Source organism: Coenobita brevimanus, chromosome 104 (assembly GCF_032717465.1).
Source record: "Coenobita brevimanus isolate Jiangsu-jjx chromosome 104, ASM3271746v2, whole genome shotgun sequence".
Classification (NCBI taxonomy): domain Eukaryota; kingdom Metazoa; phylum Arthropoda; class Malacostraca; order Decapoda; family Coenobitidae; genus Coenobita; species Coenobita brevimanus.
In genome coordinates this window covers 29,952,145-30,024,233 of record NC_137057.1, presented here as the reverse complement: position 1 = coordinate 30,024,233, position 72,089 = coordinate 29,952,145, and the positions used below count along the sequence as shown (strand labels likewise).

General features: G+C 40.8%; 1 protein-coding gene across 1 annotated transcript; it reads left to right on the top strand.

Moving 5' to 3' along the window:
* Nucleotides 1-38,788: 38,788 nt before the first annotated feature.
* LOC145416064 (monocarboxylate transporter 6-like) lies at nucleotides 38,789-52,827 on the top strand. Its single transcript, XM_080285160.1, has 2 exons — nucleotides 38,789-39,332; nucleotides 52,628-52,827. The coding sequence occupies exons 1-2, from the start codon at nucleotides 38,789-38,791 to the stop codon at nucleotides 52,825-52,827; spliced, it is 744 nt and encodes a 247-aa protein (XP_080141286.1).
* Nucleotides 52,828-72,089: the final 19,262 nt, after the last annotated feature.

Here is a 72,089-nt window from a genome sequence, read left to right as displayed (position 1 = left end):
AAGAAGAAGCATATGGTAATCATAGGGGTATTTGTCTTCTTAATGTAATGGTAAATGTATATGCTAGGATACATACTGACAGAGTTAGGGAAATAACAGAGGAATTAGTTGGAGAAGAAGAGGGAGGTTTTAGGAAGGGAAGAGTTTGTGTAGAACAGATATTCATTCTTAGCTCTGCAGTGGAAAAGTTTCTAGATAAGAGAAAGAAGTTGTATGCGGCCTTCATGATTTTGGAGAAAGCATATGACAGGGTGGATAGACAAGGATTGTGGAAAGTATTAAGAGTGTATGGAGTTGATGGGTAGTTGTTGAAGGCCGTGAAGAGTTTAGAAAAGGGTGCTAAGGCTGCAGTGCGTGTGGATAATGAACTGAGTGAATTTTTCTATTTGAAGGTTGGATTGAAATAGGGATGTTTCATGTCTCCGTGGTTGTTCAATCTGTATATTGAAAGGTAATAAAAAAGATACAAAGTAGGGCAGTGGGTGGTGGAGTGGCCCTAATGAGAGAGGGCAGTGTCTGGAACGTCCCTGTACTGCTGTTTGCAGATGATACTGTGTTGTTAAGTGAAGACGAAGGGGAGCTGCAAGGCTTGGTGGATAAGTTTGGGAGAGTGTGTAAGAAACGGAATTTAAAGGTGAATATAGGGAAGAGTAAAGTTATGGTCTTCGAGAGACGTGAAGTCAATGAATGTACAGTGAGGTTCTATGAGGAGGAAATGGAAAATGTGAGTGCGTTTAAGTACCTGGGTAATATGAGTAAGGATGGAAGTTTGGAGGGTGAAGTGCTTAAAAGGGTACAACAAGGAAGGAAGGTTGCTGGTTCCTTGAAAGCAGTGATAAGAAACAGGGAAGTGAACATGAAAGTGAAAAAGTTACTACATGACAGTATTGTGATACCAACTCTAACGTATGGAAGTGAAGCTTGGACCTTGTTGGAGGGACACAAGTCAATGAGTGAGAACAGTGGAAATGAGTTATTTGAGAGGATCATGTGGAGTCACATGGAGGGACAGACTGACAAATGAGGAAGTGAAGGAGCGTTGTGGGGTGGTTTTGGATGTGATAGGAAGCGTTAAGAGAAACACACTGAGGTGGTTTGGCCATGTGGAGAGGATGGAGAGTGAGAGACTCACGAGGAGAGTGTATGTGAGTGAGGTGGGGGGGAGAGGGAGGGGGAGGCCAAGAATGAGATGGAGGGATGGAGTGGAGAGGTATATGAGAGAGGGGTGTGTGAGCTGGGACCAGGGCGGTGAAATGGAGGGGTACAGGGCGATATGGAGGCGATTTGATTGTGGCCACTCCTTACGAGATTAAGGCTTCTAGCAATAGATATGTAGATAGAACTGTTTTTCATACGTACTTTACCAGCCCTTACAGAATGAACACCCCACGGTGTCTGCTGTCTGACTGGCTGACCTCTGGCTTGTGCTGCCTATCGTGTCCAGACCACGTTACCAAGATATAAAGAAAACGTTCGAACTTTTAACTCCGACGTCGAACCACAAAATAAAATAAAACCATGCTTTCGTATATAACTCTATATATATATATATTTTTTTGTAAAGCATAAATGTCACTTAAGTGTTTGTGACTTAGATTTTGTCATACAGATTTTGTAAAAAAAAAAAAAAATGCTTGGTTCTAATGCCACCTTGCCGCCCCTTTACCGTCCCCTTTTTCCTCACGGTCCCATGGTACCTCAATGTCCCTCTGGATCTTTCCACCTCCCACTTCGGGAACCACTGATCTAAATGAACTCTTAAGACTCCTACCTACAGGTACGTACTTCCTAATATGAAGAAAAAATTTTAATGAGAGCCAGAATACAATAAAAATGGCAGCTCGATACTGAAGTTAACTAAACAGGGGGCTAGGAACATATTTACATTGACATCCTTTAATATACCTAGAAAATTATTGTGATTATTACACACACACACACACACACACACACAAACACACACACACAAGATATATTTCACTCAAAACGTACTGAGGCTAAATGCAAATTATTTTTAATGTCATGATGTTAACCTTATAATTTTTTCATTAATTGTAGCTGATTTGGAGGCCCCCTCAGAAAGCTTGGGGGGGGCGAGCCCCTCGCTGCCCCCCCCCCCAAATGACGCCCCTGCTCCGAGAATGAGGAAATGGCGGTAAATGAATGCACCCCAACGAACTAAGAGATTAAATATATTCATGAAAGTGATTTTTTTTTTTTTTTTTGCAAAGCAGTAACTATTCTGTTCACAACCATATTACTTTATTCAGTTTGGAAAAGATGTTTCACACTAAAAGGGTTAAATGAAGCAATTTCCACCCCTCCACCTCAAAAAGCCTCTACGAAACTGAAGAAAGATCTACGGATTGTGTATTCGAGGTCATGGGGATTCTATAAACGTTTTACAGGACATTAAAATATTGCATGCGGAAAATAATTCACAGATCAGACAAACTGTAGTTCGTGTGAGTGAGCGAAGTGAACCAGCAAGAATACTTACAGAACCAAAGTTTGCTCCCCAGGCCAGTGGGTAGGTGGAGGGTGTAAACTGGGACAGCCTCTAATTGTGCAGGTTTTTGGAAATATTGAACTTGCTATCAAGGATTGTACCTTTTTAAAATCCTCATGTAATATTAGTATACCCTAATGAGACAAGTTTTCTCAAAATTTTATCAAAATATTATAATAAATACTGAAAAATAAGGAAAACGCAAAGAGTGCGACACCAGCGTCCACCACCTAGTTAGGAGCCGTACTTTAGACTTTGCAACGTGACCTTGACCTCCAACAGACTACTCTTACGGGCATTTAGGGTAAAAATAAGAGTTGCAGTAGAAATGTAAGTGGTAATGAGGTGGTAGTCTGATGCCAGTGAAGTTGTATGTAGTAAAAAGATTATAGTGAGGTGACTGTGAAATGTTGAGAGATAAAAAGTTTATAATGAAGTGTTAGTAGGTATAAGGTTATAGTGAAGTGTAAGAAGGTACAAGGTTATAGTGAAGTGTTACTAGGTGAAAGGTTACAATGAAGTGTAAGAACGTAAAAAGGTTATAGTGCAGTGTTCCTAGGTAAAAGGTTATAGTGAAGTGGTAGGAGGTAAAAGGATATAATGAAGTGTTAGTAGGTAAAAGGTTATGGTAAAGTTGTGTTGGGAGTTAAGAGGTTATAGTGAACTATTGCTAGGTAAAAAGTTACAGTGAAGTGTTGGGAGGTCAAAAGCTTATAGTGAAGTGTCAGGAGGTAAAAGGTTATGGCGAAGTATTGGGAGGTAAAATGTTACAGTGAAATGTTAGGTATTATTCTCTCTCTCTCTCTCTCTCTCTCTCTCTCTCTCTCTCTCTCTCTCCTTAATGTTGCGGAAACCTTATGACCAATTCAAAACATAGGATAGTGGAGAGGTTGCTTCAGTGTCATCATCTTGTAAAACTCGTGAGAGGACTGGAATACTAAAGATGATGATAGTAAATAGTAATGGTGAACTCTGTAATGTTACTACATTTTTTCACCTTAAACTGGACTAGATTTTCATCCTCTTGCAGGATATTTCATGTAGTTCAGTGGCAGAACTAGAAATACTATGGTTTTACATTGTTTCCAAAGCACATCCTGTTTAACATCATTTTCTAGTGTCGGTCTATTATTGCAACCCAGTATTTAAGTTGGGAGAAGGAAAGCAACTTAACCCGTCACGTCCCAGGGTTTTCCGCACCTCCGACATCCCCCAGTCCCGAGTATTTTCGAAAAAAATTTTTTGGCTAAAACCTTCGCTTTTGGTGAAAAACATCGAAAATTCATAGAGAAATCGCTCACCTAAGGTTTAAAATACCCAATCCAGGTAGGAGTTCCTCCTTACCTGACTGGGTTTTCTAACATGCTGGCACCAAAGAAAACGAGTTCTATGGGAGGGTAACTATTTTATTCACTCATAAACGGTATTTATTTATTTACTTGGTATGAATGTATATGTAGTATGAGAGTATATTGGTTTTCAAGCAGTAAGAAAGGCATTATAAGCATTGTTTCACTCACTAACTAATCACCATACCTGACCTTTTTTTGCCACATTACCTGATCATTATTTCTGGCTGTTTCTTCTTCTAATGCTATGTAAACATTGTCCTCCACATTGTCATCGATTGGGGAATCACTTTGGCCCTGAATATCTTTACTAGCCAGGTCACTGGTAACAGGTCCTTTGCCAAGACAATGGCGTGAGGGGGGGAGGGGGGAGGTTATGCAGTGTAAGGCATTGTCCTTGCTTGGCATCTTGTAGAGGAATAGAGGAAGGTGTCCCGTGTATACATACGAAAAATCACGTGCGAAAATTGAAAATTGTGCAAATTAGGGACCTTGCAATTGCACGACGTACTGGTACGTCGCCGGGACTGGCAAATGCAAATCGTTGCAATGTACCCATACGTCGACGGGACGGGGCGGGTTAAGCTAAGTTAGAGTAAAAGAAGTATAGCAGATGTATTTAACTCTTTCTGTTCTCTGGCTGACTTGTTCATTAGAATTCGTGAGGTGAAGAGGAAAATGTTCAATATAAGGAATAACTACAGCAACATAGCAAGGTTTGTAAGATGAATGTATAATACTGTAATGAAGAAAATACACACTGATAGTGTATAGTATTAAATAAAACATTTTAAAATTAGCTGACTCATACTGCATTATGTGTGAAGTATGATGCCAAACAATGCTTTCTAGCAGTTTTTATTCGTTGGAAATTCCAAAAAACAAAGAATTGCTTTGTTCTATTGAAAGAATATCTCAGGCTTCAGTATAAGAGTATGATAATGCTAAGAAACATGAGGGCAATCAACGCTATACGTAATGAAGGTGAATGTCTGAGCAAGTGTCTGTCGTATTTATGATGAAGCAGGATTGTTGTCCTTTATTTATTTATTTATTTTTTTGTCCAACTCCGGGCATTGGCTTCACAGCCTGCCCTCAAGGCCCAGTAGTGCTTCTACATTCCATACACCACTACATGTCTGTCTTGTGACGTATGAGAAAACACTTTGTATACAGATAAAAGTTGTTTGGATGAGTGAATGTTTGTCTTGTGACATAAGAGAAAACAACTCGTACACATAAAAGTTGTTTGGATGAGAGAGTGTTTGTCTTGTGACATATGATAAAACAACTCATATACACATAAAAGGTGGTTGGATGAGTGAGTGCCTGTCTTGTGACGTACGTGAAAACAACTCATGTACCAAATAAAGTAAATGGCCGAATGACTGTCTTATTCTGTGACGTGAAATATCTTCGCCCACCTGCGCAGAACCTCACCTGATTATTCTTCTGGATGGCCCAGCTTGCTGTCCCGTTTGCTACAGTCTACATGGACGTTGTGAAAGGTAACCATCATCGAGACACAACCCTAAAATTTCGTGTAGCGTTTTGTTGTGTAGTCACAATGCTTCAAGGAACTAGACCCTGTTCACATGAGGCGTTTTTAAACGCGGCGTCTGTCGCCTGGGAATCGCGGCAGTAGACACCGCGATTTCATGGCGGAAATATTCAACCATATGAAAACCTCGAACCGCTGAGCAAAAGCGCGGTAGGAAGAGAAATGTCGGATCGTGCATTTGGACCAGCGGTTGAGAAACGCGCGGTAGCGTGTGTACAGTCCAATACACTACCATTGTCTTGGCTAACACGCATTTGAAAACGCCTCGTGTGAACAGGGCCTAAATACAGTGTACTGAATCCCATGGATGGACACAGTGCTTTGTGCATGTACTATGGACAACAAAATCGCTTACCTGTCACTGTAAATTACAGTCTGCATTGAACCTCCAACTCACAGTAGATAAGAAACTATAGTCTGTTCCATATAAACTGGCGGAAAGAAACCTGTATTTTCCTTCCCAAGTCTGGGTCAAATGTAGAACGCAGGTGACCTTTGATGGATTATCCCCCTCTTTCCTCAAGCCCCTCCCTTCTCCCTACTCTCCTGAGAGAGAGAGAGTGTGTGTGTGTGTGTGTGTGTGTGTGTGTGTGTGTGTGTAATTCACCGGGTTGGTCAAGATCACTTGATGGTCGTGATGGTCAGCTTTTACCCTCCCGGAAGAGAGCTGAGAGCTCATATGGTCCAATCTAAGGGCAAGGCTGTGACCTTCACACACGCACACACCCGTCCCCTTGCTCAAGGGGGACAGTAACCACCCACTTCGTCAGTGAAACTTTTCGCAACCTGAGCGAGGGCGAACTCCCGTCCACCAGTTGGCAAGAGGGAACGTTAACACTGCACCAGCGAGTGTGTGTGTGCGCGCGCGCGCGTGTAGGTGTAGGTGCATGTGTGTGTGTCTTTATTATCTGTGGAGAGCCTTCTTCTGTGCTATCCTTGTGTTATTCTCATAGATTAGTCTTATTCCTGTTGGAGCTGCCTAGCATGGACCAAAAGGTCTACTGCAGTTATCTTCTCTTCTTGCAGTATGTTCGTATATGTAACTTTTAGCAACTTACATGATTGTTGTATTAATATTTTAAAAACTATCTAAGACAGGTTTCAAAATTTCCCATTCATCTTAGACACACACACAAACACACACACACACACGTCCGTCATCGGCGCTCCGTACCAGACCAACACGGCCAGTGGCATTACCTAAATTAGTATCTTTGAATGAGTCAAGCTCTGTACCAGGTTAGACTAAATGATTTTTCATTGTTAAAAGGAAAAGAAATAATAAGTTTAAATAAGAATGGTTCAAACGGAACAAAGAACCATGATGCGCTGAGTCAGCTGGGTTTGTTTAGACTACAGCAACACGGGGAAAGTGTACATACTCTGTAAGTACATACTCTGTTCATTTAGTATTACAAAATGGATACATACTTCAGTAAAACAAATTTGGAAAAAAAAGGGATAAAAGTAAAAAGCAAAATGATGATTTCTACCAAGAACTGGTTGAAGTGGAGACTCACAATGGACAGGTTGAACATGTGCACAAACTGAAGATGGCTTTCAAAAATGAAATTGATGAAATAAAGAAGCAAATGCACTTGCAAAAGGAAGAGATAGAAAAACTAGGAAGGGAGGCCAATAAGAAAGACACAACCATCAGTGAACTAACAGTGGAACTGAGTACACTTAGGAAGAAAGTGAGTGAAATGACAAGTACAGTAGTCAATCACGAGAGTGTTATGGAAGAGTTCAAAAATAACACAAAGACAATTAGGCAAGCAAGCAGTCTTATGGACCAGAGCAGTGATATTGAGGAGAAGATAACACAGGTGAATGAAGCTGTGCAAAGCTACAAAAATGATGTAGAAACCACGTATGCTGAAATGGTGAAAGTAAAGAAAGACTTAGAAACAAGGGTGGAGGAAAAAAGCATTAAGAAGGAAGTGAAAAGAATAATCCAAAACAATCCAAAGTTAGTCAGAGATTCAGTAGAGATAAATAAATCAATAGTAATCACTGGTATAGAAGAGGAAGAAGTTAAAAACAAGATCACTAGAGACAAAAAGGAGATGGCAAATATAATGAGCTTACTGAAAGAAGTATCAGAGGAAATCTGTAGTAAAGACATAGAGGAAAGCAAGACAAGACCTCTAAAGGTGACTTTCCAGAGTGTAAACACTGTGGAAGAGATACTAAAAAATGCAAAGAATCTTATGGAAAAAAAGGAGTTCAAAAATATATGGATAAAAAGATGCCTAACACAAGAGGACCTGGAATTACTGAAAGAGAAAAGGGAGGAAGCAAAAACAAAAAATGAGGGAAGATCAGAAGAGGAGAAGAAGAAATTTTTTTTACAAAGTAATTGGATTGCAGGTACGAAAGTGGTACACAAACAGGATGGAAGAAAAAAGAGGAAGGTAGTAGAACCATGTCATGACAAGTATATAAACAAGATGATAAAGTTGATGTACTCAAATGTGGATGGAATGGTATCTAAATTACTAGAGATGAATGATTATGTCAGAGAAAATGAACCACAAATAATATGCCTAACTGAGACAAAATTAACACCAAGGATATCCAATGACATACTAAACTTAGAGGAATACAATATATGGAGAAGAGACAGAAATTTAAAAAAAGGAGGAGGAATTATAATATTAACTAAGAAAAATCTAAAAGTCAAGGAAATAAACCTAGATATACCATCACAAGTAGAACTGATTGCAGTAGAGATCGACACATCTGAAGGTAAAGTAACTGTAGCCAATTTGTACATGCCACCCAGATCAAACACATGGGAAAGAGACGAATATGAGGACCTGGCAGAGAGTACAATTCAGAGTATAAGATCATTGCTACATAAAATGGAAGAGAAATCGGAAAGAATTATACTAACTGGGGACTTCAATACAAATATATATTGGAATACTCTAGATATAAATAGCCAAGAAAGCTGCTGGGACCAAAAGCTCCTGGATCTCGTACAAGAGTTTTTCTTAACGTAACATGTGAGGGAAACCACCAGAAAAAGAGGACTTGATGTACCTTCAGTGCTAGATCTAATATATACTAGGCAAGAAAATGACATTGACAGTTTAATATATCACCCTCCACTCGGCAAAAGCGATCATGCAGTACTAAATTATAACTTCAGGATAGCATATGACATAGTAAACAGCAATGACAGTTACAAAAAGAGCCTAAACTATAAAAAGGGAAATTATCAAGACCTTAAGAAGTATTTCTTAGAAGTTGATTGGGAAAATGAGCTTAGAGGACAAGATTTAAATGCTGTATATAAAAAATTTTGTGAATTTTATGAAATAGGAGTCCAGAAGTACATCCCACAGCACAAAGAAGCAGATAAGAAAATACAGAAATGGTTCAATACAGAATGTAAAAAATCAAAAGAAAGAAGAGATTTGTTGTGGAATAGATACAGAAGACACAATAGTGAAAGGGCGTATAATAATTACAAACAGGAAAGAAACGACTATACAAGAATAAGGAGGGAAGCCCAAAAACAGTTTGAGGAGGATATAATAAATAAAAGTAGTGATCAACCAAAGCTGTTTTACAGCTATATCAGAAGCAAAACCAAAGTAAAAGATATAATACAATCCATTACGGACGAGGGAATCACTTATACACAAGAGAAAGATATTTGTGAAGCACTAAATAAGAATTTCCATTTAGTTTTTACAGAAGAAAAAAAATTTTGAGAGGGACTATGTGGAACACGCATGTCCACACATACTACCAGATATACAAATAGCAGAAAAGGTAATACAGGAGAAGTTAAGTAGATTAGACAGAGGAAAAGCAAGTGGTCCTGATGAAATTTCATGTTGGGTATTACGAGAATGTGCAAAGGAGTTAAGTAAACCATTATTTTTAATTTTCAAGAAATCCTTGAGTCAAGGGAAACTACCTGATATTTGGAAAAAAAAAGCAAATATAGTCATCTTATTCAAGAAAGGAAATAGACAAAATCCTCTCAACTACCGACCAGTATCACTGACCAGTGTTGTAAGCAAGGTATTAGAAAGACTTATAAGAAAAGCTTGGGTAAATCATCTAGAAGAACACAGTATGATAACAGAATGACAGTTTGGTTTCAGAAAAGGAAAATCATGTGTTACTAATCTGTTGAGCTACTATGAGAGAGTAACAAACACAATACAGGAAAGGGAAGGATGGGTGGACAGTATCTATTTAGATTTCAAGAAAGCTTATGACACAGTACCACACCAAAGACTTTTATGGAAACTGTACCATCAAGGAGGAATTCGAGGCAAACTGTTTTGTTGGATGCAAGACTTTCTCATAAAAAGAGAAATGAGGACAGTACTAAGAGGAAACTACTCATCATGGAAAGAAGTGACTAGTGGAGTACCACAGGGTTCGGTGCTGGCACCAGTCATGTTTTTAGTGTATATAAATGATATAAACAGTAACACTGGAAATGAGAGCTATCTGAATATGTTTGCAGATGATGCAAAAATACAAAGGAGAATTACTAGCACAGACTCTTGTAGGGAGCTACAAGAAGAATTAAATAAACTTCATGAATGGAGTAGTACATGGCAAATGAAATTCAATGTGGACAAGTGTCATGTAATCAAGTTTGGTAAAAGTGGAAAAAGACCTGATTGGGATTATAAGTTAGGAAATAAAACCCTATACACATCAGAAAGAGAGAAAGACCTAGGTGTGATTATCAATAACAGACTATCTCCGGCTGACCACATCAGTGAGAAGGTACGGAACATGTATACACTGCTTGCAAATATGAGAATAGCATTCACATACATAAATGAAGACATGCTAAGAAAGATAATAACATCATTCATTAGACCAACCCTGGAATATGCATCAGTAGTCTGGGGTCCTCATCTCAAAAAGCATATAGACAAGATTGAAAAAGTTCAAAGGGCCGCTACAAGATGGATACCAAGCTTAAGGGACCTAAGCTACGAAGAAAGACTAAATAAACTGAATCTACCAACACTACAGGAGAGAAGGAAAAGAGGTGACATGATAATGCTATATAAGTGCATATCAGGAAAGGAGAAAATAGACATAAATGATTACTCAACATATGGAGAAGCATCAGCAAGAGGACACTGCAAAAAACTGCATAAGAAGAGAGGTGATAAAGACGTAAGGAAATTCAGTTTCTCAAACAGAGCAATTGATCAATGGAATGCACTACCGAATGAAATAGTGTGTGCCAAAACAATTCACAAGTTTAAGGATATGTACGATAAATATGGTTTAAGACACGGGACAGTACGAGCTTGACTCATTCCTGTAAAGATACAATTAGGTAAGAACAATTAGGTAGGTAAGAACACACAGCCATCCAAAACTTCCAAACAACTTTCTTCATATATATATACCACACCAGACATTTATCCCGTAGAGCCTGACCTTTCCTTAGGGACGAGTAAACCAAGCCATAATACGATGAGGCCATTAATCCTTTACACACAATGTAACAGTAAAATATGGTTCATAAGCTTTCCACTATGCAACCCCTCACAACATTATTTATTTATTTAATGCACCTCACTTTTACACCACTCTCAAACCTTCAACATAACCTGAAAAATAATATCTTGGAATATGCAGTTAGTGTGCCCAGTTCCTACAGGCCACTGGGTGTATGTTTTCCTCCAGGCCACATGGTTTATTTTTTTTCCTGCAGTCCACGGGATTTCTCTCCAGATGAGCCAGGAGTCACATTACAAATGAATGTGATAAAAATCACAATTATTTGATTTGGTATGTTGTTGCAATACATCAATACTTAAGTCAGTAGTCAAAAACGGTTACTTTTAAGTACTACTTATTAAGTTCAGTGTTTTTCATGTAACTACACCTACATAACAGTTATAATTTTTTTTTCCCAGCTACATCTATCTCCGTACATTCGCTATCATTGCAGAATATATATATATATATATATATATATATATATATATATATATATATATATATATATATATATATATATATATATATATATATATATACATATATATATATATATATATATATATATATATATATATATATATATATATATATATATATATATATGTGTGTGTGTGTGTGTGTGTGTGTGTGTGTGTGTGTTGATGGTGGAGAGTGGACTCTGAAGCAGCTGCTGTTTGCAGATGATACTGCACTGGTGGCTGACTCAGAGGAGAAATTGAGACAGTTGGTAGAGGAGATTGGAAGGGTGTGTGAAAGGAGGAAATTGAAAGTAAATGAGAATATGAGTAACGTGATGAAGTGTACGAGATTCGTAGATGGTAGGGGATGAATATAGTTGTGAATGGTGAGTTGCTTGAGGAGGTAGAGTGTTTTAAATATTTAGGGTCACATGTTGCTGTGGATGGAAGAATAGATGCAGAAGTGAAGTTTAGAATGCATGAAGTAGGTAAGGTGCTGGGAGGAATGAAAAAAGTGTTTAGATGTCGTTCGCTTAGAATGGATGTAAAGAGAAGGCTGTATGAAGATGTGGTACCGACTGCTTTATATGGGGCTGAAACATGGAATATGGGTGTAGCAGAGAGGAAAAGCTTGAATGTAATGGAGATGAGGTATCTGAGGAGTATGTGTCGAGTGATGCGTATGGATCGAGTGCGAAATGATGAAGTGCGAAGGAGAACTGGAGTCGTGCGGGAGATGGCTGATAGAGTCGAGCAGAAGGTGTTGCGATGGTTTGGGCATATGGAGAGAATGGATAATGAGCAATTGGTGAAAAAGATAACTAGTTCTGATGTGAGAGGTGTAAGGCTGAGAGGGAGACCTAGAATAGGATGGATGGACAGTGTGAAGAGAGCGCTGGATGCGAGAGGGATGTCTGTTGAGCAGGGAAGAGTGGCAGTGTGTGATATATATGAATGGAGAGAAATTGTAAATGAAAAAATGATGACGCAGCCATGAGGGGATATTCTCCCGCATTTGGTCTAATCAGCTAGTCAGGTCAGGTGCCGGTAAGGGAATTGGTATATTATGATGTGGCAGGGGTAAACCAGCTCCGCTGTCGGGCCATGCTGCGGATGTCACTGCTTGCACTGGGCAGTTGACCCTTGTGCGGCGTGGTGCGGTGAGGATCTGTGCTTTCTCCCCTTTGGGGGTAAGATGCAAATGAATGTGTTTGAATGGATGAGTAAATAGGGAGTGTGTCGTCCTGTCTCGGCTACCTCCCTTTCCTTGTGGGAAGCAGCCTAGGTATATATATATATATATATATATATATATATATATATATATATATATATATATATATATATATATATATATATATAAAACATCTATCGATCGATCAATCTCTCTCTCTCTCTATCTATCTATCTATCTATCTATCTATCTATATATATATATATATATCGATCAATCTATCTCTCTCTCTCTCTCTCTCTCTCTCTCTCTCTATCTATCTATCTATCTATCTATCTATATATATATATATATATATATCGATCAATCTTTCTCTCTCTCTCTCTCTCTCTCTCTCTCTCTCTCTCTCTCTCTGTATATATATATATATATATATATATATGGATTATGCGAGCAAGAAGCAGCCAAAGGCTGAGCCCCCATGAACGTTCTCTCGAAGAAAGAAACAAAAACAATATAGAATAGAGCCAAATTCGGCATCCATTCATTTCGAGATGCCTGGACACACTGCGTTTGAAAGACTGGAGATCATAGGAAGTAGGAAATACAGACAGAGGGAGACGGTTCCAGAGTTGACCAGTTGCATAAATGAAGGACTGAGAGTACCGGTTAACTCTTGCATTAGAGAGTTGGACAGCAAAGGGATGAGAGTTTGTTGTTAGACGGTTGCTACGCTCCCGTCGTAAAGGTGGAGGGATGCAAGTAGACAGTTCAGAGGAGCAGTGACCACTGAATTAGTGATAGAAAAGAGATAAAGAGGCAATAGTGCGGAGAAGAGACAAAGGTTGAAGGGAGCCAGTAAGAGGAGGTGAGTTGATCAGACGAATAGCATTTGACTCCAACCTATCAAGAAGAGCTGCATGTGGGGAGCCTTCCCACACATGAAAGTTGTACTCTAAACAGGGGCGAATAAAACCCGTGTATAAAGGCAACAACTGTGCAGGAGTAAAGAAGGCACAAAGTCGGCTTAGCACACCCAATCTCTTGGAAGCAGATTTTACAAGAGATGCAATATGATCTTTCCAAGATAGGTCCTGTGTGAATGAAACCCAAGCATGTTCAAGGATGATGCAGGATTGACATTTGTGGGTACTCCTGTGGAATAATTTGACTGGCTGATAGGTGTAAAAACTGAGTCTTTGATGCATTAAAAACAACATGATTATTTTTACATCAGTCTGAGATACGAGCCAAGTCAGACATTAGGTGTGTTATAGCCTCATCCCTTGTTTGTTGCAGTAACTGCCGAGATGGACGTTGCAGGAACCGAATGGAAAGGTGAAGGGTGGCATCATCAGCGTACGAGTGGATGGGGTTAGATGTACAGCTTAGAAGATCATTGATGAATAAAAGGAAGAGAGTTGGTGATGTGACAGAGCCCTGAAAAACACCACTGTCAATAGATTTAGGAGATGAACGATGGCAGTCTACAACAGCGGCTATAGAACGACCAGAAAGGAAGCTAGAGATGAAGGCACAGATAGTAGGATAGAACCGTAAGAGGGCAGTTTGGAAATTAAAGATTTATGCCAGACTCAGTCGATAGCCTTTGAGTTGTCAAGTGCAATGGCAAAGCTTTCGCCAAAGTCCTGAAAGGAGGATGACCAGGAATCTGAAAGGTAGGTGAGTTGATCTCCAGTGGAGCGTCCCTGATGGAACCCATACTGACGATCAGAAGGAAAGTTGTGACAGGAAAGATGCTTTAAAAATTTTCTGTTAAGAATAGGCTCGAAAACTTTTGAGACAGGACGTTAAAGCAATTGGACGATAGTTAGAGGGTTGAGAACAGTCACCCTTCTTTGGGACCAGCTGAATGAGAGCAAACTTCCAGCAAGAAGGAAAGGTACAAGTAAAAAGACAAAGGCGAAAGAGTTTACCTAGGCAGGGTGTAAGCACAGAAGCACAGTTCTTGAGGACAACAGGAGGGACTCCATCAGGCACATATGCCTTGTTAGTATTGAGGCCTGTGATGACAGAAAATACCTCAGCTGAAGAAATTTTAATGCCAGCCATGAGGAAGTGAGGGAGGAACAGCACCGGAATCGTCTATGGTGGAACTGGAGGAGAAACTCGGAGTGAAGAGATCTGCTTTATCAGTAGAAGAAATAGCTACAGAGCCATCAGAGTAGAAAAGAAGAAGGAAGGATGATGAGGTAAAGTTGTTAGAAAGCTTTTGACAAGGTGCCAGAAGGAGTGGGAAGAATTCGAGTTGGAGAATTGAGAGCATTTATTACGGATGATTTTTTTTTTTTTTCAGAGCAAAGAACAGACTTAGCACGATTCCGGGCAGAAACGTATAAACGATGTGATTCAGGGGTGGGTTGGCATTAGAACAAGCATGATTAAACCTAGGCTTTCTTGCATTAGCTAGAGGATATGAGAAAGGAATGTATTCTTCCATGCCCGAGAGAATAACCTCCGTAATGCGCAAGGCACACCCAGATGGCTCACGGCCATGGAAGCAATAATCATTCCAGGGAAAAAAAAAAAAAAAGTACTGCATGAAGGCCTCCCAATCCGCAGCTCCAAAGTGCCACAGACGACGTTTCTTTGGAGGGTCCACAGGCCGCACCGGAGCGATTGGACAGGTTAAAGTAACAAGGTTTTGATCGGAGGAGCCCAACGGCGAGAAAAGATGAACAGTGTAAGCAGAAGGATTATTGTAAGAAAGAGGTCAAGTATGTTGGAGCTCTTGCCAAGGCGGTCAAGGATACGAGTAAGGTGGTGTACAAGTTGCTCTAGGTCATTAAGGATAGAAAGATGAAGGCTTGTTCACCAAGTGTATCAGTGAAAGGAGAGGAGAGCTAAAGGTGGTGGTGAACGTTGAAATCTCCTAGAATGAAGATTTCAGAGATAGGAGAAATGGGTAGAATGTGTTCCATTGTAAAAGTAAGATAGTCGAAGAATTTTTCACAGTCAGTAGAATCAGGAGATAAGTAAACGGTGCAGATATATTTAGTCAGAGAATGACAGGAGAGCCGATGCCAGAGAATAGAGAATTCAGAAGAATCAAGTTCAGGAACAAGAGAGCAAGATAAGTCGTTGTGTACATATACACAACATCCACCTTTGGCTTTGAAATGAGTATAGAGAAAGTAGGAGGATACAGAGAAGAGTTTGCTGTCAGGTGTCTCAGACAGCTGAGTGTCAGTAAGGATGAGAAGGTGAGGTTTGGAGGAGGAGAGGTGGTGTTCAACAGACGGAAAGTTAGAGGAAAGGCAGTGAATGTTGCAGAAATGAAGAATTGAGTCAGACTGTGCATGTAGTTTAGTGTTGATAGCTAGAGAAACTTGGTTTGTAGAGCATACTGGCCTAGTCTCTATGTTACTGAAACACTTAAAAAGTTCAGCAAAGAGAGATGGTCAGGAACTAGTCCTGATGGCTGATGAAACGGGAGCTCCAGCTCTCCCTGTCATCAGCTTTCCAGCCACCTTGGGAGTACTGCCCTGCTCGACTTGTGCTACAGTCTACTCCTCTTTATATTATATATATATACATATATATATATATATATATATATATATATATATATATATATGGTTTTCAAGTCATCGTTATATAAATCATATACCACTGACAATTATTGTTTCCTTGTATAACCATTGCGGCACGGCAGCGCAAGCAAAGTCTGAGACTGACATAATAAATAATCTGTCATCGATTCACACAGCAGCTGAGTCTGTGACGAATGTCCAATGTGTGCAAAAACCACCATTACCGGCTGATACCCAGATGTTGTAGTGGTTAACATTTCCATGAAAATAACAAGAAAAAAGAAAAAGATATCAGTTAGATTAAATCAGCCTATTTAGCCAGCAAAGTTAATTTTATCTTTAAGTTTTTGATGTTGATCGTAAGTTAATCTGTGAATAACGACAATGGCAGAAGCATTACTGTCACTGCAAACAATCATAAAGAAGGTATAAAATACTTCAAATGCTGTCCAGCCCCATATTCTAACCACAGGTCCTCCATTGGCTTGACCATAGAAGAGGTGAGGGTAACTGCACATATTGTGGGACATTTGGTGCAATTTTGGCCACTCACATCCACTTCCAACACTCAGCTTTAGTTAAAGGACACAGCAAATAGATTGCTAAGTGTAAGAACACCAATGCATTAGGCATGTCACTTCTGTAAGAAAACTGGGCACGTCTTTACAACTTTGGTTAGGATTATCCACAGAAGGAAACTGTGGGGTATGTTAGTTGTTCAAATTTCTATAACTCTGTGTATTAGAAAACTGGGCACGTCTTTACAACTTTGGTTAGGATTATTCACAGCAGGAAACCTTTGGGTATGTTACTTGTTCAAATTTCTATAACTCTGTATATTCACACAACAAATATATATATATATATATATATATATATATATATATAGATAGATAGATAGATAGATAGATAGATAGATAGATATAGATATAGATAGATAGATAGATAGATAGATAGATAGATAGATATAGATAGATAGATAGATATACTATTTGCTTCTTTTCTCAAAATCCATTCTTTTAACGTCAGCAGTGATGAATGATGCCAACAATGGTGTGATTATGAGCGAGGTGTCCTCAGAGGCTGAATGCCAGTCCCCAGCATTTGGCCAGTAGCAGATGTTGTGGTGAAGAAAACTGTCACGATGCCCACCACTGGGATTATCTCCACTGCTGTGACCACCAGAGGGGCTGAGTCCACCACTGTGGCCACCGATGAAGTTCTTCCTATTACTGTGTCCACCAGCGGAGTTGAGTCCACTACTGCGGCCACCAGTGGAGTTGCGTCCACCACTGTGTCCACCAGTGAATTTGTGTCTAAAACTGTGACCACCATCAGGGATGTGTGTACTGCTGTGGCCACACAGGAACCTGTGTTAAAGGACTGTGATGCTCCTGACGGCGGCTGGGGCTGGGCCGTCACCATAGCTTGTTTTATTCTATTGGTAAGGTTGGAACTTCTGTTACACATGTACTTTTACTACTACTCCACTTGAGAATATGAATTCCCCACCGCTTCCAGTGCCTTCCCTTTCACAAGAAAAAGGACAGTCTTCTTCATTTTCAGTAATTATTGCTTTACTTTTACCTGCACTTCCTTTCAAACTGTCACACATTGTCATCCAAACCTGAATGACACCACTGTTTTAAGCAAGACCAAGTAGGTTCCTATCTCTTACCCTGAACAGTCTCTGGGTGACTGAAACCTAACTGATCTGCCAGCCACCACTACTAGAGGAAGAAGGGGAGACAGAAGTGAGTTTTTGCGTACTAATATGAACCTCTACATTTTAATCTGTACAGAGAAAGTCTGAACGTACCAGGCACTTAGTCTATTGCGCCTGGCTAAATCACCGAAAATGGGTCCGTTCTTGAGCCTGGTGCAGTATGTCTAAATATCCCAATCTTCACCTCTTATTACCAGCTTTACTTCAATCTCTGTATCTCTTCTTCTGCTCTGTTACAGTCTATCCATAAATACATACAGAAAAACCATGGGGACATCACACACCCTTGTCTCTATCTCTGATACAGAACTGCTCACTAAATATCCTTCAATTCTTACATAAGCGTAGGAATAAGCGTGATTTCCTTTCACAGTATTCATTAATTTGCCTTCCAGACCACGGAACACGTACCATAATCACTTTCTGCAAATGTGTTTTACATATCCCCCACTAAAATGCAAATCACCCTGCTCTTCACTCATTACTCGTGTTTGTTACCTGTTTCATATTATTCCATATATCTTGCCCAGCCCATACTCCTTAGTAGACCCCTCGTGAATTTGAATTAACTGTATTATTTCTTCAAATCTGTTAAATTTCTATTAATGGAGAGTCACATTTATCTATCAGTTCACTGGTAGAACGCCCCATATAGATAGACTGATAGATATAGATAGATAGATAGGTAAATACAGACAGATAAATACAAATATTGATATATAAATATACAGAATGTCGCAAACAGTTTACTGCATTTTCTCCACTATCCTTAAGTACCTTTTCAGTACCTCACTCACTTTCTGGTGATTTCCTCTACCTTTTTCTTCACAGCAGTTTTCACGTATGCCTCTAACACTTCTTGGGAATAGGATCCCTTCGTTATGAATAACCCGACCAAATCCTGTTTAACACTGTTCTCTTTACCGCCACTGTGCTCTCGCTCTTCTCATTTATCAGTTGTTCATAATAATCTTTCCCATCATTAACAGCTTGAGACAGCCCACAGAATGACAAAAGGCTCTTTCATATTTCTCCAGTCTGACCAACTGGCCATTAGCCTTCGCATCCAATCACATAAAAAAAATCTTCAAATTTGATCTCTGTGTCAATCTTCTCTTTGTGTTTCCCTCTTGCGCCTTCCCTGGATTGCCACTGAGTTACCCCAATGGTCCATCTGTTGAACAACGGATTATGACTGCCCACCTATTGTGGTTATATCTTCTAGTTACTTTCTTATTATCCCTTGTCCTGAAAGCTTTCTTTTTTTCTGCTTGCGACATTCATCCTTTCCCTTCCAGGTTTAACACATAGGTCAGTGAGAAGTCAAATGACTGCAGTAAGACATTATGATGCTTGATATCAGCGGCACCAGGTTTTAAGCAGAAGTGCAATATTCTCTTAAATACTTCTAATTACATAACCTGATCCATTTCAAATGCCATGAGTAGGGCCAGAATTGGGCGGAATCCAGTTCGTATCTGTCTTAAAGGTCATCACTTCAACACCTGCAGGGGAGAGGGGTTTCTTGGGATGGACAAATACTGAATGAGGCTTGGGAAACTTGAAGATTCCTTTGTCTTATTTCTCACAAGATAGGCTTCTATGTTTATTTAATCATGATTATATTTGCTTATTTATTATCCCACACTATATTCAGGTAGCTCAGGACTCAGACTTTGTGAATCTCTTGGTTTCAGTTTTTGCTTGCAATCCCGTGCCTGTCTTTCGGGATCCTGTTCTCACCGTTCCTGATGGAGCTGGGCACATCCTCTACTGTGACTGCTTGGATATATAACCTAGCGCTGGTCATCACCGGTCTTGTCACCTACATGATTGGTCCACTGGTCGAAGAATTTGGCTGGAGGAATGTATGCTTTGCATTTAGTGTGGTGTTTGGCACTGGTATGATTCTCAGTGCTTTTGCCACATCAGCGGGCTTCCTTTTCTTCTCGTTTTCTGTTCTTGTAGGTAAGTAATTCTGTAAACACCTCAGCCTCATACTATAGTTAGATATGATATTAAAAGAAACACCTAAACAGAAACAATCAATCTCATAATAGCCCCTTTGAGGTGGTTTGGCCATGTGGAGAGGATGGAGAGTGAGTGACTGACGAAGAGAGTGTGTGTGAGTGAGGTGAAGGGGGGGAGAGGGAGGGGGAGGCCAAGGATGAGATGAAGGGATGGAGAGGAGAGGTATATGAGAGAGGAGGGTGTGAGCTGGGAGCAGGGCAGCGAAATGGCAGGGGAGAGGGCCACGTGGAGACGATTTGTTTGTGGCCAGCACTTACGGGATTAAGGAGTCTGGCAATAGATAGATAGATAGGAACAGGCTCCTAAGGCTTGGTTACTTTTCATGTACATAATAGGGTTGAGAACCAGCCTCCTGCCTACGGTGATATGGGAAAACCAGTCACCTTTTGGTAACCGAATCTGAATGCATGGCAAACTCTAACTGTTAGGGACGAATTAATTATAAAACTATCAGGTGCATGTTACAGATATAATTAAATATGCCATTTTTCTCGATGATATGGTTTTATAGATCTACTAATTCAGTTATGCCATAGTCTTCACCCGTAGGCTTGTTGTTGGTCGAGATGTAGGTGTGCTGTACATAGTCCACCTTCTATCACTCCCGGGCCCAGCCAAAAATTTAATGCCCACAGTATTGTCCACAGTGCGTTTTATCTTATTTATTTTTATTCCCACACACTGGGACATTAGCAATGACAAACTTCAGTAGGTTCGGGGGCTAGCCTATGTGAAAATATAATTCATTAAGTGTTTGGGTTATAGAAATAGTTACTAAATATTTCTCTCTCTCTCACTCTCTCTCTCTCTCTTTCTTTTTATATAATTCATATATATATATATATATATATATATATATATATATATATATATATATATATATATATATATACAGTATATATATATATATATATATATATATATATATATATATATATATATATATATATATATGTGTGTGTGTGTGTGTGTGTGTGTGTGTGTGTGTGTGTGTTCAAAACCAAAAAAATATTTTAAAAAGACACTCGAGCTCATGAAAAGAAGAAAGATGAAAGCAAAAACACAGAGACATGACACAGAAAAAGCAGGATTAAATAAACATATCAACAAGAGACAAAGAAGAAAAATAAAACATAAACATGGATCAGTTTAAAGAAACCATTAAGAAAGGAAAACGTGTCAAACAGGTCCTGAGAAACGACACTAGAAAAGCGACAGATTATATCATTGAAAGAAAAGAAATTGTGAATATTGTGAAGTAATCAAGTGCAGAGAGAAGATGGTGAAGACTGAAGAGTTTTACCAAATGAACTGCTTACATCCTTACGAGCACAATAACAAGAAATTTGGAAGAAAACCAGCCTCGTGAACAAGCAGAATTTCGAAGAGGGCATTCGACTAATGATCATCAACACACAATGAATCAGCCGATTGAGAAAGCTATCAATCTATCGATCTATATACCTAGGCTGCTTCCCCCAAAGAAAGAGAGATAGCCAAGACAGGACGACACACTTCCAATTTACTCATCCACACACACACACACACACACACACACACACACACACACACACACACACACACACACACACATTCATTCATTCCCATCTTAGACCCAAAGGGAGAAGGGTCAGATCCTCACCGCACCATACTGCACGAGGGTCAACTGCTCCGTGCAATCAGCGACATCCACAGCAGGAGGAGTAGACTGTAACACCAGTCGAACAGGGCAGTACTCCCGAGGTGGATGGCAAGCTTGTGATACGGAGAGCTGGAGCTCCCGTTTCATCAGCACTCAGGACTTGATCCTGACCATCCCCCTTTGCTGAACATTTTCAGTGCATTCATTTACACAGAGAGTAGGCCAGCATGCTCTCTTAGTACCTCTACCTTCAACTGTCTACACCACACTACATGCGCATAACATATCACACCGTCTATTTATTCTCCTTAGCAATTCCCGCTGCAGTGTTACTATCAAATGAGGTGGTACCTCGGATTGCCACCACGGGCAGGGTAGGGCTGGCGGCACAGGGTCCTCCCGGTTGCCATCAAGCGACTGTGCCGGCAGCGACTGTTGCAATTTCCAGCAATGCTCGTCAGCGAAGTAGTGAAAGTGCGGCCTTATTCTTCACCAACATCTGCGGCCTTAGCACAAATCTAAACTCAGTTCATTTTTTCCTTCAGTCCATATACCCTTTGGCCCTGTTCCTCACAGAACCACAAATCTCACCCTCTGCTGATATATCCCCATTTTGTTTTCCCGGTTACCATCTCCTTACAAACTTCCTTAACAAGGGCGGCACCTGTTGTTATATCAAATCCCAATATGCAGTTGACACTATTTTAAACTTCATCCAGTTTTGATTACTCATTGTATAAACTAAATTGTCAAAATATTACCAAACATATTTGTGTAGTTTATCGTTCCCACAATGCTTCTTCGGAACCCAGTGTATTAGATTCCATATCCACACAGTTGAGTAACCTTAACCTTGCCCTTAGCACCGAAATTACAATTTTGGGTGATTTTAACATTCATAATGTTGAATGGTTATTGCATTCTGCCAGGACTGACGACGCTGGTCTAGAGTGCGAGCTGTTAGGAGACTCGTTTAATCTCACCCAGCTGGTAAAGCAACCAACCAGAATACCTGATAATCCTGACTATAATGCCCATCTCTTGGATTTATTCTTGACAAAAAATCCAGATCAATACAGGATAGAGGTACTGTCACCGCTTGGATCTTCTGACCACAATCTCATCAAAGCCTCATTAGTTAACCCCCCCACACCTCCCCGTTCTGAATCTGTCAGGGTGACCTGATGGCACTTAGACGGGGCAAACTGGGATGGATTTGGAAATCATCTTGCTGACATTCCATGGCAGTCTTTCTTCTCTAGTGATCCCAATCCCACCAAGTCCCATATTTGCGACTTAGTACTAGCTGGTATGGATTTATTCATACCAAGTCAACAGATCACTAAAAGATCGAACTCTCCAACATGGTTTGATGGCATCTGTGCCAGAGCAACATCCCAAAAGTCATTGGCATGTAGCTCTTACTTAAAATCAAAAACATCTGAATCACTCTTTTGATTTAAATTTGCTAGAAATCATGCAAAAGCTGTAATAAATCTCGCTAAACGAAACTTTCTTCAAAAGGAAGCATCAAAGCTACTTAACAACCCTAATGACAATAGAATATTCTGGTCAGCTCTTAATTCTTTCAATAATAACTTTAACATGTCATCATCCATTTCCCCACTACAATTTTCAGATGGCAACATCACAAATGACCAGCGTTGGAAAGCAGATATTTTTGCCAGTACATTTGCCAGAAATTCTACCATAGACGATGCCAGTCAGAACGACCCAGTACTAGAACTTGACTCTCCCGAAATTGTTGCATTTAAAATACAGACAAGATACGTAAAATCTATCCTAGACAATTTACCCACCAAAAAAGCTCCACGCCCAGATGGAATTCCGCCAGTTGTTTTGAAAAAGTGTTCCCCTGAACTTGCCTCTGTTCTAGCTAAATTATTCAGACTGTGCATACGTACTTTGTCATTCCCAAATTCATGGAAAAAGCCAACATCCACCCATTTCCGAAGAAAGGAAGTTCCTCTGACCCCTCTGATTACAGACCAATAGCTGTCACATCTTCTCTTTGTAAGGTATTTGAAACTTTAATTAATAAGCACATTGTTAAACATCTTGAATCCAACAACTTAATTAGTGATAGACAATATGGTTTTCGCCACGAAAGATCCACTATTGACATACTCAGTCTCCTAATTCATACCAGCCATCAATCAATTGACCTAAAGAAGAGAGAAACCTGTACTGTACACAGGAAAAATGGTCGTGGTGTAGTGGTATGCTGCTTGGCTCTCACCTGGGAGTCCCGGGTTCGATTCTCGGCATATTGGTAATATATCAGAATCAATTGACCTACATGGAAAAACTCATACAGTAGCCCTTGATATTTCTAAAGCTTTCGACAGAGTATGGCATCGTTCTCTGCTGTCCAAACTCCCTTGCTATGGACTAACGTCTTTTGTTCCTTTGATTTCCTCATATCTTAGTGACAGGAAAATAAGAGTAAAAGTAGATGATGTATATTCCAATTTCCACTCAATTAATGTCGGCGTGCCGCAGGGATCAGTTCTGGCGCCAACCTTGTTCCTGGTTCATATTAATGATCTCATCTGTCACCCACAATCCCATCCACTTATATGCAGATGACACAACACTACATAGTTCATTCACACTCAAACACCCATTTAGAAAGTCTAATATCTCTACCTCTCAACTCAATACAGCCATCTCCATAAATAAGACCTATCTATGATCAGTGATTGGGGACAAAACAAACTTGTCTCATTTAATGGTAGTAAAACTAAATATATACAATTTCCTAATAGACAGATATTGCCTGATTCTTACATTATCTTCAGTGCAACTAATATTCCCATCTCCAAAAGTATTAAAATTCTTGGCGTCTCACTAAACAATGCCCTCACCTGGACCTCTCATGTTAGATCACTTGCTAAAACCGCCTCAAAGAAACTTGGATTATTGTACAGAGTCCGTAACTTCTTCACTGACGAGCAGTTAGCCGTAATTTATAAAGATCATGTGCGCTCTCAGCTTGAATATTGCTCACCCTTGTGGAATGGATGAAAGAGATCGCATTAAAACAACTAGATAAAATTCAGAAGAAAGCTGTTAGAATTATTAACAACCCTGCCATTACAAATAAACTACCTCCTCTACAAGTAAGAAGGAATGTTGCCTCCCTTGCATTATTTTGCAGATATTTTCATGGACGAAGTTGCGTCCATGGTGCCACCTCTCCTTGCCTTCCCTTGTGCTACACGGGTATCTGGTAGCGCTCATGACTGGAATGTCACTCAGCCATACTGCAGAACTTCTGCCTATCAGAATTCTTTCATTCCTCGAACAGCATCTCTCTGGAACTCGTTTCCCCAGGGTTGTTTCCCTCCAAACTTCAACCTACAGCTGTTCAAGTCTAACTGTTACAGATATTTTATGAACAGAGGACATCAGTAATCTGGTGTATGGATTATTTTCTTTTATTCATTTGTTTTTCCTCCGTTCTGTTATTAAATAAAAAAGGGCCCAACAGCAGAGTTGGTTTACCGCTGCGACATCATAACGGACTCATCCCCTTACCCATGCCAAACCTGATCTGCTGATCAGACCAAATGCGGGAAAATATCTCCTCACGGCTGCGTCATCATTAAATTCATTCACAGTATCTCTCCAATCATTCCTATCACGCACAGCCACTTTTCCTTGCTCAACAGACATACTTTTCGCATCTAACGCTCACTTCACACTATTCATCCATCCTCTTCATGGTCTTCCTCTTAGCATTACACAGCTCACATCCGATCCAGTTATCTTTATCACCAATCGCTCATCATCCATACTACCCATATGCCCAAACCATCGCAACACTCTCTGCTCAACTCGATCAGCCATCTCCCGCACAACTTCAGGTCTCCTTCACACTTCATCATATCTAACTCGATCCATACGCATCACTCCACACATACTCCTCAGACACCTCGTCTCCAATATATTCAAACTTTTCCTCTCTGCCACACCCATATTCTACGTTTCAGTTCCCTATAACGTAGTCGGTACCACAACACCCTCATACAATCTTCCTTTTACATACATTCGAAGCGAATGATATCTAAACACTTTTTCATTCATCCCAGCATCGTTCCTACTTCATTCATTCTAAACTACACTTCTACATCTATTCTTCCATCCACTGCAACATGTGACCCTAAATACTTAAAACACGCAACCTCCTCAAGCAACTCACCATTCAGAAATATATTCATCTTCCTACTATCTACCAACCTCGTACACTTCATCACTTTACTCTTATTCTCATTTACTCTCAATTTCCTCATTTCACACACCCATCCAAACTCCTCTACCAACTGTCTCAGTCTCTCCTCTGAATCAGCCACCAGTGCAAGTATCATCCACAAACAGCAGCTGATTCAGATTCCACACTCTACCATCAGCATTCACCAGACTCAAAACTCCACCTAACACTCTTACGTTCACCTCCCTTACAACACCATCCATATAAATATTATACAACCAAGGCGACATCACACATCCCTGTCGCAGCCCCACCCTCACAGGAAACCAATAACTGACACTCATATACACGCTCTACTATTTACATGAAACCTTTTCATTCCTTTTAGCAACCTACCATCAAGTCTATACAATCTTAAAACAGTCCACAAAGCGTCCCTATCAGTTCTATCATATGGCTTCTCTAGATCCATGAACGCCCAAAACACATCCTTACCTTTCGCTAAATACCTTTCACACACCTGTCTCACAGCAAACACCTGATCCACGCAGTCCTTCCCTTTCCTAAAGCCACACTGCTCATCACCAATCACTCCCTCTATACCCTCTCTAACTCTCTTAATTAACGCTCTGCCATACACCTTACCTACAGCACTCAACAGACTTGTACCCCTAAAAACAGTACATTCATACTTATCACCCCTACCTTTATTCAGCGGAACCACACAAGCACGTGCCCAATCAATTGGCACCATACCTCTTACAAAACACACATTCAACAGTCTTACTAACCACACAACAATTCCACAACACACCCATACATACCTGCAGCTTTCCCTGTTTTCATCTCCTTTACTGCCTCCTGCACTTCCTTCATAGTGATCAAAGAATCATTCAACTATCCCAACAAATTTATTCGTTGCACCCTTCCATCTGGCACAATCTCAGCCTCCCTTTCCTCCTCTACATTTAACAATCTTTCATAATACGCTGCCCTTCTCTTCCTTACTGCATCCATCCCAATTAACATTCTTCCATCCTCTGATTTCACTTGTTATTCCTTCCCAGATTCTCCCTTTCGCACCCTTTTCACCTCCTTTCAAAACATTTTCTTATTCTGTTGAAAATTCTCACTCAACAGTCTACTCCACGTCTCATCTGCTGCCATTTTAGCATCACGCACAGCCCCTCTCGACCTATTCCTCTTTTCCTTATACCTCTCATATGACACCTCATCCTTCCTCTGCAGCCAGACTTCATATGCACGTCTCTTCTCAGCCACAGCCATACTTACTTCCTCGCACCGCCATTCACTTCCTATTCTTACACCACCACTCACTCGTCTCACACCACACACCTCTTCTGCATGCCACACCACAGCACTCTTAACAATTGCCATTCCTTCTCCACACTGCCATTTTCCTGATCTTTCACTGCGTTCCACTCAATTCTCTTGATACTTTATCATTTTCTCTCTTTTATCCAACTCACTCACTTTCAAAACCTCCCTGCCACACTCAACTCTCCCAACTCTTACCCATCTCTTACCTACTCTCAACTTTCCCTCCACCAGGTAGTGGTCAGACATACCTCCACCCTCCCCTCTCAAAACTCTCACATCCAACGATCTTTCTCTTACATTCCTGGACACAACCACATAGTCCATCAATATTCTGTCAACAACCCTTTCACCCCCCTGTCTAACCCATGTATAGTTATAAATATCCTTCTTCTAAAACAACGTATTTCCAATCGCCATCTCTCGCTCAACACACATCCCTATCATTCGTTCCCCATTTTCATTTCTTCCAGGCACTCCATGCATACCAACTACACCTTCAACTGCTACATTGCCCACTCTAGCATTCAGATCTCCCATCATTACCACATTCACTTTCACTCCAAAACTCTACAGACACTCATCAACATGATTCCAAAATGACTTCCTCTCTTCTGCATCCGTTTCACTACCAGGTCCATATGCACTCACAAAATACCCACAACTCACGATCAAATTTCGCTTTCACCCACGTCAGTCTCGATGACACCTCCTTCAATCCAGTCACACACTGCTGTACTTCCAGGCTCACTAACAAGGCCACACCTTCTCTCACTCTTCCTCTATCAACACCTGACAATCTTCCATTCACACTTTCAATCTTAGACTCACCTTTCCCTTTCATCTTTGTTTCACTCAAAGCTAACACATCCAACTTTCTTCTCACAAACATTCTCCCAATCTCCTCCCTTTTAGCCTCAATCCTACTGCTATAATTAACTGTGCTTAGGCTTTGTCGATTACGAACAGTCTTTTAACTCATTGGAGCACATTTATAAATTCATTGCGGGAACAAGGAGTAAAGGAGGACATTGTAAACTACTCGAAAACATACACAGAGGAAACTGCTACAATTAAGTTACATAATGACAAAGAAAAAATTATCGTTGAGAAAGGAGGGAGATAAAATTACACCAAAATTATTTACACGTCTTGAAAGCATTTTCAGAAAGCTACACTGGGAGAACACATAAACATACTTGGAAAATACTTAAATCATTCAAGATTTGCAGATGACATTGTCCCTATTACAGATACAGCAGAGACTTTGCAGGAACTGTTAAATGACGTAAATATTGGAAGTCTCAGCGTAGGTTTAAAGATGAACGGGAGTAAAACCAGTGTTAAATCCAAATACAACAAGAAGGGTCATCAAAATAAACAAAGAAATTCTTGAAGAATCTGAGGAGTATAATTACTTGGGGCAAATACTAAAATTAACGAAAGACCACGAAAGCGAAATAAAAAGACGCATTACAATTTAATGGAAAGCTTTCGGTAAACACAGACACCCTGAAAAGTAGGTTGCCAGACTGTATGAAACGAAAAGTATTCAACAAATGTTTAATCCTGGCTTTGACGCACGGTTGTGAGGCCTGGAATGTGACAGAATCAGTGGAAGGTAAACTAATTCCTTCTCAAACAGCAATGAAAATGTCAGTGTCGGAATTACCTTTGACAGTCAGGAAGAGCTCAACTTGGGTGAGTGAGCAGATTAAAGTCAAACAACTTACAGAGCAGCAGCTCTCAACGTTTTTCGGGTCGCACCCCCTTAGCCTTGATTCACATATATCCACGTCCCTCCACTCCTCCGCCATCATCAGACTCTAATCAGTTACTGTTGCTATTACTGATGCCGCAGCTTTATAAGGGCGTCAACACAGTTGAATAGAAGCTGCATTAGTCCTTCTGCAAACCACTAAGATAACTGACAGAGAACAAGACCCTCTCTTTCTCTTGTTTTTAGAGTCAAGCTACATTTCACAAAACAACCTACAATAAACACACAAGTCGAAGATTTTCAAATCCTACCATCCTCAGAACGCCGTATAAGTTTAACCATCGAGGCAGCCAATGAGCGATCAGCTTAACTCTTCAGCTTGGCCCACCTGTCTCCACCAGATTCATCTGAATCGTATATAAGCATCCACCCACGACAGAACCATCAGACTTCAAGTCTGTTGCTTGGCCAGGCCAGTTCTCACCATGCCCGACAAGAGAGCGACTTCACCCACCTCTGCTCACGCCTTCGACTCGTTGAGGGGGGCATCTTGCAGCAGATCAAAGTCGCCGAGAGCCGAGAAGATCGTGGGGACCGTGAATTGGTTCAACGTGAAAGCTGGGTGCGGGTTCATCAAGCGCCAGGACACTGGTGCTGATGTTTTCATGCACAGACTTGGGATCGCTGCACCAAATTCACGGCACCTCCAACGCTCTCTAGGCGAGGGTGAGACGGTGGAGTTTCCTCTCCTTCAGTCTTCCAGAGGTCCTGTGGCTAAGGATGTCTCTGGACAGGGAGGTGTTGCTGTGCAGGGCTCTGCATATGCACGGTGACGCCCCACGGCTCGGAGGCGCCGGCCTAAGGGTCCTGGAATCTCTGGGGAGATAAACACCATCGTTGCGATGTGCATCGCGACTGCAGAAGTTTTTTGTGGGGGTGACAAGGCGGCTTTGCGCGTTCTCCTCCCTCAGATCTTCGAGGAGAACGGGCTGCCACACCTTGCCATCCCTCGGAGCTTTGCTGGCGATGCATGTTCGGCCCCTTGTCAGAAGCATCAGGCCCGGCAGCTGCAGCCACTATGACCCCGCAGTACACCGCGGAAACGGCTGCAGCTTGATGCCCCTCTCAACAGAGCAACTGGCTCTTCCTTGATCACCGACCCGGAACCGACAATGGACATGGAAATTGGATCCACTATCGTCGAGGTCCACCCTCCGCCGTCAGCAGCCGAGAGAGGACGGGCCACTTCTCCCGTCCCTTCAGCCCATCTAGACGTTGAGGGCCCTCCTTCCTCGGTGCCTCTATCAGCTGCTTGGAGTTTGGTGGATCTCGCTGAGTGTGCTGCATCTTCTGTTGCCATAAGATCTTCTTCTCCATCTTCACCTCCACCTAAAAAGAAGAAACGGAAGGGCAAGGGCAAACGTAAGAGCAAGGGCGACCCTCCATCTGTTGCCCAGCGTATTGCTGACGCCCTTCCGCCCATCGATGCCTCGATGGCCGCCCACCTGGCCTCAGCTAATGATTCTGATCTTCAGGAGATGCTCCTTGACCTTTTTACCCCTGCTGATCCCGATGATCCTTCAGCTCCTCTTTTTCGCCAGCTGTATGTCGACCTCAGGGAGGCATACCTAGATCAGTCCATCTCTGGCGACCTGGAGTCCCGCCTGTTTGCTTCCCTGGCTCACGATCCGCCTCGCTCTGCTGTGTTAGACTTCATCGTCATTCGGTTGCTCTCTTAAGAGCCGTCTGTTTTTTTCACACTATTTCCCTGATGGGCTCTCTGGTTTGCCCGTGTCCCCACCCCTGTTGTGGGGCAAATATTAAGAAAAAAAAAAAAAGACAGAACCATTACTCGCAGCCCATCTCTCGTCGCGGCAAGACCTCCCGGCGGGACCTGCTCTCCACAGCAGCAGTATCAGCCGAGGGACGGGCCCGTCGTTTCTATCTGAGGGAGTGCCCTGGTCTGCCCACCAGGAGGTCGAGGCTCCTCCGCCCTAGACTACCCTGCCGACGACCCTCCCTCCGCCACGACCTGGACCGGGGCTGTACCATCTGTGACGACCAGGACCGGGCCTCCCCTCTGTGATTCCACTTGCTGCTGCTGGAGAGCTGGAGCAAGTTTACGTCGCCCTTTCCACCATGGGCATTGGGGTTAAGGGCAGCGTTGGGGCGGTTTTTCCACCTGAGCTCGTCAGTGCCTCCTCCATCGACGCCTTGTCATCTACCTGGCTCTTGTCCCGCCCTGCCCTCTTTTGACCATCGTGCTGCCGGCCTCACTATCCACCATTGAGTCATTTTGGGGCTTCCATCTGAGCTCGTCGGCGCCTCCTGCATCAGCATCACGAAGTCTACACTGCTCTCACGTCCCGCCCTGCCTCGTCGATCATAGGACAGCCGATCTCACCACCAACCATCACACCTTCCCCTACCTCTGCCGCCTTTCCCTCGTTCACCAGTTTGCCGTCCCTGCCACGCTCTCATTTGAGAGCTACTTTCTGCATGTTCCCTGACGGGCTCTTATGTTTGCCCGTGCCCCAACAAGTGCGGGGCGAATATCACAACAACAACAACAATGATAGAACCATTGGATCGGGCTAATGTATGGTCCGGCCTTCACTAAAGGTGAAGGAAGTCTTTAAACGAACAAACGACAGAATCATTAGATGTAGCCTGAAAATGGAACAAGATAGTTCCGAAACGTCGCTACCCTTTGGGGAACTCCGAAAGAATCTTCAAGATCACCAAAAAATTGTACAGCAAATATAAATCATACTATCACGATCCCTAATATCTTTACCCCACTGGCTGGAAGGAAGTTGAAGCCAGGGCTGAAGAAGTTGGGATATTGTAGGTTTGAGTGTGATCCACAAAATAGAAGAAAAAGTAATTCAGCTCGAAGACAGCAACCACCTATTTTACTACAAAGGAAGACAGAATGAAAGAGTTAGTGGTGTAGGATTTCTAATTAACAGAAATCTTGCAGACAACACTGTTCAGCAGTGTATCTGACAAAGCAGTATTGGTTGTCATTAGACTGTGCAAAAAATATACCCTGAAAGTAATACAAGTATATGCACCAATTTCTCAAAGCTCAAATGAAGAAATGGAAACATTCTATGATGACATCTCCCAGATTATGGAAGAAGAAAAGATCACATATACTATACTCATGGGAGACTTCAATGCAAAAGTTGGGAAGTTGAAAAATGGAGAAGCATGTATGGGAAAATTTGGAGTGGGAGAAAGGAATGAATGAAGTGAAATGCTGGTAAACTCCTGAAATGTTTGACATGAAAATAATGAACACAATCTTTTACAAAAGAACAGGGAGAAAGTGGACCTGGAGAAGCCCAGATGGAGAAACAAAGAATGAAATCGACTTCACTATAGCAGATAAGAATAACACGATCACAAATGTCACAGTTATCAACAAAGTAAATATAGAAAGTGATCATAGAATGGTGGGTTGCACAGCCAGATTCAATTTCAGAAGTGAAAGAAAGATGATTAAAGATAAAAAGATATGCACAATAAAAGTAAACGAAAACAAATCAGCCTTTCAGTTGGAAATATGGAACAAATTTCAGTCTCTAAGTAATGCTGAATGTGACATTGATGAGCTGAGTGACAGACTAACAAAAGTGCTAAGAGGATTAGCGGAGGTAGTAGGAAAATCTAATACAACCAAAGTCAAGAAATGTTCAGAAAAGACAATCGAGCTTATGAAAAAACGAAAGGAAATAAAAGTAAAAAACAAAGAAAGATGAAACAGAACGAGCGGAATTAAATAAGCTTATCAACAAGAGATAAAAAGAAAAAAGAAAGAGAAACTTGGTTCAAAACCATCAAAAAAGGAAAAAATCTGAAACAGATCCGAAGTAAAATGGCACTAGGAAAACAACAAATGACATCACTGAAAGAAAAAAAAAAAACGCTGAAATCATTAAACGCAGAGATAAGATGGTGAAAATAGTTGAAGAATTTTACAAAGAACTGTATGCATCAAAGACAATAGCACTAATAGCTAACTTTTCACTTGACTTAAGTGAAATACCTGAGGTAACACCAGACGAAGTAAATATTTCTCTAAAAAATATGAACAGAGGGAAGGCTCGGAGAGAAGATGGAATAGTAACAGATTTACTGTTGGATGCAGGAGTAGAAATACAAAATAGGCTTGCTCACTTACTTACTCAATGTACAAAACGGAAGAAAATTCCCAAAACATGGTGTAATGCAATAGTTATTCTACTCTACAAAATAGGTGACCCAAATGATCTTAGTAACTATCGACCCATTAGCTTATTATCAGTCATTTATAAACTCTTCACTAAAGTCCTTACGAACAGAATAACAACAAATTTCGAGGAAAACCAACCTCGTGAACAGGCAGGAATCTTAAGCGGGTATTCCTCCACTGATCATCTACACACAATGAATCAGCTAATTGAGAAAACTACAGAATGTAATAAAAATTGTGCTTAGATTTTGTAGATTACGAAAAGGCTTTTGATTCAGTGGAGTACATAGCAATTATAAATTCACTGGAAGAACAAGGAGCGAATGAGAGCATTGTAAAAATGCTCGAAAACATAAAGTGGGAACTGCTACAGTTAAAATACATAAGGATTCGGAAAAAATTTAGACAGAGAAGGGAGTGCGTCAGGGAGATACAGTTTCACCACAATCATTTACAGCATGCCTAGAAAGTATTTTCAGAAAGCTAGACTTGCAAAACAAAAGAGTGAACATAGATGGAGAAAAGCTAAACCATTTAAGATTTGCAGATGACATTGTCCTAATCTCAGAAACAGCGGAGGCATTGCAAGAAATGTTAAATGACCTGAACAGAGAAAGTCTGAAAGTAGTGCTTCAAATGAACCGGAGTAAAACTAATGTTTAATCCACAAATACCAAAGAGCGTTATCAAAATAAGCGAAGAAATTCTTGAAGTCGACGAGTACAACTATTTGGGGTAAATACTAAAATTAACGAAAGATCATGATAGCAAAATAAAAAGACGCATTACAATTGGATGGAAAGCTTTCGGTAAACATAGAGACATTATGAAGAGTAGCTTGCCAGTTTATATGAAACGAAAAGTATATAACGAATGTATAATTCAAGCTATGACGTATGGTTGCGAGACCTGGAAACTAACATAATCAATGGAAAATAAATTAATCCGTTCTCAGACAGCAGTGGAAAGGTCAGTGTGGGGAATCTTTAAGAGACAGGAAAAGATCAACTTGGGTGAGAGAGCAGGCAAAAGTCAAAGATTTTATAGAAATTATAAAAGAACTGTAGAGGTGGGCAGGCCATATAGCAAGAATAAGGGATAGCCGATGGAGCAAGAGGCTGATTGACTGGATACCAAGAGATTTTAAGTGTAGCAGAGAAAGGCCAGACAGGAGGTGCAGAGATGAAATAGAGAAATTTGCAGAAACAACGTGGCAAAGATTGGCTCAGTCAAAAAATTCGTGGAAAAGGTTGGGGGAGGTCTTTGTTCAGCAGTGGATTTGTAATGGCTGATTATATATATATATATATATATATATATATATATATATATATATATATATATATATATATATATATATATATATATATATATATATATATATATATATATATATATATATATATATATATATATATATATATATATATATATATATCATTCTATCTATCTGTATATCTATCTATCTATCTATCTATCTATCCGCACCTCCTTTCTCACCTTGGGGTAGGGTGAGGAGTAGTAATGTCCAGACAGCCCAAATTTGCCCAATCCAATGGGCCACGCTTCCATTCAAGACCCCGGAATCCTGGCTCTATCTGATACGCCAAAAACATTCACCACGTTCTGTAGGTTCACATACACGTATCCGACAGAGTCAACCCGGATGCTGCCACGTTAAAAAGGAGTGCCAAATCCCTGATCATGATCTTCTTCTCACAATATTCATCCAGCCAGTTCGATCTCTTGTCAGTGCCCTAGCTTCACAAACTTCCAAACCTCTCTTCCTCACACACTCATCCACTTTATCCCCCCACCTACTCCTTGGTCTACCTCGCCTCCTCCCTCCTTCAAATTCTCTCAGATATACCTTTTTCACCACTCTCCACATGACCATACCATCTCAGTACACTCTCTTCGATTCTGGTGTCCACAGACTTCCTCACTCCACGTCTTTCACGAATCATATTATTTCGTATCCTATTCACTCTCTGTACTCCACATACATTCCTTAGCAGTCCCATCTCCACTGCTCTCACTCTTGGCTTTTCATTTTCATACCACACCATAGTCTCATATCCATATGTTAAAGTTGGCACTAACACTCTTTTATGCAAGCCTCGTGCAGCTGCAACACTCAAGCCTCTGTTTCTTATCAAAGCCTTCACTGCATCAGCTACTTACCTTCTCTGTGTCACTCTACTTTCCACTTCTTTTGCACATTTTCCTCTGTTTTCTATCACTGTACCAAGGTATTTGAACTCTCTCACCAATTCCAGTCTCTCTTCGTTCACTAACATCGCACTGGGAGTCACCTTCTCTCTCAATATCCGTCACTTTACTCTTTTCTACATTTACTGTCAAGGCACGACTTTCACAGACATCAGCAAAACTTTGCACTAGTCTACGAAGTTCTTGTCCCGTATTTGCAAGTAGTACTGCATCATCATCACACAACATATTTGAGATATTCCATCTATCACCGTTCATTATCAACTCCATCTCACTCTCCATTACTCGTGTTTTTAACTCTCTCATCATCCCATCCATATAAATATTGAACATCAATGAAGACATCACACAACCTTGACGCACGCCCACACCGATCGTGAACCATTCACTTAATTGCCCACTAACCCTTACACATGCTTCACTACCATCATAAAACTCTTGACGGCACCTAGAAGCTTACCATCTACACTGTACATACGCAAAACCTTCCACAATCATTCTCTGTCTACTTTGTCGTATGCATTTTCCAGATCCATGGATGCCATAATCACCTTATAGTCCTTCTCACAAACCTTCTCCACTATCTGTCTTACTGCAAATAATTGATCTACACATCCTCTGCCTATCCTAACTCCACCCTGTTCATCAATCACTAGGACTTCTGATATCTTTTTTACTTTCTCTATAATAATTCTTCCATATACCTTCCCTACCACACTCAGTAACTTGTGCCACGATAATTTCTGCACTCACTTCACTCATCTTTATATTTGTACAGGGGTAGTGTTACGGTCTTTTTCCACTCTGCTGGCACAGTTTCACTCATCCATGCGTTCTTACATATCTCCAACAAGCACTTCATTCCGCTTTCTCCACCACACTTAATCATCTCTACATACGCTTCAGCCCTAGCTGCTTTCCCATTTTTCAGCCGCATCACAGAACACCTGTGAAAGTGTCGCATTTCCTGGCACTACATTCCTTCTTTGCACACCTCCAAAACAATCGAGTTTACCGTGGCTCAGCACTCTCTTTTCCCAATCATCAGGCTTTCAAAATATTCTTTCCATCTGGTCCTTATTTCATCCACATGAGTTAAAAATGTACCACTTCCATCCCTCACACTTTCACATTTCTTTCTGCTGTCACTTCTACATTTCTGCACATCTTTTTCAGAATATCTTCCTATTTTCATAGTAATTTGCATTCATTTTTCTTCCTAGATCTTCATTTCCCTTCTTTTTCCTCTTGACTAGTGTCTTTACTTGCTTCTTGCTCTCAGTATATTCAGTTCATATTCCAAGTGAACCCCTGTCCTGTAACCACTCTAACCACTTCTTCCTCTTTTCCTCCATTGCTCTCTTAACCTCCTTCTCCCACCATGCCATACCTTTCTTCTTTGTTGTTATTCTTGCCACACCGCACACCACTTTAGGATTTCTAACTAAGCAATCCCTATATGCATTCCACATGCTGTCTAGATCCATTTCATTCCAATTCACTTATTCCAACACCTCCCCTACTTCGGACCTGTATTTATCTGCCATTTCTTTGATCCTTAGCTTCCCGACTTTCAGTCTTTCTCTCTGACTGCTCCTCTCTCTCCTGGTTCACCTCACTCCCCTCAGATTGATCTTGCATACCACAATCGTATGATCTGACAGACCTCCACATCGTCTTCTCACGGCCCTTGTATCAGGAATTATTTCCAGCATTGACCTCTCTACTAGCACGTAATCAATCAGGCTCCTCTCAACACGATCCCCGTTCCAGCTTCTTGTATATTTATGTGTATCTTTGTGTTCGAAATACTAGTTACGAATGCACAACCTCCTTTCCTGACACATATCCCTCAGTCGCTTCCCATTATCATTTTCTCTTGGTATTCCATAACAACCCGTTATATCCTCAGGACCAGTGTCTCCTCTTCCATTTATATCCCCCATAACGATCACTTTATAGCCCCTGGGCATTTCTCCCACTACTTCATCCAACTCATACCAAAACCTGTCTTTCTTTCTCTCTCTCTCTCTCACTCCTGTCTTCACACGGTGCATACGCTACAATCACCGCCACTTTCACCTACTCAAACTTGAACTTGACATACATACACCTCAAGCTGTCACATGTGTAATCTCTCATTCCACTCTGCCACACCTCATTCATCAACAAAGTAACTCCCTCCTTGCATTTTCCTCGCCCCTTCATGCCAGATCTTACACATTTCACATCCTCCCACTCCTCCACTTCACATCCTTTCATCTTTATTTCATCCAATGCCATCACGGCATATCTCGCACTCTTGAACACATTCACCACTTCCAGTCTATCTACTGTATCTATCTATCTATATAGATACATAGATAGATAGATAAATGGAGGAATAGATATAAGCCGATCTACGATAATAAAGGATAGATTTAAGAGGAAAACTTTGTATTGTTGTATACTGACTTGAAATGCATAGGGGCATTAAATGAATAAAAACAAAAGAAATAAAATTTTAAAATTGCCCAACCGTCAGTCAGGTCATCCCCCACTCGACGATGACCATCTTGTGTATGAAGAAGCCCGTCAGAAAACCGCAGTCCCGTGCAAAAAGGTTAATATTAAAGAAAATTATGTGTATCTTGTCAGACGCTGATGGAGCTGCGCCACTGGAGATGAACATGCTATTGGACGTAGGCTACTGTCTGCTCTCTGATTATTGCTTTCATCTTAAGTGCTGCTACTGTCTATCATCACCCTCTATCAAAGTCTTCAATTCTTTCTCATCTATTCTTCCCAGACATGATGATGCTCTTGAGATGGATCTCAATGATGGCGGCAGCATCGTTGCTGTGGTTGATAATGCTCTCTCTCTCTCTCTCTCTCTCTCTCTCTCTCTCTCTCTCTCTCTCTCTCTCTCTCTCTCTCTCTCTCTCTCTCTCTCTCTCTCTCTCTCTCTCTCTCTCTCAGTGATCTTGGAATCTCTGAGAAACATTTCATCTTTATCATAATGAAGTTTTGTTTCTAAATGTTGTACGTCGATCATACTTTCAGCCATGAATTTTTTGGCTGGGATTCACAGACTTGAGTTAGTTCTCACACCTTCTTGCACATTAATAACATGTTTAGCACCTTCATGAAAAAATATTTTAGCAATATCCTTCATTTATTTTTGAAGGGACAGTGACACACTCATATTTTTTCATGCCATTATGTGTGTGACGAGCTTGTTATTGTCAACACCCATCCATTTTTCCATAGCTTTGAGAGTTACTTTTTTCTTTACTGAGTTTAGTGGTATTTCTTTAGTGTACTTGAATATCCATATTTTGATGCAGTGTCATGAGTTTGCTTCTGCATTATATTTTATATTACATTTTGTTTATATTCTCAGGCACATCTCTGAATTATTTAAAAAATACACATTGTTTATATTTTCAGGTGTAACTCTTGACATTTTGGTGAACACTTGCTGGATGATAATCCCGCACTACTTCACGCGCTGGAGGAACATAGCAAACTCCATAATGGCATCTGGGTTTTCTGTTAGCCAGCTGGCCATGCCGCCTGTTATTACAATTCTGCAGGAGGAGTTTGGCTTCAAGGGGGCAACCCTTATAATAGGGGCGCTTGTCCTCAACTGCTGTGTGGCAGCAATGATCCTTCACCCCGTAGAGTGGCACACAAACAAGTCCTACACTTGCTTCATCACACTGGATCAGGAGAAGGAGTCAGAAGTGAAGACAGGCACGTCCAAACTGGCTGAATGTTTGAAGCGAGTAATAAAGACAGCCATCTACAACCTTCAGTTCCTGAAGTCGTTTCCTGTAGTTCTTGTAACTCTGGTGCTAACAATACATATTGTGGTATTAAGGAACGTGTTCACTCTTGCTCCCTTTGCAATGCATGAAGCTGGATTCAGCCAGCGTGAGGCGTCACTGTGTCTGTCAGTGGCGGGTGGGTTCAATCTGGCCGCCAGGCTGCTGAGTGGTTTTCTCGCCTGCTGTCCAGCTGTAAGAGCCACGCCTGTGTTCCTGTCTGGGGCAATTATCTCTTCTTTAGCAACTATAGGTACGTTTTTGTGTATTATGATCTTAATGGTCCACTGCACATACTCACCTGATCTCTCTTTATTTCGCAGTTTTTCTTCATTTACAGTATTCATTAACTTTTGACCAGGCCTTTCACCTTATTCCTACATACGACTCATAGTTTTACATTACATACTAGAACTACGATCAGCCGATCTCCCACGCTGTATTATCCAAATCCTCGTGCTACTCCAAGAAATTCTTTCTCATTAAGGACTTAATTAAGCAGTTTCTATCAAAGTTCAATTCATTTTTTTCTATAACTTGTATACACACTGGCTTTCTTTTGTTGAAAATTACTTATGCATAACTTTCTTTCTTGACATGCATTTCTGTTGACATTGTTCCACACTCCTCCATTATATATCATTCACTTACCAACAGTGCGAATTAAATTGCCCACTATAAACACTACATTTCTTTTGAATACGGGCCCTTATTTTCTTCACTTCTATCATAACAATATGCACAAGATGCATATCCAGTTGGCAACCAGATCCACATTTACCTACGAAAGACTTAAATAAAATCCACTGCTTCTTTACCCTGCCACCAAGTGTTCACACCTGAACTAGTACAGTTCACCATCACCATCATCATTATCTTTTCCCAGCTGAGGATGGGGTGAAGCGCAATTCAGAAAACAAGGACGGAGAAATTACTACAGAAAGAAAAAAAAAAAAAAAAAAAGCCAATGAAAGTTCCAGTCGTTCATATATTTAGAATTCAAATCCCCATCATACTGATTCTACGTTATAGGATTACACATCTGCACTTTATTATTATTACTATTATTGTTATTATTATTATTATTATTATTATTGTACGTCTGAGCCAGCGAATATCCTCCTCCTTTACTGCCAAGGTCTCTACCATACAGCATTACACTTCTAACACATGCTGCACACAAAGACCCCTTAGCACGTAGGGAGAATCCTGCGTGCAAGGCCTGGGGAGGCTGGGTTTACAATGGAAGAGCTGAGAGGTAGGATGGGACTGAAGTGTATTGGTGTTGTGATGAGGAGAGGTAGATTGAGATGGTTTGGACATGTGGAGAGGATGGGGGGATGATAATTGGGTGAGGAAGGTGAGAAGTGTTAATACTGGGGGTGGGGTTATGAAGGGTAGACCGAGAAAGACATGGGACGAGGTCATTAAGTGTGACCTCAGGGTTAAGGGACTGAACAGGGAGGCTGCAATGGATCGTGCAGCATGGAGAGCCGCCATTAGGTGACAAAGGCCGACGCAGCAAGCATGTTGGAGCCTTTAAAAACGAAACGACGAAACGATTAATATTATTATTATTATTCTATTCATTATTATTATTATTATTCTATCATACGCTTTACAGAAAGCGTATGATAGAATTGATAGGGAGGGTTTGTGGACTGTTTTAAGATTGTATGGACTTGATGGTAGGTTATTAAAAGGGGTGAAAAGTTTTTATGTAAATAGTAGAGCGTGTGTAAGAGTGGGAAATACTGTGAGTTATTGGTTTCCCGTGAGTGTGGGGCTGCGACAGGGATGTGTGATGTCGCCTTGGTTGTTTAATATTTACATGGATGGTGTTGTAAGGGAGGTGAATGCAAGAGTTTTAGGTGGAGGTCTGAGTCTGGTGAATGTTGATGGTGGAGAGTGGAATCTGAAGCAGCTGCTGTTTGCAGATGATACTGCACTGGTGGCTGATTCAGAGGAGAGATTGAGACAGTTGGCAGAGGAGTTTGGAAGGGTGTGTGAAAGGAGGAAATTGAAAGTAAATGAGAATAAGAGTAAAGTGATGAAGTTTACGAGGTTGGTAGATGGTAGGGGGATGAATATAGTTTTGAATGGCGAGTTGCTTGAGGAGGTAGAGTGTTTTAAATATCTAGGGTCACATGTTGCTGTGGATGGAAGAATAGATGCAGAAGTGAAGTTTAGAATAAATGAAGTAGGAAAGGTGCTGAGAGGAATGAAAAAAGTGTTTAGATGTCGTTCGCTTAGAATGGATGTAAAGAGAAGGCTGTATGAGGGTGTTGTGGTACCGACTGCGTTATATGGGGCTGAAACATGGAATATGGGTGTAGCAGAGAGGAAAAGTTTGAATGTAATGGAGATGAGGTGTCTGAGGAGTATGTGTGGAGTGACGCGTATGGATCGAGTGCAAAATGATGAAGTGAGAACGAGAACTGGAGTTGTTTGGGAGATGGTTGGTAGAGTTGAGCAGAGGGTGTTGCAATGGTTTGGGCATATGGAGAGAATGGATAATGAGCAATTGGTGAAAAAGATAACTAGATCTGATGTGAGAGGTGTAAGGCTGAGAGGAAGACCACGAATAGGATGGATGGACAGTGTGAAGAGAGTGCTGGATGCGAGAGGGATATCTGTTGAGCAAAGAAGAGAGGCTGTGCGTGACAGAAATAAATGGAGAGAAATTGTGAATGAATAAGTGATGACGCAGCCCTGAGGGGATATTCTCCCGCATTTGGTCTGATCAGCAAGTCAGGTCAGGTGCGGGTAATGGGATGGGTCTGTAATGATGTGGCAGGGGTAAACCAGTTCTGCTGTCGGGCCCTGCTGCGGATGTCACTGATTGCATTGCGCAGTTGACCCTTGTGCGGTGTGGTGCGGTGAGGATCTGTCCGTTCTCCCCTTTGGGGCTAATATGCGAATGAATGTGTTTGAATGGATGAGTAAATGGGGAGTGTGTCGTCCTGTCTCGGCTACCTCCCTTTCCTTGGGGGAAGCAGCCAATGTATATAGATAGATAGATAGATAGATAGTTATTATTATTATTATTATTATTATATTATCATCAAGAATACTTCCCCAGTATCCCTGCTTGTCGTAAAAGGCGACTAAAAGGGTTGGCGGAGGGTTAGTGCCCCTCCCCGGAAAACAACTAACTAAAAAAACAAACAATAAGCCTCGGACAAGGACTGACCAAACGATGACGAACCAAGGACCGGACAAAGGACATTGTAATTGGAACCTGGAATGTAAGGGGAGCGAATGATGAGGTGAAAGAGAGAGAGATTGTCCAGGTGCTTGAGGATGCGAAAGTGGATGTATGTGGAATAACTGAAACAAAATGGAGAGGAGAAAGTGTGAGAGAATGGGAGTATGGATGGGGTATATGTGCAGGAGTAGGTGAGAATGAGAGGGCAAAGGAAGGAGTATGTATAGTTGTGAGTAAAAGATGGAAGAGGAGCATAAGACAGTATGGATCAGTTGGGTCAAGGATTGTGTGGGTAAAGTTGAAAGTTGGAATACAAATGTGGACGATTGTGTGTGTGTATGCGCCAACGCAAGATCGTGCTAGAAGAGTGAGAGAAGAGTTCTGGACAAATGTAGAAGTGTGTATGGAAAAGTTTGGAAGGAATGAGAGAGTGTTTTTGATTGGTGATATGAATGGTAAAGTTGGGAATGTGAAGGTGGATGGAATAGTTGGTGAGTGGGGTGTGCCTGCTGAGATAGATGAGAATGGGAGTGCGTTAGTGGACATTTGTGCTGGGAGAGGGTTGGTGATAGCCAATACCCTCTTCAGGCATAAAATGATTCACAGGTATACATGGCGAGTGATGAGAAGGGTGGATGGTGAACTGAATGAAAGGAAGGCAATGATTGATTATGTGTGTGTGGATGAAAGGATGCGAAGATGTATAATGGATGCAAGAGTGTATAGAGGTTGGGGGAGTGGACTTTCTGACCACTACTTGGTGATGGCCAGAATTAAAGTACAAGAAAGTTGGAGGAATAGAAGAAGGGAAAGACGAGAGGAAGGAGTAGTTGCAAGGAGAGTGGAAAGGTTACAGGAGGATGAGAAAAAGGCAGAGTATAAGAGAGAAGTGGAGGTACGATTGGGCAAATATGAATTGGAGCAGATGGGAGACGTGGAAGGTGTGTGTAGAATATTTACAGAAGAAATATGTGCAGCATGTGATGTGGTGTGTGGAAGGAAGAGAAGACGGAGGGGGGTGCAAGGAACAGCGTGGTGGACTGAAGAGGTGAAACAGGCTGTGGCACAAAAGAAAAAAGCATACAATGAATGGATGAGAAATAGGGGCGTGGGAGAGGTTGAGAGGCGGAAGAGAGAGTTATATGTAGAAAGGAAGAGAGAGGTGAAAAGGTTAGTAAGAGAGAGTAAGAAGAGAGTGGATGAGGAATTTGGAAGAAATTTGAGTGTAAAGTGGAGGGACTGTAAGAAAATGTTCTGGAGAGAGGTGAAAAGAGTAAGACAGGGTGGAAGTGAAGTTAGCAGGGGAGTGAAAGATAAAAATGGTAGATTACTAGTGGAGAAGGGAGAAAAAGTGAGCAGATGGAGAGAACACTTTAAGGAATTATTGAACGTAGAGGATGGAAGTAATGCGAGTATAAGTGGCTGGGGAATGGCTGGGAGAAGGAGGGAGGTGAGAAGACAGGAAGAAATCAGTAGGATAGAAGTTGTGGAAGCAATGAAGAAAGTTAAATCGGGGAAAGCCCCAGGAATTGATGGAGTGTGTGGTGAAATGCTGAAGCATGGGGGAGAGATAGTAGTAGAATGGATGTGGAAGATGTGCAGATTGGCCTGGGAGGAAGGTAGAGTCCCGGAGGATTGGAAGTCAGGTATAATTATTCCCTTGTACAAAGGAAAAGGGGAAAAAGAAGTGTGGTAACCATAGGGGCATTTGTCTTCTTAGTATAATAGGAAAAGTGTATGGTAGGATACTTATTGACAGAGTTAGAGAAAGAACAGAGAAATTAGTTGGAGAAGAACAGGGAGGCTTTAGGAAGGGAAGAGGTTGTGTAGATCAGATATTCATTTTCAGATCTTTAGTGGAAAAGTTTCTAGAGAAGGGAAAGAAGTTGTATGCAGCATTCATGGATTTGGAGAAAGCATGTGACAGGGTGGATAGACAAGGATTGTGGAAAGTGTTAAGAATATATGGAGTAGATGGAAAGTTGTTGAATGCTGTGAAGAGTATGTACGATGGTGCGAAGGCTGCAGTGCGTGTGGATGGTGAACTAAGTGAATTTTTCTCTTTGAAATTTGGGTTGAAACAGGGATGTGTCATGTCTCCATTGTTGTTCAATCTGTACATGGATGGGGTAATAAAATAGGTACAAGGTAGGGTAGTGGATGTTGGAGTGGCCATGGTGAGAGAGAATAGTGTTTGGAAACTCAATGTACTGTTGTTTGCAGATGATACTGTGTTGTTGAGTGAAGACGAAGGAGAGCTGCAAGGCTTGGTGGATGAGTTTGGGAGAGTGTGTAAGAAACGGAATCTAAAGGTGAATGTAGGGAAGAGTAAAGTGATGGTCTTTGAGAGAGGTGAAGTCAGTGAATGTACAGCGAGGTTGGATGATGAGGAATTGGAAAATGTGAGTACGTTTAAGTACTTGGGTAGTGTGATGAGTAAGGATGGAGGTTTGGAGGGTGAAGTGCTTGAAAGGGTACAGCAGGGAAGAAAGGTTGCTGGTTCTTTGAAAGCAGTGATAAGAAACAGGGAAGTGAGCATGGAAGTGAAAAAGTTACTACATGACAGTATTGTGATACCAACTCTAACGTACGGAAGTGAAGCTTGGACGTTGTTGGAAGGACAAAAGTCAAGAGTGAGAGCAGTGGAAATGAGTTATTTAAGAGGAGCCTGTGGAGTCACATGGAGAGACAGGCTGACGAATGAGGATATAAAGGAGCGTTGTGGTGTTGATGTGGATGTGATAGGAAGCGTTATGAGGAACACACTGAGGTGGTTTGGCCATGTGGAGAGGATGGAGGGTGAAAGACTGACGAAGAGAGTGTATGTGAGTGAGGTGGAGGGGGAGGCCGAGGATGAGATGGAGGGATGGGGTGGAGAGGTATATGAGAGAGGGGTGTGTGAGCTGGGAGCAGGGGAGTGAAATGGCGGGGGACAGGGCGACTTGGAGGCGATTTGTTTGTGGCCACCCCAAACGAGATTGAGGCGTCTGGCAATAGATAGATAGATGATTATTATCATTATTATTATTGTTTTTATTATTATTATTATTATTATTATTATTATTATTAATATTGTTATTATTATTATTATTATTATTATTATTATTATTATTATTATGGACAAGTTTGAGAGGAGCGAGAGAGTGCTGTTGATTGGAGACATGAGTGGCAAAGTTGGGAATGTACGAGTGGATGGAGTGGTTGGTCAGTGGGGTGTGCCAGCTGACGTAGATGGGAATGGAAGTGCTTTGGTGGACATCTGTGCTTGTAAGGGGTTGGCAATAGCCAACACCTACTTTCGGCATAAGATGATCCACCGGTATACATGGAGAGTAATGAGGAGGATGGATGGTGAACTTGTTGAACGAAAGGCAATGATAGACTACGTGTGTGTGGATGAGCGAATGAGAAGACAAGTGTTGGATGCAAGAGTGTGGAGAGGGTGGGGGAATGAAGTCTCGGACCATCACTTAGTGATGGCCAAGGTAGAGCTGCAAAGAAAGTGGTTGAGGAGACGAAGGGGAAGACAGGAGGAAGCAACTCCTGTGAGAAGAGTGGAGAAATTGCAAGATAGTGAGAAAATGACAGAGTATAAGAGCATAGTGGAAGAAAGATTGGGAAGGTATGAGCTAGAGCAGATGGAAGGGGTGGAAGACGTATGTAAGATATTCACGGAAGAGATAGGCGCAGCGTGTGAGACGGTCTGTGGAGTGAGGAGGAGATGCAAGGGTGTGCAAGGGACAGCATGGTGGAATGATGAGGTGAAACGAGCTGTGGAACAAAAGAAGAAGGCATATAGTGAATGGTTAGCGAGTAGAGGTAGGGGAGAAGATGAGAGAGAGAAGAGAGAGGTATATGTGAGCAGGAAAAGGGAGGTTAAGAGACTGGTGAAGGAGTGTAAAAAGAAAGTGGATGAAGAGTTTGGGAGGAATCCGAGTGTGAAATGGAGGGAGAGTGGGGTGGATGTGGATGTGGTTGAGAAGATTAGGAGAAATACATTGAGGTGGTTTGGACATGTGAAGAGAATGGAGAATGAAAGACTGACTAAGAGGGTGTATGTAGGTGAGGTGGAGGGAGGGAGAGGGAGAGGTAGACCGAGGATGAGGTGGAGGGATGGAGTTGAGAGGTATATGAGGGAAGGGGGGGGGGGTGAGTTGTGGGGAGGGTAGTCAAATGGTGGGTGACAGAGTGACTTGGAGGCGTTTTGTCTGCGGCCACCCTTTGCGGGATTAGGGCGTCGGGCTATAGATAGATAGATAGGTTATGATTATCATCATCATTATTATTGTTGCAATTATTATTATTATTGTTATTATTATTATTATTATTATTATTATTGGTGATAGGTGGGGACGCTCACCATCCACTCACTCGATGTAATGCTGCTTTGGGTGTCTGCCCTTTTCCCTTTTCCTTGCTTCCTCTTCTGTCTGTTTTTTCCCTTCATCTTTCCTATTCCTTCTGCCTACGGGTGACTTTACGCTCATCTTCAGTCTTCTTTCCTTCATTTTCTCTTCTTCCTTCTGCCTATGGGTAACTCTACCCTGAGTGACAAGCCAAATAGTTTCCTGTACACCAGGAAACCATTTACTACGCTGGATGGTAACCATATTACCAAATTATGGCGCCTGGTGGTTTATTGGGTAATTAAGGCTCTCCAGTCAGATTAAGCCCGTGTAGGTTTATATCCAAGGAGTGGTTGGGGTTTATTGCTCATGTAACGCCACTCAGGGATAAGTGAGGCTGGTCGCTCTCATCTTATATGTCAGGGCCAACTTGCCTAGCCCCGGGCTCCTACCCTCCTCATGGGGCAACATATTATTGGATGACAGATGGATGGATGTATTAGTAGTAGTAGTAGTAGTAGTAGTAGTAGCAGTAGTAGTAGTATTGTTGTTGTTGTTGTTGTTCTTCTTCTTCTTCTTCTTCTTGTCATTATTAATATTGTTTTAATTCTAAAGTGCCCTGTTGAAGTTGAGTACATTCACCTATACGGGGCAGTTTTCTGATGCTTACTGGAAGATCAAGAATGAATCCTCCTGCTTTGTACTTATGTGATGCAATAACCCTGTTGCCTCAAATTTTTTTTAGACGCCTGGTGGCGTAGTGGGATAAGGAGCTCCAACTGGATGTGGCGCGCAAGAATGTTTCTGAGGTGTGATTGTGATATAATGCTCACGTAATGCCGCTCTGGTAGAGCATTTGGTCATTCGCGTTAAATGTCTGAACTGAGCAGTTTAGTCTCGTATCTTTACACTCCTGAAGGGGAAATATTGGGCTGGATGATGGATGTATGGATGGAGAAATGCATATCACATACATGCCAAACAAAGAGCCCAAAGACTAAGTAAAAAAAAAATGTGGTTGCGGGGGATACTAGATCTTTTTCACGTCTTCCTTCATACCTAATTCATCAAACCAGTTCCATCCCATGTCAGCTCCGTAGCCCCATGGACTTCTACACCTCTCATTCTTACACAATTAGCATTTCCACTACACTTTCTTCTTGGCTTACCACATCTCGTTCCACCTTGTAACTCAGGCACATCCACACATTCCTCCACCTTATCTATATCCATTTCCTCCTTACCACTATAATTATATCACACTTATATCAGACTTAGTATCGACACACTTCCTTAAACCACATCTCTCACCAAAGGCAGCATTTCTTATCCTATTCAGTCTGCACACTCCAGACACACATTCTTCAATAATTCCATATTCTTTGCTCCTACTCCTAACTTTTCACTCTCACACCACATTAGTCTCATACCTATATGCTGATGTGGGCATCAATACACCTTCATATAAATCTCCTGAAATCTCCAGATTAAGACCTATCTTAATAAACCTATATTTCTTGATATCCGTCAAACATCTTGGCTTTTTTCGTTTCATTCCATGTCCTCTTGTTACTCTCGTATCCTATTCAAACATATCTTTTTTGTCAATTTATCTTCTCCCATCATGGCCTGAACACTGCAGTCATGTTGCTTCTCTCTCTACTTTCTTCTAAGGAAGGCAGGTCTAGTTTTTCCAGCCTCTCTCTGTACAAATCATTAAAGGCGTCAAATATTGAATGAGTTAAGCAGTACAAGAAAGTGCAGAAGGTTACAAAGGAGTACAAAAGAAAGCGAACAACATCAGACCTATTGGTCCTTTTGTGGCTGTTTGATATAGGGCAGGTTACAACTAAGAAACACCATCGGCTAAAGACAAAGACATAAAAGTAGGAAGGCCCCCTTCCCCCAACCCACCAATCCCTCCACCCGAAGCCGGCAGGAAACAATAAGGAGAACCACCATGCAGGATAGAAGAACTGTCAGGAGAATTTTATACGAAAGAGAGAAAGGAATTCTTATTCTACACTATCTACCGGAAAAGGAAAGTAACATTAAGTCAACAGTATTTATCGATGTCGTTCTGTGGTTTGTATCACCCGGGATCTGAAAAGAAAAAAAAAGTTTATATACTGCAGAATAGTACAAGGAGTGAACATATTAAGCTGGGGGTTAGAAGACAGATACTCTTCCAAGCGACATTTAAACCTTAGTACTGTATAACAGTTTACTAAACTGAAGGGCAATTTGGTCCATATACTCATATTTACAACCCTGTTGAGAAGAAATGCTTAGCTCTGTGTGACTGGAATTGTTTGCCAGTTATTTTATACTCATTACCTCTAGTATATTTTGAACAATCAACTGTGAAGTATTAATGATAGCCATATTATCGTGTTCTCTGAATATTTTAAGTATTTGAATTAAATCTCCTTGTAACCTGCGTTTAGTTAAAGTAAAAAGATTCAGGGCTTCTAAACTCCCCTGGCATGGTTTATTTCTCAATCTAGTTATCATTTTTGCCACCCCTCATTGCACGTCTAACTGTTTCTCTCTATCTTATTTGGTAATAACGCTCTAAATGTGGCCGTACTAGAGAACTTTACAAAGTGAGGATGATAAGTTTCTGATTTATGTCCAAATGCTGTACATTTGAATCTGATTAATTTGTGTCTTTCATAACAGCCTCCATACATTGTGTGCATTGTTTAAGATCATTTGTTACTATTAGTTCCAAGTCTTATTCATGGCTGTCATTATCTTTTCCATTTCTATTGCCAACGTTTAGCACTTTTGCATTTACTATTATTAAAGTTCTATGCCAGGTCTGGGTCTAATGAAAGAGTAGATTGAGATCAGTTTCAAAGGCCTGACTCTGTAAGGATGGCTCTGTTCGATTTCCAACTTTGGTGTCATCAGCAAATTTGGATGATACAAAACAAACTCTCATCCACATCATTTATGTATATTAAAAAAAAGAACAGGACTTAATACTGAGCCCTATGGCACACTACCATTAACATCTTCCCAGTCTGATTCCTTATCATTTATTATGACTCTCTGTTTACATCCCGTAAGCCAATTATCAATCCACCTGAGCGCACTGCCTCTGAAACATATTCAGCAGGTCATCTGTTGCACACTGTAACACAAAATTGTACTGATTTGCTGAGAATATTTATGAATAATTTCCGTTCTCCATTAATATCTACTGGTCGAACAATGGGATTTCAGTCACTAGGACCAATTATTTCCTTCAGTTCTTGAGAACCTGCTCTCTTGTAGTAAAACATTTTCTTGTAACTAGTTCTGACATCGTCGATACTGAATCAAACTTTGAATGTGACCATTTGATGGTCACCGGTACTAAACTCTTCTCCAACTATAACATTAATGACTAAGTTTACTGATAGGGCCAAAACCAGATCTAATGGGATACCTACTCATATTGGACAGTCTACCAGCTGATGCAATGAACTTTCTTTAATCAGTGTATGAGCCCAACCCTGTGCCTGATGATAGGGATTTTCCCCATCTGACATGCGGCAAATTATAATAATCAAAGATTACATTATTATGGTCGCTACATATTTCAGCAATTTGGTTGTTAATATCACTATTTGTGTTATTGGACTGTATTGGCAGATGATACATTAACTCAAGTTGTGTTTTGCTGTGGAATTAATTTCTAAGCTGGACATAAATACGGGCAATATTATCAATATATGGCTTAAGAGTTATGGCTGGATGAAGCCCTACGTTCATGTATAATAGTACACTGTCCCCCCGCATCCAACTGCATTATTTCTCTCGTTGTTAAAATGTAACCTGATACATTGTACTTTGTTAAAAAATCTTGCTGTTCGCTGTTGCACCACGGTTCTGCTGCTTCTTTTACAGCAAAATCTTTAGCCTCTAAAACAGAAAAGTTATTCCACAAACTACGCACATCCACGAGAAGAGCCTTGATATCCTTGCTTCTATTAATCTCTCTGTGATTCAAATCTATGTTGAGTCATCTATAAACCTCGTACGGTTAGTTTTTTTTTTTTTTTTTTTTTCAGAAAAAAATGCACTGCATCGTCCAAGAGACAACCAGGACGAACAGAACTAATAAGTTTAAAGGCAGACCATCATTTACAGAAAGATTCCAGGTGTCAACGAGCTCATACTCTCCTGGAAACAATGTGACCTGATACATTTACTATACTAAAAGCCTTGCTATAAAAGACGTTGCTTGCGGCGTCCTGGGGAGAACACCTGAAACTACAATATTATTAGTCTCTTCCTTGTATCTCTGGATCATCAACTTGAACTTGCCAAAGAACTCTTCAAACCAGGTTCATATTACACCAATGATTTCTGCGTGAATAATGATGAGACGTCCATTAGTTGCACCCTCCTTGATTGTTTCTATGGCCTCAGTTATATCATCAACTCCGGCTCTTGGAATACAATCCTGCTTCCTTTTAGTTGTTGCTCTATCACAAGCTGTCCATGGATGATCGAGTCCCCCACCAGTCGGGCCTCACGAGACTCGGCTAATATCTTAAATTTATTGTATGTAGTGACCAGTAAGATGAGTCACGTCCTTGTTACTCTTATACCATTTTGCAGTGGCTGGAAATTATCCTGCTCAAGTGGGTGTTGACTAGTTTGAACAGCAGGAGAGGGGACACAGTCAATATCACCTAGAGCAACACTGTTCTTTGACCGATGAGTGTTGCTTCCCTCCACACAGTTCCCTACGTTGCTAGCAACAAACTCCTCCACCGTATCAACTGCGCGAGTAAGGATGTTAATTTTGCTGGCTGATTCAGTGAGTTTTTCCTCAATGTTGTGGCCGAGTTTCCACACCCTGCAAACATGAGAGGGGTCAGTGAAAAAAGATCCCATCAAACTACCGGAACAGGTTGTACGTGTTATGTTCTGGAGCATTTTGAAATTTGGGGATTGCTGGGAAAACTTCTGAAATAATAAATAAGTATATAAATAAATGAATAACCCAAGATAAAGTTACTTTTAAAAATCGTACAGATATCTGACAGAGATTATGCAGAAAGCTAGGTTATCAGTATCACAAAGCTGAAATAATTTTACCAGCCCTCAGCTAGTTGCTGTTACTGAACTGTAGAGGGACTAGGACTACCTTAATATTATTAAGTACTGTAACTTCTTTCAACGAGATGCATTATTACTGTAACACTGCTTTCTGTTGCTACAAAGAATGTAAAGTTAACTGTTATCTGGAATGATAAGAGTAGAAATATAGCTATCAGCTTAGGAAAGGGGACAATGAAAACAATCACAATACAAACAAAATATAAACTTACGACAGAACTAAAATATAATTAAAAGTTATGTACCTGAAAAATACAAAAGACAAGTTGAAGTTTCATTTACACTGATTTTTTACCAGTGGTAAAAAGTGAAGAATTTATTGCAACCTGGAATGAAGGTACTGAATTAATACAATAAACAGGAAGAAGTAAAAGAAGAAAGCCTTAAAGAACTATTCCTTCAGAAGAAATTCAAACTAATGAGCTCAGACACTGATATGTTGATTTTGAGATTCTTGGTAACATCGGTTTTGAAAGACTGAAAATCGTAAGCAGGAAGAAAGTACAAACTGAAGATGACTTCCAGTCGTGGCAGAGGTGCAACAGAGCTCAGGGACCATAATCCCTCCGATTGGTAGGACGGGGTATCCGGGCACTGCTATTGTTAAGGCAACACTCAGGGAAAGACAAGAGATGCGGGTTCGAGTCGTGCAAGTGGTGGCCTGGGATTTTTCTGGCCTTGTCAATTGATCCCCACTCTGTCAGATATTACTGATCAACTGTAAACATGAAAAACTTTAGTATAATCCCCGCTAACGTTTTAATAGTCAACAATGCTAATGAGAGACTGCTTTTTGTCCTTTTATTCGTGTGCCTAACTGTTATCCAGAATTAAGCCATGGACACATTTTTAACTATCATTCCTGTCTGGGTACAGGTTTCAGCTTGGTGGGCAGCCTGACCTTGAAAGCAGTGAGTCTGGGGCTTTGTGGTGGTGGCTACGGTATTTGCGTCTCTCAGTGCAACCTGATTATTGTGGACGAACTCGGCTTCTCGATGCTCTCCCCAGGCTTCAGCATCCTTGGCTTATTTTCCGGGATCCTGTCCTTATTTCTCGGCCCAGTAACAGGTAAATAAAATGGAAATATATACTATTACAGGCTGTTTATTAGCCTACCAAAAATAACCTTCTTTGATGTTCTGTACGGTAGAACATTAATAACTAGACAGGCAACATTTTATAAACAAATGCATATTATATTGTTACGTATAGATAGATAGATAGATAGGTAGGTAGATAGATAGATAGATAGATTGATTGATTGATAGATAGATAGATAGATATACGGGGGGCATGGTGGCTCAGAGGCAAAGTGCCTGACTCTGGACCGAAGAGTCGTGAATTCGCGCCGCTCCCAGGTAAGCTGCCATGTTGGGAGAGGTAGCACTCTCATGTCACCTCCTGTCACCTAGCTGGTTGTAGCAGCCGTGGCTCAGTGGGTTAGAGCGCTCTCACCGAAGGATCGGAGATCAGAGTCCACCCAAAGGTCACTGGTAGACATCAGGAAGGGCATCCGATCATAAAGTGCTACACGTGCTCCAAACACCTAAGTCTTCTGCAAAGGGACGTCGCCTTAGCCCTTATCAAGAAAAGAGGACACTGCGTAAAGCTCAAACATACACACACAAACACACACACACACACACACATAAATATATATATATATATATATATAGTATATATAGATAAATATATATATATATATATATATATATATATATATATATATATATATATAGTATAGATAGATACATAGATAGATAGATATACAGGGGAGTAAAATGTAGCACCAGTAGTCGAGGAGGACAATACTGCCAAGGTAGATGGAAAGCTGATGACAAGAAGAGGTGGAGCTCCCATTTCATCAGCCCCTGGGACCTAGATCCTGACTGTTCCTCTTTGCCGTACTTTTTCAGTGTTTCAGGAAACAGAGAGTAGACCACCATACTCTCCAATAAAAATTTCTCTAACAATCAACACGACTCTACATGCACGTTACACACTACACTTCCTATGCAAAAAAAAAAAAAAAAAAAAAAGCGTCATTTTACAAATCCTTGGAGACCCCAAGGAGGCCTCTCTCCCGGTGACAACCCAAAAAGTTGTCTGGAACCACTGTCTGACTCACTTCTTCTCCACTTCTGCAACATTTGCGGCCTTTCCTCTGGCTTTCTTTCTGTTGAGCTCCACATCTCCTCCTCTAAATCTCACCTTCTCTCCTTAACTGCGACTCAGCTGTCTGAGGCAACTGATAGCAAACCCTTCTCTGTATCCTCCTACTTTATACTCATTTCAAAGCCGAAGGTGGCTGTTGCGTATATGTACCCAACGACCTATCTTGCTCTCATGTTCCTGAATTTGATTCTTCTGATTTCTTTACTCTCTGGCTTCGGCTTTCATGTCATTCTCTGACTAAATATATTTGTGCTGTTTACTTATCCCCTAATTCCACTTACTATGAATTTTTATTTTGTTTTACTATCTTCCTTCTATGATGGAACACATCCTAGCCATTTCTCCTTTCTGTGAAATCTCAATTCTAGGAGATTTTAATGTTCACCACCATCTTTGGCTTCCCTCTCCTTTCACTGATCCACCTGGTGAACAAGCCTACATCTTTTCCATCCATAATGATATAGTACAGATTGTACAGCACCCTACCCATATCCCTGACTGTCTTGGAGAGAGTTCCAACATACTTGACGTCTTCTTTACAACTAATCCTGCTTACACTGTTAATCTTTCCTCTTCATTGGGCTCCTCCGGTCACAACGTTATTACATTCACCCTTATCCACCGGGGGTTTCCCACCATTGCCAACTCCTCCTTATGGGGAATTAATGAGATTTGGGGAAAAATACTTTTACTTCAAACCTTAATATCTGCCAAACTATTCTAACTAGAGAAAAAATTAAGTATACATAAGACTCATCAACTCTTCCTCTTTCAAATGAAAGTATCCCAAGGTCTCCAGGTGGTCACGCCAATGAGAAAGGATAAGTTAAAGATGACTGGTTTTCCTTGTTTTTGCGGGCTAATCCGGTTGCACGCCACTGCCAGTGACGTTGGACTTGCTGGCTAGGGCTGGCAACACTGATCGGAGTGGTGGTTGTAACACTGCCCGGCCTCTCGCAATATTCCAATTATTTTTTTAACTTTTCTTCACTCACCGTCATAAGGATGAGACATCACCCCTTCCATGTGGCTCCCCAAAGGGTTTTCCGCCTGTTTCATAGTAGCACTATGCCCCATAGATGTATGGGAAAAAATAGCTTTATTTTCTTGACTCATTTCTTGCATCAATTATAATACTTTCCCTCTACTACGGCACTTCTTTTTGCACTTGAAATCACAATTAGGGGTAACTGCACTTTAAGAAGTAAATGCTCTGGCTGTTTCATGCAGTTTGGTTGAATATGAGGTAATTACTTGTACAGAAACTGAAATTAATTTTTACTAATTAGGGGCATCGTCAAAATATTACTAATGTTATACATAACTTACATTTTTTGTACTTCTAATCACAAATATGCCAATGCTCACATATTTACCATTATTATCTGAGTTACAAGGGAAAAATTTAGTTACAGCCAACATGCACTTTTGGCTTTCTTTCATTGTAATGGATAGGGTTAATCGTTTCACAAACAACCATGAACAGTAACATTTATTGCAATGCACTTATAAAACTTATTATAAAACACTTATTTCATAACACTTACTAGATATAACTTATAATATCTTACATTTCACTTATGTATAAAAAAAACACACGTGTGCTTATATGTTTATTATTTACAATTTCCCACACATCTGCTCAGTCACTGATGCAATCAGCCCTGTGCATGGAACAGTGTAAGCAGACGAGGAGGTTAGGAAAGACATCACTCTACACTCTACCAGTGCCGCGTTCAGACTGAGCCGTGCATCAGTGGGGTACCTTGGGTACCTACCTACCCTATGGTTGTCATAGAAAATGGCCCCGAGTTCAAAGGGTGGCAGGAAGGTGTTTGCAATATATCTCATCAGCAGGCGGTGTTCTGTGCTCTGAATCATGACTGCTGTACACGTCAGCCAGCACATAGGGGTTAACCTTTCCTATCGCTCCTATACAAACTGTCGACCCTCCAAAGAAACGTCGGTTGTGGTATTTTGGAGCTGCTGATTGGGAGGCTCTCTGGCAGTATTTTTTTTATTTTCCCTGGAGTGATTATTGCTTACTTGGACGGGAGTCATCTGAGTGTGAGGTTATTCTCTCGGGCATGAAAACATACATTCCTTTCTCATATCCTCTGACTAATGCAAAAAAGCCTTATTTTAGTCACGTTTATTCTAATGTTGTCCACTACACGGAGAGGGATTATAAAAGTACCAGGGCCAACCCACCCCTGAATCACATCTTTTTTATGTGTCTGCCCTGAATCGTGCTAAGTGCTTTGCTTGGCTAAAAATAATTTCACCCATACAAAAATTTATCACCTTTACCTCATCATTCTTCCCTCCCCCTTTCAACTCTGATGGCTTTGTAGCTATTTCTTCTACTGATAATGCAGATCTCTTCACTCACTTTCTCCTCCAATTCCACCTTAGATGATTCCAGTCTTGTTTCTCCATCACTTCCCCCCTCTGACTTCCTCGTGGTTGGCATTTAAATGTCATCAGTTGATGTATTTTCTGCCATCACTGGCCTCAATACTAACAAGGCATATGGCCCTGATGGAGTCCCACCTGTTGCCCTCAAGAACTGTGCTTCTGTGCTTACACCCTGCCTAGGTAAACTCTTTCGCCTTTGTGTTTCAACTTGTGCCTTTCCTTCTTGCTGGAAGTTTTCTCTCATTCAGCCTGTCCCAAAGAAGGAGGGACAATTCCCTACTCTCTTACAATCGCCCAATTGCGTTAACAACCTGTATTTCAAAAGTTTTCAAGTCTGTTCTTAACAACAAAAATACATATTTCCTATCACAACCTTTTTTCTGGCAATCAGTGTGGGTTCCGTCAGAGACGCTCCACTGGCGATCTTCCCACCTACCTTTCAAACTCCTGGTCATACTCCTTTCGGGACTCTGGTGAAAGCTTTGCCATTGCACTTGACATCTCAAAGGCTTTCCATCGAGTCAGGTATAAATTTTAATTTCCAAACTGTTCTCTTACGGTTGCTATCATTCTATCTATGCTTTCATCGCTAGTTTCCTCCCAGGTCGTTCTATAGCTGCTGTTGTAGATGGCCATCGTTCTTCTCCTAGATCTATCAAGAGTGGTGTTCCTCAGGGCTCTGTCCTATCACTAACTCTCGCCCTTTTGTTCATCAGTGGTCCTCTGATCTCTACATCTAACCATATCCATTCATGCGCTGATGACTCCACCCTTCACCTTTCCATTCGGTTCTCACAATGTCCATCTCAGCTATTACATATATATATCGAGGACACAGGTGTATGTTATCTGATATATACTGTAGAATAATGTTCTTGCTGGGCTGCAGTACTGCAGTCAAGCGCCTCTTGCCTGTAGCGATAATTTCGTTAATATAATGAAGCCTTACATCAAGTGCCATTCAGTGTAGTTATTGTAAATTCAAAATTACTATGGTCGAGACATCTTTTTTGGCAGACTTTGTGTTGGACGAAATAAATAAGAGCGTGCTCGTTGACCACGTGACCTCGGTCGAGGATTGAAAAGTCATTGGCGTAAAGAAAAGGGCGAATTGAGCAATAGAATAGGTGAGATGTCCCGCACACACAGGTAGGTAGTGAAACTGAGACAGAATATTATTCCTGAAAAACAAGGATGTTGTTGAATTAGTGGTTTGAGTGCACTTAACGTTATACAAGTACGGCCTAGAAATTTGAATGTGAATGAAGGACGAGTGTAAGGTAATGGACTTGGTAAATAGAATTGGGTGGGAAGATGTGGGATAGTGGTGGGGGTGAAATTGTGGCATTAAAGCATAGGTTACAATGTATATATTGGTGTTGTATGATTAATGGCTTTCAAATAGTGAAGGGTCATTCAAAAGTTAATTCCATAAACAAGACAAGAAAACTAAGACAATCTCGTGTGGCTTACTGTACATAACGGATTAAGATGCAGGAACTATTGAAACTTATTTCACCGTATATAATCCCGTATCGTTTCGTTTATAAAGGCTCCAACATGCTTGCATGCGTCAGCCTTGGTCACCTAATGGCGGCTTTTCACGCTGCTCGATGTCTGGTACCCTCCCTATTCACTCCCTTACCCAGGAGGTCACATTCTATGACCTCGTTTCAGGTCTTTTTCGGTCTGCCTCTCGGAACCATACCCGAGATGTTCACACTTCTCACCCTCCTCACCCAATTATCATCCTTCATCCTCTTCACATGCCCAGACGGTCTCAATCTGCCCCTTCTCATCACAGCACCAATATACTCCATTCACATCTTTCCTATCAACTCTTTAATGGTAAACCTAGCCCCTTCTCCCCTAGGCCTCGCATTCAAGGACACACTACACATTCCGATGATCATTGCCATTTCTGTAATTTTAATGCAAATTATTGAGTATATATACAAAAAAAAAAAAAAAAAATTAACTGTCAGCTCCATAATATTCCCTTCGTTGAGTAGGAATTTAGTCTGGGCTACAGTAGTGCAGGGCAGTCTAGGACAGGTGGCTGACCGACGCTTCTGGTAGTGCATAGGATGCTAATAAATGCCAATAATTTTGCATCTTCACTGTATTATACCTTGTTTTTATACAGTTTTACCATGATGTTGTATATTCTTTACATCGATTTATTATTTTTTTTTTTCAGTTGAACGATGACACTTAAGACCAATATGTTACCAGTGTGTTCCTATTTCTTGATATTTACCCACATTTCTAAAAGAAAATATCATAGGTTATTTATTTATTTATTTTTTCTGTCCCTTCTCCCCTAGGGGGTAAGATGCGAATGTGTATGTGTGGATGAGTAAATTGAGAGTCTGTCGTCCTGTCTCGGCTCTCTCCCTTTCTTTGGACGAAGCAGCTTAGATATATAGATGGATAGGATCCCTAAGGGGAGCTGGAGCACTATGAAGGGGAAATTCTTGGTCTTTTTGTGTTTTGGTTTGTCGGGAGCAAGGTTACAGACTCCTGCCTGGAGCTTTCTTACTCCTAGCCCCAATATGAATTAGTGCACTGAATTCTATTCCCCTAATAGGTATTTTAATTGTATTGTGCCTGTGTTAATAATGTTTTGAAAGTGATATCTACCCTGGAAATTGTTAGATATGAGAAGAGTACAGAGCAGCTGTGTGTGAGGAGAGGCAGAGACAGCTGTTGTCAGCAGTCTGACGCCCTGGGATAAGGTCAGCGAGTTACGTACACCACTATGATAGTAAAAACTGTTTTGTAATTATGAAATGAGGTGACGAATCCTTATCCTATGCAGTATCAGCCTAACATCTAGGGGTTAGGGTGGTCAAAGGGCAGCTGCATTCTTAATTCTTTCTAATTTCTTAAAATATTCCTATGAAAAATTTTATTTTTTCACATTGAAGTATAATACTTTTATCTTATTACTTTGCTTGAGACTACCTGGAAGTTCTAACACTTTCAGGGGAACAGGTCTTGGAGCAAGTCTTGATGTAAGTCTGTATATAAGTCTGTGAGTGGACTTCAACCAAGTTCTGGCTGAGTATTTTACTTCCGACACTGGGTCCAGCATGGCCATTGTCTGGCTTTTAAGCAGACCTGGAACAAGTCCAATCTCCCTGTCGTCATCTAACATGTATGGAGATGCACATAAATGAAGGACCAACATCTACAGTAAGGTGTTTCGTCGACCTCCTGCATGACCCTACTCTCTTTCCCAGAAAAATCAATAGAAAATCCTCAAGAGCCAAGAATTTGGATGTCTCATAAACTGAAGGGCCAACGATACCATATATATCTTATACCCTGCTTCAAGTCATAGTGTGGACACCCCTTCATATTTGGCCCACTTATTATTCTGGTGTAAAATGTATTACTAATAACAGTTCCTGAAATATTTCATATATTCAGAAACCCTTAAATTTAAATGTACTGATCACTTATTATTTGTAAGTGGAAGGTTATTTTTTTTTTCCATCAGTACATAACATACGACACACCTTTACCCGTTTCCCTCTCCCGTTCATCCTTCCACTGTGACGTGTAGATAAAAAGACATACCTCATTCCCGACGACGGGTGAAAAACAAGAGTTGGGTTGTAGTACTGATGACCATTTGATTTTCATGACAATAAATATTTTGTTAACTTTATGATTTTACTTCAGTTAGTTGCCTAACTGTTTTCTTTGGTTACTCAGTCCTTTAAGTACCATGTCTGGGAGGTCTGACTTCACCTTTTTGTCTCTGTAAGACACTATTGAAAATCAAAGCCTAGCTATTACGGATGCATGTGACAGTCACATTTCTAACAGGTCATACTGTACTGTACCATTTAAATAACAGTTAAGAATGTTTCTATTCACTGCATTCCATACCTTTGAACTAAACAATAAAACCAATGTATAGTTAAAATTTGTGTAACCTTATCACCATATAACATATTACCAGTCCTTAGATATTTTATAACCAAATACATTTTCGCGTGGATTATTTTGTCGTAATGATAAACATTGGTGCACTTACGGTGCACATTTACTACCAATGAATATCATGAAGTATGGTTGTCAAAGTCACTTTTATTAAATATGATACTGAACAAAAATCTTCACAAATCGCGACTGATGTTAGATTCAAGTGGCAGCTGTACATCGACGCATCTAAGGCCGCTACTGGGAGGTCTAATTCCCTGTGATAACATCTTAACCCCCTCCTTCCTTGTTTCGAAGGCCACATCTGCGTGATACACAACCACTTCCCGATCTAAGCACACACACACACACACACACACACACACACACACACACACACACACACACACACACAGATACACACAGAGTATACATATTATAATGCTATTATACTCGCGGCGCGCGTCTCTGAGGTTGTCATTATCGTACCCTGGCAATCTACCATTCAAAAATGCATCCGATTTCGTTTCATATTATACACGAATCATATTATTATGCTCGAATATATTATACACGAATATTATTAAACAAGAACATATTATGCATGAATCACGTATCACACCACTGCCACCATATCTTACAATAATTTTGTAATTTCTTATAGTGTGTTTTGAAGATCAGTTATACATATATTAGACTCGTGGACGAACGGTTGTTATAAGTGAGTAGTTTTGTAAGTTAGTAATCTTCGTTCCCTTTTTGTCATGCAATGACAGGAGAGGTTAAGATTAGTATGGGGCTATTTTTATTTGTCTTGGAAATATTAACAATGTCTCTCACACACAAGTGAAATATAGTCCCACGAGCTACCTCCTCTCTCTCTCTCTCTCTCTCTCTCTCTCTCTCTCTCTCTCTACCACCCTCTCGCCCATGTTGCTAGCCTCCATCTCCCTACTAGCTGTCGGTTCTATGGCCAGTCTCCTTCTCTCCACCATCTGTCGATTCTAAGGCTAACCGCCTTCTGTTCTCAGAATCCTGCATTTTGGTGTAGCATGGGTCGTGTCACATGTGTTACACTGTTGTTGAAATGTTCTAGAAGCCTGTGTGTGTGTATGTGTGTGTATGGTCACGAAGCGCTGTTAGTGGGCTATTTTGTTGGTGAGACGCATTCTGGAGAGGTGCTAACGTCATTTCATTTTGGCCCCTAGGTTTGACATTGACCTAACCTCTAGACTATATATGTATATTGCTAGCTATTATGTATTAAGATATTTTAGAGTCCTGACATTGCTCGGTCAAGCAGCTGGCGGTACTCTGACAGCAATCATCATTGACATATGCTAATCTACTAATACATAATATTCTTCTTCTTCACTTTTAATACATAATATTGATTATAATATTGTATAGACAAAATATTCATGATAATATAGTACTGATCCAGTAATATTACATTTTAAACAAGTTGTATATATAATTGAACAAATGCAATATAATTAAATTGGTTGTTGTATGACAGTTTGTAAGATGTGTATGTATAACAGACATATGCATATAACTGTTCAATGGTAATACTGCTAGGTCATTACATTACATATTAAGTTATCCTTTTAGTAATGTCTAATATTTTTACCTAACTTGTGTGATGATTCTGGTAATACAGAATTGTAGTAACATTGTATGAATTGTTACATAATATTGTGGTAATGCATAACTGTAACATTGTATGAATTGTTACATAATATTGTGGTAATGCATAACTGTAACAGTGTTATATGTCCAGTAGAAGTAGAATACAACAGATCCAATGATGTAAACTCTTGCTGGACCCATCCAGTTGGGATGCCTTAACTCACTAGACCACCAGTCGTCATTTGGTGATATGCATTTCTTCTGCCTCAGCAAATGGTTTCGTTGGTTCCAGCAAACCATTTGGTTTGTCCGTCAGTGCAGAGTCACCTTCATCGAGTAAATGAAAGATAGGCGCCCTGACCTTTCACACTAAAGGAGAAATGATACTGTATAAACTGGAGTGAAAATGTCTCCCCTGGGTCAGAGAACACATTTATTTTATTCGTAATGGAGCTGAAAGTTTCTTTATTAAAGTCAAATGCTGGGTGAAATAAAAATCTATAAAAAAAAAGTCAAAATGTGTATGTGTGAGTTTGTCCGTGCATTTATTTGTTTCTTTTGCAAGAACGGTAATTGATATCTACCTAATTCATTTTGCACTGGGTCGATGTGATCCGGGAGTGTCAGAAAAATGCGAAACAAACAATTTGACGATTGTGCGCAACGCGACGGCGCGAAATTGTCGGAAATAGCGATATGCGAAAATATGACAAAATAATTTTTTCGGCTATTTGGTCAAAATTCGTTGTTTCGGGCTGTATAGCGGTATGGGAACAAAAACACTTGTATTTAGAAACATTTTGTGGTGAGAAGCTAATGGTATTGGCAAATGTTTCTTTAGGCTACAGTAAAAAGATGCCATTTTGAAATTAGCAGCAAGACGAGACTTGCAAATTTTTGTGACCATTCACTATAGTCGCGGCGCTCGACTCTGAGGTTGCTATTATCGTACCCTGCAAACGCACCATTCAAAAGTGCGTCTGATTTCGTGTATAATATGAGACACGTGATTCGTGCATATGTTCTTGTATAATAATATTCGTGTATAATATATTCGTGCATAATAATATGATTCGTGTACAATATGAAACGAAATCGGATGCATTTTTGAATGGTTGCTTGCCAGGGTACGATAATGACAACCTCAGAGGCGTGCGCCGCGAGTATAATAGCATTATAATATGTATACTCTGTGTGTATATGTGTGTCTGTGTGTGTGTGTGTGTGTGTGTGTGTGTGTGTGTGCTTAGATCGGGAAGTGGTTGTGTATCACGCAGATGTGGCCTTCGAAACAAGGAAGGAGGGGGTTAAGATGTTATCACAGGGAATTAGACCTCCCAGTAGCGGCCTTAGATGCGCCGATGTACAGCTGCCACTTGAATCTAACATCAGTCGCGATTTGTGAAGATTTTTGTTCAGTATCATAATTAATAAAAGTGACTTTGACAACCATACTTCATGATATTCATTGGTAGTAAATGTGCACCGTAAGTGCACCAATGTTTATCATTACATCATAATAATCCACGCGAAAATGTATTTGGTTATAAAATATCTAAGGACTGGTAATATGTTATATGGTGATAAGGTTACACAAATTTTAACTATACATTGGTTTTATTGTTTAGTTCAAAGGTATGGAATGCAGTGAATAGAAACATTCTTAACTGTTATTTAAATGGTACAGTACAGTACGACCTGTTAGAAATGTGACTGTCACATGCATCCGTAATAGCTAGGCTTTGATTTTCAATAGTGTCTTACAGAGACAAAAAGGTGAAGTCAGACCGCCCAGACATGGTACTTAAAGGACTGAGTAACCAAAGAAAACAGTTAGGCTACTAACTGAAGTAAAATCATAAAGTTAACAAAATATTTATTGTCATGAAAATCAAATGGTCATCAGTACTACAACCCAACTCTTGTTTTTCACCCGTCGTCGGGAATGAGGTATGTCTTTTTATCTACACGTCACAGTGGAAGGATGAACGGGAGAGGGAAACGGGTAAAGGTGTGTCGTGTGTTATGTACTGATGGAAAAAATAATAACCTTCCACTTACAAATAATAAGTGATCAGTACATTTAAATTTAAGGGTTTCTGAATATATGAAATATTTCAGGAACTGTTATTAGTAATACATTTTACACCAGAATAATAAGTGGGCCAAATATGGAGGGGTGTCCACACTATGACTTGAAGCAGGGTAAAAGATATATATGGTATCGTTGGCCCTTCAGTTTATGAGACATCCAAATTCTTGGCTCTTGAGGATTTTCTGTTGATTTTTCTGGGAAAGAGAGTAGGGTCATGCAGGAGGTCGACGAAACACCTTACTGTAGATGTTGGTCCTTCATTTATGTGCATCTCCAAACATGCTAGATGACGACAGGGAGTTTGGACTTGTTCCAGGTCTGCTTAAAAGCCAGACAATGGCCATGCTGGACCCAGTGTCGGAAGTAAAATACTCAGCCAGAACTTGGTTGAAGTCCACTCACAGACTTATATACAGACTTACATCAAGACTTGCTCCAAGACCTGTTCCCCTGAAAGTGTTAGAACTTCCAGGTAGTCTCAAGCAAAGTAATAAGATAAAAGTATTATACTTCAATGTGAAAAAATAAAATTTTTCATAGGAATATTTTAAGAAATTAGAAAGAATTAATAATGCAGCTGCCCTTTGACCACCCTAACCCCTAGATGTTAGGCTGATGCTGCATAGGATAAGGATTCGTCACCTCATTTCATAATTACAAAACAGTTTTTACTATCATAGTGGTGTACGTAACTCGCCGACCTTATCCCAGGGCGTCAGACTGCTGACAACAGCTGTCTCTGCCTCTCCTCACACACAGCTGCTCTGTACTCTTCTCATATCTAACAATTTCCAGGGTAGATATCACTTTCAAAACATTATTAACATAGGCACAATACAATTAAAATACCTATTAGGGGAACAGAATTCAGTGCACTAATTCATATTGGGGCTAGGAGTAAGAAAGCTCCAGGCAGGAGTCTGTAACCTTGCTCCCGACAAACCAAAACACAAAAAGACCAAGAATTTCCCCTTCATAGTGCTCCAGCTCCCCTTAGGGATCCTATCCATCTATATATCTAAGCTGCTTCGTCCAAAGAAAGGGAGAGAGCCGAGACAGGACGACAGACTCTCAATTTACTCATCCACACATACACATTCGCATCTTACCCCCTAGGGGAGAAGGGACAGAAAAAATAAATAAATAAATGATCTATGATATTTTCTTTCAGAAATGTGGGTAAATATCAATAAATAGGAACACACTGGTGACATATTGGTCTTAAGTGTCATCTTTCAACTAAAAAAAAAATAATAAATCGATGTAAAGAATATACAACATCATGGTAAAACTGTATAAAAACAAGGTATAATACAGTGAAGATGCAAAATTATTGGCATTTATTAGCATCCTATGCACTACCAGAAGCGTCGGTCAGCCACCTGTCCTAGACTGCCCTGCACTACTGTAGCCCAGACTAAATTCCTACTCAACGAAGGGAATATTATGGAGCTGACAGTTAATTTTTTTTTTTTTTTTTTGCATATATACTCAATAATTTGCATTAAAATTACAGAAATTGCAATGATCATCGGAATGTGTAGTGTGTCCTTGAATGCGAGGCCTAGGGGAGAAGGGGCTAGGTTTACCATTAAAGAGTTGATAGGAAAGATGTGAATGGAGTATATTGGTACTGTGATGAGAAGGGGCAGATTGAGACCGTCTGGGCATGTGAAGAGGATGAAGGATGATAATTGGGTGCGGAGGGTGAGAAGTGTGAACATCTCGGGTATGGTTCCGAGAGGCAGACCGAAAAAGACCTGAAACGAGGTCATAGAATGTGACCTCCTGGGTAAGGGAGTGAATAGGGAGGGTACCAGACATCGAGCAGCGTGAAAAGCCGCCATTAGGTGACCAAGGCTGACGCATGCAAGCATGTTGGAGCCTTTATAAACGAAACGATACGGGATTATATACGGTGAAATAAGTTTCAATAGTTCCTGCATCTTAATCCGTTATGTACAGTAAGCCACACGAGATTGTCTTAGTTTTCTTGTCTTGTTTATGGAATTAACTTTTGAATGACCCTTCACTATTTGAAAGCCATTAATCATACAACACCAATATATACATTGTAACCTATGCTTTAATGCCACAATTTCACCCCCACCACTATCCCACACCTTCCCACCCAATTCTATTTACCAAGTCCATTACCTTACACTCTTCCTTCATTCACATTCAAATTTCTAGGCCGTACTTGTATAACGTTAAGTGCACTCAAACCACTAATTCAACAACATCCTTGTTTTTCAGGAATAATATTCTGTCTCAGTTTCACTACCTACCTGTGTGTGCGGGACATCTCACCTATTCTATTGCTCAATTCGCCCTTTCCTTTACGCCAATGACTTTTCAATCCTCGACCGAGGTCACGTGGTCAACGAGCACGCTCTTATTATTTCGTCCAACACAAAGCCTGCCGAAAAAGGTGTCTCGACCATAGTAATTTTGAATTTACAATAACTACACTGAACGACACTTGATGTAAGGCTTCATTATATTAACGAAATTATCGCTACAGGCAAGAGGCGCTGACTGCAGTACTGCAGCCCAGCAAGAACATTATTCTACAGTATCAGATAAGATACAACTGTGTCTTCGAGATTATATATATATATATATATATATATATATATATATTTATACAGTATATATATATATATATATATATATATATATATATATATATTTATACAGTATATATATATATTCACTCTCATCTTAAATGTCAGGACCATCTTGCCTAGCCCCCGGCTCCTACCGAAGCAGGGACGATACAGTCAATGTATCTCTACCCAGTGGCTTAGGCTGGCTGGTAGAGACTGTTTGTAGGGTGAAATGTGCTTGGGAATGTGATTGTAGTGTTGTAGTGGCTTTGGATGTGTGTATAGTCTGTGAACCAAATGTAATCGGCCCTCCTTAAGCCGAATAGGTGCAAGCATACTAGTATGTGACACTGATTCAACCACAGCACCCCTGAAGTCCGCCAAAGCGGTCAGTGGCTCGGTGAGCGATTCCCAAAGTTTTTGTAACTCTGGCGGGGGACGAACCCGCGTCCGCCAGCGTGCGAGATGCATACTCTACCACTGTACAACAGAGGCTCCATATACACACATACATATATATATATATATATATATATATATATATATATATATATATATATATATATATATCTATCTATCTATCTAGATAGATAGATAGATAGATAGTGTGTGTGTGTGTGTGTGTGTGTGTGTGTGTGTGTGTGTGTGTGTGTGTGTGTGTGTGTGTGTGTGTGTGTGTGTGTGTTTGTGTGTGTGTGTGTGTGAACCACCTTTTGTTGGGGGGCTTGTATGCTCTGTAAATATGGTGGGCAGTATCAGTGGAGGTAGACTCCCCCTCCCAAATTTCAACAGGTGTGGGTTACTCATGCTGGAATGGCCATAGTGAGGGGTCAGACAAAGTGTTCCCAGGCCCACTGCCTTATGGATTGCCCTTGGTTGGGTCAAGGTTTATGGAATAAACCTCGAACGAAAAATCCATGACTGGAGTCCCACGTAAGTCAGGGCTTGACAGACACAACTCCTGACAGACTCTTGCAATCCAGCTCAGTAGGTGGTCATTGTGAATCTTCATGTCACCTTTCCAGGCTGAAAAGGGCCAAGTCATGTGGTAGTAAGGACTGCATACCCTCACCATCACACCAAATCCATTCATTGCACAAGCCTAGTGCTATACTCACCTCCCATTTCATCCTTTGCGACATGACAGGATGACAGTAACAGGTCATGGATGTGGCTGGAAGTCGTGAGCTCGAGTCCTGCACATAGGCGGCGTTGGCCCAGAGATCTATGACATGATGGTCATGTCTTTTGGAGCATCTAGTGTGACTAAGCAGCCAGAAACGGATGCCCAACTGCTTACCCATAACTGGGGGGGGGGGGTTGGAACAGGTAACCTAAACATTTGATGCTCTGCAGCACCGGTGCAGATGAACGTGCCTGTCAAGGCATAGCAGATTGTGGTTTAAAAACAAAGGAGTTTCTCTGGCTCTTGCTACCTGGAATATACGAACCTTGCTTAATACTAGCCAGGACACATGGCCATGCTATTGACCTGCCCTTATTGCCCATGAACTGAAAAGACATAAAATTGACATCGTTGCCTCGTCTGAAACTCGCCTTTCAAGAGAGGGCAACCTACTGTAACAGGAGCAGGAGATGGGTATACACACTTCTGGAGGAGATATCCAGACAATGTAAGAAGAATGCAAGATATTGGCTTTGCAGTCCAAAGCAGCCTGCTACAGAATATCCAATAAACACCTGTGGATATATCTGAGAGGCTGATGTATTGATGCATATCACTTCTAAAGGCCTATATGCAACTCTTAACGGTGCCTATGTCCCAGTGCTTGATAATGAGGATCCCATCAAAGAATCCATATATGATTGTTTGGATACAACAATTTGTTCAGTACCACATAATGACAAACTGATCCTCCTTGGAGATTTTAATGCCAGAGTAGGAAAAGATTATCACCTCTGGCAAGGCATTATAGGCTGCCATGGTGAACAACAATGGCCTGAGACTGCTTTCCTAATGCTTGCAACACAATCAGGTCATCACCAACACCATTTTTCATCTTAAGAATAAACACAAGACCATATGGATGCACTCACGATCTTGACACTGGCACCTAATTCTCTCGGACAAGGAGAATGTGTTTTAACCCCTGTTTATTTATTTTTGTTTGTTTGTTTGTCTGTCTGTTAGCAGGATTGCTCAAAAATTAAAGGATAAATTAGGACCAAAGTTGGTGGGTCGATAGTCCATGTCCCCGGGAACAATCATTTAACTTTTGGGACCGATCCGGATCGAATTACAGATTTTGCATCCAGAAAACACTTTCTGCAAAACCCTAATCAATGATGAGAAAACCTAACTCATTATGAAGAGTGGTTTGGAAATAACGTTTCCCTCGTGGGAGAGATGTGCTCCACTGAACCCCCCTCTGGTTGACCATGTCATTGTACAGCACCGAGATCGAACAGAAGTTCTTATAACCCAAGCTGTTAGAGGTGCTGAGTGGCCAACAGACCATAACCTTATAGTCACCAAACTGCAGCTATACTAATTTTTTTTTTTTATCGAGATGAAGATGCACTTGACAGGCTGGTGATGACTGGCTGAATGCAACATTACTTCATAATTTCTTTACTCGGTAGCAGTATTAATTGACAAAATATAAATGGGGGGGGGGTGAATTTGAGTTAGTAAATGTTACTTGGGCACGTTGCATTCAGCCAATTATCATCAACCTGTCAAATGAATCTTTGCCTCAATAAAAGAAAGAAAAAAGAGTACTCATACGCCCACAAAAGAGCCACAGACCATCCACAAAGAAACTAAACTGATGTAGTTCTCTCCGACAAGAAGAGGATGTTTTCACTTCTCTTTGTTTATTTGCTAGAGTGTTTGTCTGTTTGCAGGATTACCCCAGAACTAAAAGAGATAGATTTGGACCAAACTTGGTGGATAGGTAGCCCATGTCCCAGGGAACAGTCAACTAACGTTTGGGACCGATCCGGATCGTATTGCAGATTTTGGATCCGGAAAGCACTTTTTGTGAAACCCTAATCAGTGATGAGAAAACCTAACCCATTATGGGGAGCAGTTTGGGATGTTGCCCTTGTCGGGGAGATGCACTGGACTGAGTGCCACATCAAGTTTAAAGGATGTGGCAATTTGTAACACCTTCTACAGCACTCTTACAGACAAGCTTTCTCAGTGCCCAACTCTTGATCCAAAGAACAATGCAACAAACCTAGATGCACAGTGGCTGAACATTAAAGCACTGCAGAAAAGACCCTAGGCTTCTCCAATCACCGCCATAAAGACTGGTTTGATGAAAATGCTGAGGGCATACTTGATTTCCTTGCAATGAAGAATAGAGCACATAACAATTGGTTCGCTAATCCTAGCTTCTTAACCGTGAAACCTGAATTCCAGAATCTCAGAAGTGTGACCCAGAGAAAACTGCATGACATGGAGAACAAATGGTGGACTGAGCAAGCAAAAGAGCTGCAAAGACTGGCTGATACTAACGACCAACATGGGTTTAAAAGTCCATTACAACCATCTGTGGGGCCAACCAAACACAACATAAACTCTGATTCATCAGCTGAAGGAGAAAGACAAGCAAACAATCCTGGACAGAAAGGTGCAACACTGCAATACCATACTGAATCGAAGAAACCTAGTTGAACACATTTTTCTCTTAATAACATAACAAAAGAAGGAAAACCAAATTAAAGAAATCACTGATAATATTCCAAATGCTCCTTGAGTGACACTTCTTGATATCCCACCTACACCTGCAGAAACTGTTCGGGCCATCCAATCTATTAAAAAAAAAAAAAAAAAAAAAAAAAGGCCCTGATGGCATACCAACTGAACTGATCAAAGAGGGTGGCCAGTTACTTCACCAGTGCCTCAATAATCTCATACAGACTATTTGGAATCAAGAACTAATTCCTTCTGAATGGCTTACTTCTGATATTGTAACCGTCTACAAAAAGAAAGGGGACAACGCAAATTGTGACAACAGTAGAGATATCTCCCTCACTGAGCAAAGAACTAGCCAAGATAATGTTATCCAGACTAACACAACATTTTATGTTGACAACACTTCCTGGAACACACTATGAATTTCGGAAGGAACGAAGTATCTGTGATATGATCTTTGTTGCCCGACAGATACAAGAGAAATGCCACGATCATAATCGTGACTTGGATACTGCATTCATCGATCTTGCAAAAATATTTGGCAATGAACAGGAAACATTTCTGGATTGCTTTTTCAAAATTTGGAGGTCCAAACAAATTTCTTGCCATCCTAAAGAATCTGCATGACAATATGAATGCTCGTGTGTCCATAGGTGGGGGCAAATCTAATCCCATCAATGTGGATGTAGTCATAAACCAAGGATGTGTTCTGGCTCCTGTCATTTTCAACATCTATCTCATTGCAGACAACCTTTTAAGTCACCAACAGATGAGTCTTGATGTTGAAATAAAAATCCAGTTCCATCTAAAAGGTAACCTACATAATTTCAGACGTCTTCAAGCACAATCAGAGACTGAAGTGGCACATTTCATGGACACACAGTTCGCTGATGACTGTGCTTCACTTCCACATACCCCAGAAAACCTACAACAGTATCTCATCATTTCCATCACATACCATGCAATGGGGCTCCAAAAAGATGTCAGTAAAAGAGAAATAATATCTCAGACAAACAACACAGCAGGGCCTCTTGCATTTCAGATAAATGGCGAAGCGTAAAACAGGTGAGGAATTTTACCTACCAGGGACGTGTCCTCACAGATAAACATAGCATTGATGCAGAAGTCTTTGCACGAATCAGCTACTCCTCATCTTCTTTGGGACATCTCTCATCCAGTCCCTCTGAAAACACCAACTTGAGAATGATGATGAAGGTATTAGTATAAACAGTTGTATGTTTATCCACCCTCTTATATGGTGTTGAATCCTTGACAACTTATTGGAATCACATCAAACAGCCTGAGTCTTTTCACATCCGATGCTAACAATGCTTCCTAAGACTCACATGGGAGGATGAAAGTCCCTCACTCGCAAATTCTCCACCAGGCAAAGTCAAGCAGCTGCATAGAAACCGTGATGACAAAAATAAACTTAGATGTGTCGCACACGTTTCACATGCTTGAGCAGAAGCTTTCCTGCCAGGCTGTATATGGCCAACTCGCTGCAGCATGCCACAACCCGGGGGGACAGAAGAAGATATGTAAAGATCATTTAAAGACAACTCTAAAGAAATGTAACGTCATACCAAAAGATCTTGTAACCAATGCATCTGACAGAAAACAATGGTGAGTCATCTGCAGCAAAGGAATCATTCATCTTGAAATTCGAAACCTGGTCAGAGAGGTGCGTGGACAGCAAATCTAGACATGACATGCCGACTGTGTGGTAAAATTTGCGTATCCAGAATTGGCCTGCATAGTCACATGCTTTGGCACCAAAGATTGAGAAACACACCATCTTAATATGTATAG

Coding starts and splice junctions, on each gene's coding strand:
- LOC145416064 (XM_080285160.1), top strand. CDS start 38,789: ATGGCATCTGGGTTTTCTGTTAGCCAGCTGGCCATGCCGCCTGTTATT. Junction 39,333..52,627: donor CTCTTCTTTAGCAACTATAG/GTACGTTTTTGT, acceptor GTCTGGGTACAG/GTTTCAGCTTGGTGGGCAGC.